This window comes from Bacillus rossius, chromosome 18, assembly GCF_032445375.1.
Source record: "Bacillus rossius redtenbacheri isolate Brsri chromosome 18, Brsri_v3, whole genome shotgun sequence".
NCBI lineage: Eukaryota > Metazoa > Arthropoda > Insecta > Phasmatodea > Bacillidae > Bacillus > Bacillus rossius.
The window spans coordinates 21,625,935-21,698,023 of NC_086345.1; the positions used below are offsets into that span (position 1 = coordinate 21,625,935).

A 72,089-nucleotide genomic window follows, 5' to 3' on the forward strand; every position below is an offset into this window, starting at 1 on the left:
TAGAACACAGTTATCATTTTCATGTGAACATTAAATAAAATGTCTACTTATCTGATCCGGATTATCCGGAGATACCGATCGAAGCGGGCCGGATAAACAGTGTTTTAAGTGTACTTGAATATTAGCCTGGTGCGAAATGAATTCAGCAATTTTTGAAGTGAAAACTTCTATAGGAAGGTTTAGATAGGGAGTAAATTCATGTAAGTCGTCATCGACATGGTCACGTGAGATGTTAATTTTTTTTCAAGGATAAAACTTAATTTATTATATATTTAAAGATACAAGTTTTTAATTTTATCTTTATTTTCCAAATAAATTGTAACGTTATTATGTGGTACATATTGCGACTATTGGATATTTTTTAGTAGATAGTTAAATTGAGGTTATGTTTTTTTCTTTTGTTTATTTATTTACGATGTGAATTTCTTCAGATGTCAAGTTATTGATTTATTAGAGATAATGGTGATTATTTGTAGATTTAAGTTAATAATTATTAATAATTTTTTACTCTTTCAATGAAAAAACTTCATTTCTACTACTTTTAAAGTTATTATTGGTAGGGGCAAAACTTATTGGTTCGCGTCACCGACATTCTAGCGATATAATACCAAAATAATTTTCTTGCGTACATTTGACGTAGAAATGACTTCATATTACACACAATTGGTTGTCTGTAAAGTCGGTTTACGGACGATAGTTTAACGTGACAACGTCATAACAAAACATTGATGAAATGATTGCATACTATACGAATAAAAATTGAATAATTTTTATTTTAATAATAAAATAATAAATACTTGAAATTATACTATTAATCAGATTTTTAAAATGCAAGAATAATTAACCTTTATTGCCGAAATTGTTGTTGTAATAAGCGATGAAAACCACATTAACTTTTCACTTCACTTTATAAACAGTCGAGTGGAAGAGAGATAGATGCGGCGCAAGCGTACAATGACCGTAACAGGACACAGCGTAACGGGACAATGTGCGTAACAGGACACTTTTTCGTGCGTGCAGCCGGCGTTCATCACGTCAAAACAAATTTTAAGTTTTCACTTCTGTCGACAGTCCCCATGACTGAGCTTTTAGTTAGTTTTTTTTTTTTTTTTTTTCATTCCGGTCATTACCTCGGGCCCATAATCATAACGAAGGACGTGTATTTCCAGCGAAAATGTTTCGGATTAGATATGTGTTGAACCCCGGTGTCTGTAATTAGTGAATTTGTTTCGGTTTCTCTCAGTTATGAGTCTACTGTCGGCACATGCATCACAGCGAATCTTGTGCGAAAGCAAACGCGTCCTGAATGGTCCGACCTTACAGACGGCCGCGCCAATGTATTTATTTATTGACTTATTTTTAAGTGGCGAAGTTAAGGCGTACCGCCTTGTCTTACACTTAACCACATGTATCTTTACCAACTAGGTACATGCAAAATAAACCTGATAAATATTACAGCCTAGACATACCAAAAATTGTCACAAATATATTTAAATAAAAATCTGAATAAACACATATCAGTACAAATATGAAAATAACAAAAAAAAACAGCATATAAGATACCCATGAGCTATATAAAGTATATTATACTATAGGGATATTATAAAAAGGCCCTTTTTTAACCTATCTAATGCTAAAGTTATAAAGATTCATTAGATATGTAATAACCTAAACATTTATGGAAAATCTAAAGAGGACACAAACAATTTATTTATATATATATATATATATATATATATATATATATATATATATAGCAATAAATTTTCGTACAATAAATCGTACTTATACACGTATATTCAAACATATGCAATCACACATATCTGATGCCATAGCTAAACCTGATTCCTAAATAATGTTTTCTTAAACGATAGGAACAAAACCGCAGACGTGGCTTATATATATTTTTTTTGCAGTCTAAAGCCGAGGCCACACAGAAAGCTACGCTATGTTCGCGATGTTCGCCATGTTACGCTATGTTCGCCACGCCAGGCGGCCAGACAGGATATTCCAGTTTGCGAAGTTGGAGAGACGTATGCCGTGGGATTCCAGTGATGATTCCGACGGTGACAATATTCTGTTGGCTCTCACAAAATGTGAACGTAAAAAATTAACGAGTTCATGAATTTTTTTTAAAAGATACATAAATAATATGAAGAATTTCATCATTTGATGAAGCAGCTGCTAGTGAGGACGAAAACCAAATTTATGGATTATTTCAGGATAAATTAAACTCGTGTTTGATAGCATTTCCTCGGAATAAAATCCCAGGCATTGCTCTCTACCTTCTATATTCTTCCATCGATTCATTCCATAAACATGGATTTTATTCGTAATCTTTCAATTAACTCTTCCGTCGACTTGACTATTTAAAGCACAATACTGAGAGAAATTAAAACTTCATAAAAAAAAAAGAAAACTTAGAAAGTTCTCAATTCCGAGCGGGAAAAAAAATGATTTTTGTTTATCTGCACATGCGCGAAGTCAGCGACGTTTTTAGAAGAAAAAAAATAGCCGAGAATCGAACACCTGGCGACGTTGCCAACACAGCGAACACAGTGAACACAGCCTGAGATGCAGCTGGCCATATTTTTATTCGCGTAGCGAACATCTCGAGCATTGCGAGCCACATGCGCCCTGTGTGGTCGTAACTTAATGAGCGTTCCGATTTTATCTCACGAATGAGGATTTGGGGGGGGGGGGGGGGGGGAGAAAAATATTTACTAGATGGAACAACAGAAGTTCCAGCCTGGTTTCGTAAAACGAATTCGCAAACACACAAACACACAAACCCCCAAATTTTTTTGAGGGAGTGGGGAGATCGATCGTCCGCCCGATGTGCTGTTGGAGGGGGGGGGGAAGTGGTCACGACTTGCCAGAGACAAGAGACGGTCGCTGATGGAATTATTCCGGCCGCTCGCAGCCGCCGGTCAACGTACGAAAGGGGTTGCGGTGGGGGGGGGGGAGGAAGGGGGAGGGGCTCATTTACAATTTGATTGGAATCAAAGGTGAATGTGGATCGAGAGATTGGTGTTGGGGGTGGGTTTCGCAAGCTAAGTGACGGGGATTGGTGGAGAGGGGTGAGTTAAGGGCTGGTGGGGTGTTGTTCTGACATGTCAACCACCCGATGCTGGTCGACCTCCCACCCCCCACCCCTTTTCAACCTTCCGTCAATGTCATCTAGACTGCACGCCCGTCAGCTACTGCTTCTCACTCACACCCCCTCCTCTTCCACCCCAAACACACCCACCCCCCCCACCCCTTTTCACAACCCTTCATCGTCGTACCCTCCGCCAATTTCAATTAACGCAGACACAATCAGTGCCGGCAGCGGAGAATACGTTGTGTGTCCAGACCTCCTTGCAAGGCCAGGGAATGGTAGTAGAAGGGGGGAGGGATTAGCGCACAAACACAAGCAACTTGAATACCTGTTATTAGCTCCGTGAAGGTAACCCAGAAAAAAAAAATAACATGTTTGCTCGTCAAACGTATTATGATCCGAAGTAAAATTCTCGAGATAATCCTAAAACTAACATGACTTTTTTTTGCGTCAAATATAATTATTTAGATTTTGGACATCATGCCAAATTAGACGCTTCCAAAAGAATATATATATGTGTGTGTGTATGTATGTATGTGTATATATACGTATGTGTGTATATATACATATATATATGTGTGTGTGTTAAAATTCACGCAATTAAAAATCTACAAAGTTATTGACGTCATAGCATTTTTTTATTACTTTTAACTTTAGAAATCACACTGTGCTCATCCTAAAACTCGAAAAATATAAATTTAATGAAAGATCAACGAGGAATGGAAAACTGAAAGATAAAATTTGTTCTGATGAAATGAATGAGTGAAAAAATGATTCAACTAGCTAGGTACGATTTCGAAATCTGATACGAACGGATAAATTATTAATTATCGTAGTTTAAGGAAAGAGTTTTATTTTCCATTTCGATAGAAAGGCGCTGATTTCTCCACATAGGCATATTGCAGTTACGGTAAATAAAAAAAAAAGTTTAGTCCGTTACAACTGAAAGTCAAAAAGTTTTTTTTTTTTTTAACAATTTCTATGATATACCACAGCATCATAGTTGTTATTGATTTGGTTTAAAAACAATAAAAGAGTTTACATATAAGTATACCATAATTATGTAGCATTTCACATTATATAAAAACTTTATTTTTATAAATGTAAAATTTGTTAATACCAGAATAACAATATTATTATTTTTTAATCTGATATAATCCAAACTACTTTGTTGTGGCAAATAGAAATTTTTTATTGTGCGAGCTGTTATATTTCCTCCATCGTGGAATTTAATATCATCAGATATATGTTTTAATAAAGCATCCACTTCCTTAGAGTCGTTCGTTCAAAGTTACGAGCCAAAAGGAGGAAAAGAACAGATTTAATTATCTCTGAGAGACGAGACAAATGCTCTTAGACGTTATAAGAAACCCGCAATGAGTCGCAATGCTACATCACGTAAATCATTTTAGAAACATAGAAGACGTCTTTCAAGTATTAATTTTGATAAATTTTTCTCTCGTTCCATTATGCACACAGCTACGCGAGTTTAATGAACACAATATCACACAAATTTCTGCTGCCATTCTGTCCATGCAAGAGAACTGTGTAGTAGTCGTTAACAGTTTGGCCAATCAAAAAAAAAAGTCGAAGAGTTTAACTGTGTTGACCGTAAAAATAAAAATAAAATAAATACCTGGAACAGGACATACAACCTAAATAGAGTCAAGCTAATTGCTATGAAACACAGAAACAATAAGTATGTAGTCATACATTAAAGACAGGATTTTTACTAGCGCACAGGACACGGAAGATATTTTTAAGCCACTTTAATTTTTAAAAAAATACCTTACGCCCTTTTCTTTAAAATATGTCAATTATTTGAATTATCTACACGCCTTATAAAACTAATTAATAAACAATTTAAAGGCCTTTGCAAAACAAATTCTTCTGCGGGAAAAAAATATATATACACAGGAATGTTTTAATTAGCGCGGCAATATATTAAAAAAATGAAACCTGCCATTAACAACCAGTTAATAAAACATTTCCTGGCTAATACACACAAACTGCTATAACAAACAACGTGAAACTGGCGATAAAATTTGGAGGCAAAATAATTTGCGATGTTCGCATACTGAAACGTCTGTGAGAATTGATGTAAGCGCCCCGCCTACCTGGGCACACATAAAAAAACACGCGATTTAAAATACAATCAACTAATCGCAGGGGAATCTGTTTACGAAAATCATTTAAGAATACGCTGAGTGTAGATGAGTAGTTTACTGTTTCTGTATTTCGTTCCTAAACGGTATTTTTAAAAGAGGCGTGGAAGCGTCTGAAAGCGGGTATTTTTAGAATAATTTTTTATGTATGACACATCAGGTAGAATTATTTTTAAAAGAGCTCAAGGAACTTGCATTACATATTCTTCATTTCTTCGCCGTGTAATGTTACGGTCACCGCTCATTTGCACTGGGAGAAGACTGCGCGCCAGTCCAGAGGAGACACCGCGCTTGAAGCACCAGCGAGCGTCGCGCATACCATACCGCCTCGCCTGACACAGATACACCCCATCAAAAACGAGGGAAATGCAGGAACACCAACATTGCAAGTTTCAAGTCTCGGCAGGAGAACGTAACAACCGAAATGAACCTGAAGGCACGATCCTCTATCACCAGAGATTAGAGAAAGTTACAGATGGAGCATAAACTCTGAGCACTGTGGCCAGTTTGTTCACGTAAGAAGATGGCAGCCATTTGTTTATATAGTATATAGAAATGTAGCTTACTACATACTCTTGTACACAATCCTTTTTCTCGAGTCAACAGTCTTTATTTGCTTAATATTCATGCACTTTTCCACCACCATACATACATCACTTATGAGAAAATGCGATTTTCTTCATGGAACAATATGGCGGCGACCTGCTTCCCCCATACGTCCCCTGGCTTCAGCAGAGATACCTACAAACTGTGTTTATGTTCCATCTGTAACTTTCTCTAATCTCTGCCTTTCACCGAAGGCACGCACTGAGCCACGTAGAACAGTTGTCCAAATATGTGAAACATCGGCAGAGGCCCGGAAATTGCTCAGATTCATTTTGCGGTCAGGAGAAGACTTCAAGTCCCTTGCATACTGCATCCTCTAAGGCCGAACACACCACACGACACGAAGACGGAGGAGAGTCCTGTCGTCCTACAATCTACCGAATCGCAACGACTTGATGTAAGCTTTTGGACATACGCCATTGCTAGGCACTTTTTCTGTAGAAGAAAACTAAAAAATACCCAAAAGACAAAAACACAAATTAAGCAAAAAATTGATGTTGTCAACAGGATATAAACACCACATAATATTCCATAACAGGAATATGGTCAACAAACAAAGAAAAACACAGAAAAATGGACTAAGAGGACGAAAAAAAAACACAAATGATGACAGCACAAAAATATTGAACCCAAAAAAATTCAGCACAACAGTTGAAACGAGACATAAACACGACAAAACGAAAAGACGAAACAAACACAATAGTTTTCCAAAACAGAAGAGAACGAAAAAAAAAAACCCCCTTAAATGATGACAGAACAGAAATATTCAACCAAAAAAAAAAAATCAGCACAACAGTTGAAACGAGACAAAAAACACGACAAAACGAAAAGACTAAACAAACACAATAATTTTCCAAAACAGAAACAAGCGTCGTTTCGGGAACTGCTATCTGCTCCCGTCCTCAGGCAGAGACGCACATGGTACGAAAACACATTAAGTCATGCACAAATTCATGTAAGTCGTCATCGACATGGTCACGTAACGTGTTAATTTTATTATATTTCAAGGATAAAACATACTTTATTCTATTTTTAAAGAGGCAAGTTTTTAATTTTATCTTTATTTTCCAAGGAAATTTTAACGTTATTGTGTGGTACATATTGCGAGTATTGGATATTTTTTAGTAGGTAGTTAAATTGAGGTTATGTTTTTTTCTTTGTTTATTTATTTACAATGTGAATTTCTTCAGATGTTAGGTTATTGATTTATTAGAGATAATGTTGATTATTTATAGATTTAAGTTAATATTTGTTTATTCTTTCAATGAAAAAACTTCATTTCTACTAGTTTTAAACTTATTGTTTTAAACTTATTATTGGTAGGGGCAAAACTTATGGGTTCGCGTTACCGACATGCTAGTGATACAATACCAAAATCATTTTCTTGCGTACATTTGACGTAGACGTGACTTCATATTACACATTTAAAAACAAATTTTTTTCACTTCTGTCGGCATTCCCCATGACTGACATCTAGTTTTTTTTTCTACACAGCTAGTTGGCGTCTATCCTGATCCGGCAAAGAACAACACCAGGGGGTCCTGTAACACCATAGCTTCTTCCACCCTTTCCCGGAGTTACGCCGAGTATGTTTACCCCGGTGTACCGTGTGTACATTTGAGGCTGATACCTATTCTCATGATGAACGCGAATTTGATATTAGCTTCTCAGTGGGTCGTCCTGCGTGTTAAGTAATAACTGTTCAAAGAGTTTACAGAGCATGTAAGTAAGTAATCTGACATTTTATTGCAACGTTGTGTTGATTAACTATATCCCTAGCTGATGTTTGAAAACATAAAAAGCTCACGTAATTATCCTGCGGTGTTGAAATACAGAAATAAAGGTTTTAAAAAGTAATTGGTTTTTATTTTGTCTGGTAGTTGTTGACTTCCATGTATTTACATAAAAGCAAGGGACACAGGATCAGACGCCACATAAACTGTCGCGATCATACAAGAGGCGACAACGCAGAACGAAGTGCTCCAACTTCGTCGCGAACAGACTGTCCGATGGCTGCAGCGTTCTGCGCATGCGCGAGTTAAGGGCGTATGTCCCGTTACAGGTCATGATTTTAGATTTATATTAATCACTGATCAACTTTTAGAGATTTTCAATCGTTTAAATTTCATGAAATGAAAAATATATATAGTTGCATACTTTTTTCATAATTAGCTGCCAAAGTTACATTTTTAACCTTTTTGGGTTTACAAATAAGGAGAATTTAATTTAATGCAGAACTGAAACTTTTTAGGATTAACTGCTATGCCACTGGCTACTTCAATAAATGGTTCGCATTTCTTTCAGAAAATATTAATTAATTTTACCTGACATTTCAAAATTCTCAAAATTTGTATGATCTTGACAGCCAAGAATTTTAAATGAGTTTTTGTGATAGAAATGCAAACCATTTCTTGAAGTAGCCAGTGGCATTGCAGTTAATCCTAAAAAGTTTCAGTTCTGCAATAAATTAAATTCTCGTTATTTGTACAACCCAAAAAGGTTAAAAATGTAACTTTGGCAGCTAATTATGCAAAAAGTATGCAACTATATATATTTTTCATTTCGTGAAAGTTAAACGATTGAAAATATCTAAAAGTTGATCAGTGATTAATATAAATCTAAAATCATGACCTGTAACGGGTCATACACCCTTAAAAACATTTGTCAAACCAGGCACGCCGTGAGCTTATAGCTGACCAGTGAACAAACCGTTACTTCAAATTGAGTAAATATTATCTTGTAAAGTATTTAAATTGATTTTCTTTTCTCATTATGGAACCGGATGCAGATAGATTATAATGGTTAGTACAGGAAATACCTATTTTATGCTATCCATATTTGAATGATTATCACGACAACGATTTTATTTCAAGAATACGGGAAGTAATAACGTAACATGAATACGGTATTAGGCCGTCACGCGACATCGTGTGGTGTCTCCTTACGTCTTTTTTAAATTCTGTGTGTGCTCAGCCTAATGTTTCCCTTCCGCTAGCTGGTAATTGAACGGCCAATAATTTTTTTTTTTAATGGAAGATTCGTGGAAAATACAGATACTTTTAAATTTGTACATTTACATGAAAACAACTGTATCGAGACAAAATAGAATTCGCAGCTATACTGGGTTCGGATTCATACCCAGGCATTTATGCTTAGTTTGTCCCAGTACCGCTCTTAAAATATTACACGACAGCAACGTGGCTACTGGCCTTTAACTACGAGGTAGAGTCCGGAAAAATTCGCGAATTCATTTCGTGACAAGATGAAATTCAAACATGAGTACAATTCTGCTGGTCCTGCTATTGGCTCGCAGTTTAACTAGAGTTTTCTGGGCCAATGAGAGACTATAGACCAAAGAAGCATCGAATCACAAGCTACCTAGTGGAGTCGCCTCACAATTAACACGCGTGTCTGCTTGAGAAATGCACAGGATAGTGGAGGCTATCCTGGAGGTCATTTAACCCGTGAATTTTTCCTGTCTCTACTACGAGGTCACCTCTAAAAGTTATTGAATAGAACCTCTGGAACCGTTGACCCATTCCAGACTTGATGCTCTTGCGTTCATGCTGCATTCCGTGGCTTTCGTGCGCCGACCACTAGTTCCGTTATTTTTCCAAGCCCGCGCGCATCATCACTTTCCCCTTGACTCATCTTATTTCTTTTCTTTTTCTTTTTTATTATTTTCAACACGTTCGCCTCCGTTTATGTTAACTGTACCTCCGTAACTAGGGGACTTTCAAACGCGTGTATCTTCCTCTCTCCTATCTCCCTTTCCGTGCGTTCTCCTGATCTCTCTCGGGCACAAGTAGTTATAGACATAACTACAAAAAATAAAACAAAGAAAATTTATATTTTTCCCCCCTCCCCAACAATCGGGCGGATTTCACAGTAACTACGATGAAAAGTGCTTTCATAGCTCGAATTCAATTTTAAAAAAAAAATTACAAAAGGCTAGATATCGTGACCTTTTTAAAAGTTTTATTTCATATTTTCTTTCAACATAAAAAAAAATACTGTTGAGCAATAGCTGAAGTCAATATTTATTTTGTAATATTGAAACTTGTATGAACTAAATTGATCGTATCACTACTCTATTTAATATAACATAAATTTCACCAAATAATACATAACAAAATTCTCGGAAAAGGTTAAACTAATTTCAAATACTAAAATGTTGAGGCAAAAATAATTAAAAAGCAATATTTTTTCGAGTGTTGAACAATCTTAAAGGAGGATATACTCCGTCAAAATGCATTTTTCGACATAATTAATATTCCTGAATATTGTTAAGAACGCGAGAGACCAGACCGCGATGCCAGGTTCGGAGCTGGCTGGCGGCCCTGCACGACCACTGACGTCACGCGCCGTCCGCTGACGTAGGGCATGCCACGCGTGCCTGGCCGGATTACAAGGGTCGTCGCTACCCTATCCCCCCCCTTACGAACCCAGGCGCATCGTCCTCCCACGGCGCTGTTATATATCGCTGATTAGCGGCCTTGGGGAAATCCCGCAGGCCGCCGCGCGGAGTGTCGCGAATGGGCAACGCCTTTCTGGACTTTTCGGGCGTCGGGTCGGCCCGGTGTTGACGCGACTCGTCACGTCTGCTCTCCTCGGTTCGAGAAGGATGCTCCAGGTATTTAAGCAGCGACGCCCCCCTCCGCGAAGTGTGCCGTGATTGAAGGGAAGTGCGACAACGGCGAAGAGGGTGAGAGACACCCTAAACTCCCCCCCCCCCCCCCCAAATCGTCCTTCGAGAGTGGCGCGACGCCGAGTTTGACTGGATCGCGAGAGTGCGGCGACTGAGTGGCGCGAGACTGTGTGTGAGTGGACAGACGCGTGGTAAGGGGGCGAACCACTGTCGAGCCTAGGTCCATTGAGGAGTTACGAACTGCGGAATTTGACAGGCATTTAGTGACTTGAGAATGAACATTTTTAAGTTCCCGTGATTGATCGGACATTTTTAAGTACAACTATTTATCAGTAATGTAAATATTAGTAATTAATAAAATTGTGATAAAACTTAATTGGGCTATCCCTTACGAACCAGGTTCTCCCCACATAGTTCGTAACAACATGCATCGTAATTGTTGTTACAAGACGTAAGTAATTTATTTATTTACAATATTTTCTCCTGTGTTATCGTCAAATATAAATTAGCAGTGTCCAGCATCTAAGGACCTAACGCCCCCCTCTAAGGTCCGTTATACAATGACACGGAAGCGGAGACGGATCACGTAACCGGAGACGGAACTGACGGAAAAGAGTAGTGTCTACAACAGCACGCAGACGGAGGCAAGCCCGTACGTATTAGCTCGGCCATTTTGAGCTCATACGTTTGCGTTGCTCCGTGTTCCAAATACGTTAAAAAGTTATTTCAAGAACACGAATATCTAGTGTTCTAAAATTACTTTGTCGGCTTTTTTTTAAATTTTAGTTGTAAATTCTGATAGTACTATGATCTCAAAGCATACATAAAAAAAAATTAAATTAATATTTCGAAACATTTAAACGCAATTACATTGGTTGCTATTTGTTACGCGATAGTAAGAAATATTGTTGCGTGAGGAACCGTCTCATTTTCCGTGCCACTGTAAAAACGGGTCCTGATCCTTTTTGAGGAAAAAAAAAAAAAAAAAAGGCGCTGCAACATTTCCGAGAAGCACGCACGGTGCGCGCACCAAGTGCATTCACGCGGGAAAACGGAACGGTCTCAACTGGAAGCCGTCACCGTCCGAAACTACAGCCCTTTGTACATTCGAGACCAACTCTCCCTCGAGTTTTTTTTTTTTTTACGACATCCGTGCATGTAGCCAACCACCAACCAGACAAAGACCCTGGCGGAGAGAGTTTACGCCTCCTCGGCATTAACTACGCGGCTCTTGTCTTTGATTTACGAACGAGGACAAACGTTAAGGACGCATCTCTCGGTCTTAGCACACCCAAGACGGAAGAACACCGACGGAAGAACAATCGGACCATCTGGCTGTAAAAGGTAACAAGTCACATTTCCAACAATTTCCATTTCATTTCACTCGACAGGAAATATCTAAAACTAAAAACCAAAGTACGAATCCCGAATTTTGTATCAGTGAACATTCCAATTGCTTACGGGAGGAAAGAAAATAATTCACAAAAATCACTGGATAATCACAAATACTACAGCATGTAATCCTTTAGACTAAAATGAGCATATGAATATTTTTTTAAATAATTACTGCTTTAATACAAGAATTATATTATATCTAGTGTAAAAAAGTGATAATATACACTACACTAAATATATTGTAAATATTCACCCTCCTAAATATATTGCAAATATAGATTATACTAATAATTTTGTCATTACACACCCAACTAACTATTTTGTCAATAAACATACTACCAATGATTTTGTTAATATACTACCTACTAAATATTTTATCAATATACAAAACCCTTTTAAATATTTTGTCAATATAACCGTACTGATTTTTTTATATAGGTATCAATATTTTGTCCATATACATTATGATAAATAACTTGTCGAAATACATCCTCAATATTTTTAATTCACAACCTACTAAATATTTTTTTGTCAATAAAAAACCAACTATATATATATTTTTAATAAACACCCAACAAATTATTTTGTCAATATAAACACTACTAAATATTTTGTTAATATACATTCTAAATATTTTGTAAACCTAAAAGCTTTAACTTATTCGTATGACTCTAAGTCCGTTGTGATGTCCATAATTTCTGTTTAGTTTCATCGTTGGGTTCATTTGTTTGACGTCAGCTAATTTATATCGCCACCACCTATTAATTCCACTATTCCCTATTATTTTTTTTGATTCAACTAGGATGGTAAATAAATAAATTTATTTGCAGTTATTTTTATTAATGCATCTCAAGTTGGAAAGTGCGCGGAAAATCACCAGTTGGTTTTTTAAATATGTATGGAATTTTCAATATAAATAATTAATTCAGTTCATCTGCCCTCCAACACTATGATATTAAAGTAAATATCTATATTAAGAATTACTCTGTCAGTCAACCCCCCCCCCCCCCCTTTTGTAGTTACGTCCCTGATTCGGGGTCAATGAATATGTGGTAGGTTGATACATTCTTACCCCCTCCCCCCTTGTAGTTACGTCCCTGATTTGCGGTCAATGAATATGTGGTAGGTTGCTACATTCTTACCAACCCCCCCCCCCCTTGTAATTACGTCCCTGATTCGGTGTCAATGAATATGTGGTAGGTTGATACATTCTTACCCCCTCCCCCCTTGTAGTTAGGTCCCTGATTTGGGGTCAATGAATATGTGGTAGGTTGCTACATTCTTACACACCCCCCCCCCCCCTTTTGTAATTACGTCCCTGATTCGGGGTCAATGAATATGTGGTAGGTTGCTACATTCTTAACTCCACCCCCCCCCCCCCCCTTGTAGTTACATCCCTGATTCGGGGTCAATGAATATGTGGTATGTTGCTACATTATAAACCCCCCCCCCCCCAATCCTGCATACAAACTCACCTAACGTTTTTATTTTCTTAGGCTTCTCGTGAAGCGGTCATGTGAGCGCAAAAGAGCGTGACGTCACCGCAAACCGCAAAGCCGGGTTGTGACTCCCAGAGGACATTCGTCACCGTCCGGGGATCACGACAGTGTGGCCAACTCCAGGACGGCCCAGGTCCGCCAACTTGGGACACGAAAAAAAAATTCCTTTTCACGTGACAACGTCTAATAAATCAATGAACGCCGGCTGCACGCACGAAAAAATTGTCCCGTAAAGCACATTGTCCCGTTACGCTATGTCCCGTTACGCTGATTGTACGCTTGCACCGCATCTATCTCTCTTCCACTCGATTGGAACAACCATCGATTTGACTTATTTGAGGCACATTAAACTTGAAACACTCCCATTCTTTCCTACTTTTCCTATCATCGTCCTATCCTTAACAGAATAACACATACTGGAAGAAGATAAATAGAAAACATGTATAAAAGTTATAGTTAAAATAATCTCTTCGTTAAAGTGATAAACATATTTGAATTAATGAGTGCAAATAAAAGTAAATTTATCAATTAAATTGTAGATTTCATTTCACTCCTTCTTTGTATCCATACAAAATAGTGATAATTCAAATAAAAATGATTCAATTTTATTCATAAAAGTATGCAATCATTTCATCAATGTTTTGTTATGACGTTGTCACGTTAAACTATCGTCCGTAACCCGACTTTACAGACAACCAATTTTTTATAAAAAAAAATGTAAAACTAACCGTTCATTTACTGTATTCTAATCGCGTTTTTTTTGTTTGGTTTTATCATGCAAACCTAAAACATATGTATGTACCTAGATGGTATTAATATGAAATCGTTCACGTGAGAAACAGACAAAAACTAATCAGCTGAATTTTTTTTTTTTGCTGAATTCTCTATGTAACTGCCAGTTAAGGCAAAGTTTATAACATATAAATAAATCACAAAAGTAATCATATATATACATAAATCAAAATAGAGTTTTCGTTTGTTTCTTACACAAATCTACAGTTTTTCTCCGCTCTCGTTTACTATTTGTATGTTTCTCTAGCGCCTTTGAATAGTGTATATCTACGTTCTCATTCTGACAGAAAAAACAATAATTAAATTCTAAGCACCAACTATTTTTTATATTTTTTTTTCACATTGTACTAGTCATTCGCTATTAATAACACGGCATTTCATAAATTTATGTACAATGCTCAAAAGAAAAATAGTGTATGTTCAGGTGTACCTACATTCTAGTGTAGATCATACTTTATGACTAGGAAATAAAAAAATCATTTTATTTTTTATTAATTATTAGAAAACAATTATACATTAATATTATAATTATAGTGTAAGATTATTACCACACCCAAAAAAAAATAGTTTTGCTACAGTAAAAAATTCCAAATTAGATGAACGAGGTGCGTGCGTGGGGCATGTTATGGACTTTGAGCGGTGACTGTAACATTAGACGGCGGAAAAAAATGAACGATAAAGGTGTATTGCAATAATTCCCTTGCGTACTTTCAATAATCTGTACCGGTTGTCTTATGCCTAAAAATAATTGTGCAAACACGCCTTTTAGCCATTTTAACTCTCCTAAAAATACAATAATTCGGAAACAAAAACTACTTATTGGCCCTCGGCGAATTCTTAAAATATTTTTCGTCAACACGCCCCACTCGGATATCTTGAGTAGTTTTCAAAATGCGTTGTTTTCCCCGAAGCTCTGCGCACCGTGTGTGTGCCCAAGTTAGTCTGGGACCGCCTCGTCAGGGGTGTAATTGTGTTAGTGAGGCATAAGCGCGACGCTCGCTGGTGCTCCTAGCGCGGTATAGCCTCTAAGCGCAAGGCTCTGAACTGGCGCGCAGTCTTCTCGTCGTGCATATGAGCGGTGACCGTAACACTATATTGCGGAGAACTGAAGATACAGGTGTAATGCAAGTACCTTAAGTGCTTTCAAGAATCTGTACTGGTTGGTTTTACGTCTAAACATTACTCTGAAAACACGCGTTTAAGCCATTTTCACTCTTCTAAAAATACATCAAAAGTACTTTTCGGCCCTCAGCGAACTCTTAAATGCTTTTCGTCAACAGACCCCACTCGGATATCTTGAGCAGATTTGAAATCGCGTTGTATTTCCTGAAGCTCTGCGCACCGTATGTGTGCCCGGGTAGGCGGAACATTTTAAAGGGCCTTATATTACACCTCTATCCTCGTTTTTCCGCCGTATGATGATGTTAAAGGTCATCGCTCAAATTTTCAACAGTTGTCCCTGTGACGACGAGAAGACTGCGCTCCAGTCCAGAGGAGACACCGCGCTATTGAAGCGCCAGCCAGCGTCTCGCTTATCATCCCGCCTCGCTGACACCTTTGAATATATATACACTGTATAGAAGTCGCCAGCCCAGGTTAAAATTTCTAATACGGTTTTGAGGTAGTTGGTTAATTCACCGCCGCAATCGCCACCATCTCTAGGGGCATCGACTTGTGGTGGTCCCTGGCGGACAAGTGTCGAACTCTTCAAACACCCCTTCCACCCTCCCGTTGAACGACCTTGAGCTGCAGTGAATGATGGATGAGGGGTGCGGGGAATGACAGCGGGCGACAGCGCTGCGCTCTAACGTGTAAATAACAACCTAAGACGATACAGGGCGTTACGACAGCGCACTGCAGCGGCGAAGTCCCCAAGCTGCTCATCATACGCTCCTGAAAAACGTAGAGTGAATCCTATCCACTCGCGACTTCTATACAGTATATATATATTCAAAGCTGACACAGATACGGCCCCGACCAGACGGCGCCCTTGAGGAGGTTAAGACGTACAGAGGCGAGCGAGCGCGACCCTGGAGACGGAGAAAGAATGTGGGCGCCGTCGGCGGGGGGGCGGGTGGGGGTCGATGTGAGGGGGAGGGGAGAGTGCACGTGAAAAGAGGCCTCGAGGTAGCGGGCGAGCCGGCAGGAGAGAGCGGCCCCCAAGGCGACGACGGGGACGGAGCGAAGGCCCGGTTAGTGTCCCTCCCGCACCGCGCGCAAGGACAGCCACGGACGCCTCTGCATCGCCGCGGCGTCGAACCCGGGACCTCCTGCGAAGGGGACGTCTCGTGCGACGAAAAAACAGGTGATTTTTTTTTTTTTAATATTTTCCCTAACCTAACTTTTAAGATATGAGTGTGCGGGAGACATCTAGGTAGGGAAGGGTCGTTACCACAACGCCGAAATACCACAACGCCGAATGTCAAAATTGATCACAACGCCGAAAGCTCCACAACGCCATATTACCACAACGCCGAAATACCACAACGCCGACAGCTAGAAAACTGCTGTGTACCACAACGCCGAAATACCACAATCAAACCTAACCTAACCTAACCTAACTTAACCTAGCCTATCCTAACCTAGCCTAATCTAACCTAGTCTAACCTAACCTAGTCTAACCTAGCAATTTTTTTCCCCTAACCTAAATTAAAACTAAGTGTTCTCGGGAGGGGTCTGGATTAGGGACAGACTCTAAGTGCGTCTCAGGCCGAAGCATATACGCTCTAATCACGCAGGGTGTTAACCATTCAGGAGAGGTAGCATGCATCGTGTGCTAGGAGGGGGATTTGCCAGCCATGACAACATTTTAGCCATGACTAACTCCCCTCACTGGCTATTCTAGATTAAAACTAGATAAGTTTGGCCCAGGTAAAACCTGCATAGACACAAGGAAAACCCTGGACTCTGACATGCGGGATGCAAAAATGTCATGCATTAATTACAAGCAGGTTACTGGAAACATGTGAATTTTTTTCTCCTAGCCTAAGTTATTCTAAGTGTGTAAGGGGAGGGTCCAGGTTACGGGAGGACCTAAGTGCGTCTCAGGCCGAAGCCTATACACTCTACCATGCGGGGTATTAACCATGCAGAACAAGGGCGCGTGCATCATGTGCTTATTTGGGGTTTATTGGCCAGCCGTGGCTGCGATTGGCGCCATGCGCTCGACAAAAGAACGGAGAATATGTTGCGGACGGTGCAGAGAACTGGGCGGGCCTGCGGGCTCCACGTGGCGGCGTGCGGCTCAGGTTGAACCCCGCCATGCTGCAGGGATAGGCAGGTCCCTGCCTGACTGGCTGGCATCTAGTAAGGGAGTGTTTGGGCAGAGAGTAACACAACTGGGTTTGGGCTTATTTTGAAGTTGGTAATAATTTTGTTAATTCTTAGTTTATTTAGAAAATTATCTCATTTCTGTGTGTGTGTGTGTGTACGTGCCGTTTTACCCCTTACGATATACTTACGAGTCGAGATTTGAATTGCCAAAGAAGTTTCATTTCTATCGTGTGTGCTGAGTTACATACACACTTTTATTTATTTATTTTCGTATCATTTAACACATGCCTATGAACGGTTTCGAAACCTCGGTAGTAGACAACAATAAACACAGAAAACACAGCAAAAGTGATAGAACCAGACAAAAAAAAAACACATAATGCACAAGTACCTACTAATGACAAACCAAAAAAAAGACATAAAATTAAAAATGTATAGCTCCTACTGCGAATCAAGCAATAAAAACGAACAACTAAACTAATCATTACAAACATGGTTAACATATTAAGGAGTTGAGATATTATTGCAAATTCTAAAGAAAAGAATAGATATTTTTTAACATCAATTTGTAACGTTTCGGAAGAGTTACACTCTTATGAGAAATCCAGCAGTATTTAGTTATTATGACTTCTACCAGATGACACAGGGTCCAACCAACCCTTTGGAGTATCCGGGAGAAGGTTGGTGAGGGGGTAAAGGGGACATAAATACACCCTACCCCATCCTTTCCGAAATGAAAAAAAAAAAAAAATCAAACTAATAGCAAGACCTTGTAGTTAAAGAAACTTAGTAAATTATCTTCACTAACTATTGTTCAAAACGCGTGTTCTATCCGCGTTTCGGTCGATCTTGCAGGCGCCATTTTCAAATTAACCGCTACCCTTAAGATGGTCACTGCGAGACCGTCCGAAAAGTAGGTTGTAGAACGACAATTAAGTTTTTTTTACGGGAATACCAAAAAAAATGAAAATGTGAAACATAGCCCGCTAGAGAACAGGAAACATTGTACCTACTGGGATGTAAACCGACAGTAACGATTAACTCTTGAGTGAACTAGTAAACTCTTGAGCGAAGAACTAGTAAACGCTTGAGCGAAGAACCAGTAAACTCTTGAGCAAAGAACTAGTAAACTCTTGAGCGAAGAACTAGTAAACGCCTGAGCGAAGAACTAGTAAACGCTTGAGCGAAGAACTAGTAAATACTTGACCGAAGAATGAGTAAACTCTTGAGCGAACTAGTAAACGCCGGCATCAAAGTAATGCGACCTGGCATCCTAGGCCAACAGCCGGAATCCTACCGGAAATTATCGAACGCAAGAGTTTAGATTGGTGCCGGATTACAGAATGTGCCTACCCACCGAATGCCTGACCTTTCAATACTTGGAAAACCGGGTACACACGTTCATGGGATTGCCTGGGGTTTGGCCTCGCACGGGTTTTACACAGTACATAAAGGGCGACGGTACTTCTAAGAATAGAAGTACCCGAACTACTTTGATGCCCACTTGGTGACCATAAACATGAGCCATTTCGGGATCTAAACAACGGTACCTACAGAACAAATATTGTAAAACTCCGTTAGTAATTATAACACTTTAATTTCTCAGTCCCGACAAAAAATACTACACAGCTTCACAACTTTCAATTCGCTGTACGCTAATTTTTTTTTTCATTGCCGATATAGACTATATTATATATATATATATATATATGACAGTATTTTTTGTGTTAGCAACAATACAATTTTGTAATATGTACAAAGTGACATAATATCAGTGACAGAAATCATATTTGCTGTCACTAACAATAATTTTTGTGCAAAACATTTGTTTTTCTAAACATACTATCTTCTTTTTTTTTTTAGCTATGTAGCATTGATACTTAAAAAAATACAAGAAAATTTCTAGTCCCTAAAATCTATCAACAATGCACCATCTGTCTGGGCCCGGGAGGGTTGGGGGGGGGGGGGGGGTTATAGAGACCCACGACTTTCGAAAATCGAGCGTGAAGCTTCAGCTACATCAAATTTCGAGTGGTTCCTTTTTTTTTTGTTTTAGAAGATACGAAGCTAATTTTCTCACGTCGAACCAATTTAAGCAATGAAGGGCTCTAGCTTACTTGGGTACACAACGATGAGCTGAGACCAGAAAAAAAATAAAACAAGCGATTTGAAAGCTGCCCAACATATCAAGGTGGTTGGTGTTTTCGTTACGAAAAAGCTTTTAAGAATACTCTTGAGGGCGGATTGTTTCCGTATTTCATTTTTTTTTTTTTATCTGTACTTTTAGAAGAGTAAATATGGCTGCAACGCCATGTTTTCAGAATGATTTATAGGCATGAAACAACACGATCGTCTTCTAGAAAGCACTCAAGGGTCTTGCATTATTCCGTTATCTTCATTTCTACGCCATACATAGAGACCGGAAATATTCGCGTTTTCATTTCGCGATAGGCTAAAATACAAATAGTTATACCTCAGTGCTGCCTCTGCTATTGGCTCACAACTCACCTGGATGACGTTCGGCCAATGAGAAACACTCAACCAAAGCTTTATCGAATCACAGGCTGCTACGTTGGGACGTCTCACAAGACAGCAGCCAATGAGTGGGTGACATTTTACCGAGTGTACGTAGAACTATGGAGTTCATCCTGCAGGTCATTGAACCCGCGAATTTTTCCGGTCCCTAGCCCCAAACACCGTAATAGTTACCACTCAAACATCATAAGTTTCCTTGTGCGCGGAAATGATCGTCCACAAGAGAAATTTTTCTCGAAATTTTTCTCAAAATTTTTAGCCTTCTCGTCAGGTGGCAGCATCGAGGTGGAAAGATTTTCTGGACTGACGTGCGGATCATTTGTGGATTGCTCGGCTTGCAAACGGACAGGCGGACGGATGCGTCGGATCATCGAAAAACCAGCTTAATCCAAACGGATGTTTCACCACAGAAACATTGCACGTTATGGTTCTGTGGCAGATTTGTCAAATTCTTGTCAGCTGAAATACGCTAAACGTTACCTGCCATTAATATTTAAACCTGACTTCCACATCCGGGTAATGTATACGACTTAAATTTTTCTGGAATTACGGGTAAAATGAAGGGGAGGGGGTGAATTCAAAATGGCAGCTGCTGCGAGTTTCAACGAAGTGGCTCCATCTAGCAGGTATTAATTCATTATACAACCTGCCTGGTTTAGGGACAAGCACATATATTTCTTTTTTAAATTTAGATAAATGTTTTTTTTAATATGCTTTAATATACTCAACTCGCTCTAAATTTTCCCGCTCGCTCGCTGCGTGTCTCAAGAGTTCCAAGATGATGACGAATGTTGACTGGAAATAGTCTCCCAGCCACCATGAAGAAAAATGACGCTACATGCGTTTAGCGACCATATGTGCTCTTTTCTATTAATTGTGTATGTCCCATTCCAGGTAATTATATTATATATACGTTCCACACGTTTAGACTTGCCATTTTTTTTAGTAGCTAAACTTTCACAAAATCACACACACACACACTCCTTTTTGTATAATTAGCTGGCAAAGTTGCATTTTTAACAGTTTTTGTGCAGTATGCGTGAGGAGAATTAAATGGAATATACAACTAGAACTTTTAAGTTTTCAAGTAAATTTTACTCTCCGTTGTGTGAAATGGTATAATTTTTACCTGGTCGTTTGAAAACATCTAAATTTTAATTATTTTAAAAGGATAAATAAAATTGTATTTATTTTTCTGAAAGCATTAAAACAAAGAAAAAACGCAGTACCCACCAGCATTGCCAATAAACAAAAAAAAATCACTTATATATTCCTTTGGTTGTCTTTATTCAAATTGCACAAGAAAGTTTAAAATTCAACTTTGCCAGCTAATTACACAAAAAAATATGCATTATACATTTATTTTTCATTTTATCTACAAGTCTACATGTTTAAGCGTGCTAAATGTAAAATGCAAATTAATGCACGCAGTTAATACTGGAAAGCTATTCAGGGAACGGCACAGAAATACCTTTTAACTATTGGATGCACTAGGAAAACAAAAAAGAATGAATGCCAAATTAAAGAGTCCGAAGTCCGGTCGCGAACACTATTTTGTAGTGTTACGGGGGGGGGGGGGGGGGGGGGTGTTTCCTCGTGTAAATGTACAAATTCAAAAATATCTATAATTTTACATGAATATTTCTGCCCCGTTTAGAAAAAAAAACTAGAGTGTATGGTGGACTGCAAAATGGTCATTTCCCCACCTCTAATGCGCGAACGATCATTCATAGGCCTACACCTCGAAATCAGTTAACGACGAGAACTTTATGGTCCGTGCCGCGTACGATGTCTCAAATTGTACAGTTTTTATTTTATTTTGAAAATAGCACCAGTCCCAAACGTCAAAATCAAAGTATTTACGTGAGCATTGTAGGCCGTGCTTACAGTTTGATGATAATATTATGGGTGTACGCTGAACCTCATAGTGGCTCGTTTCAATGAAAAATTCTTGGGTGGCGAGCATGTAAATCACTTCCGTACCGCGTCTGTCTCTTCCATTCCGACTCTTGGCGGTGTTTTATTGTTAGAGACCTGAAACATTCGCGGGTTCATTTCGTGTTATGCTAAAATTCAAATAATTACACCTTAGTGCTGTTTCTTTCATTGGTTCACTGTTAATCTGGAGGACTGAGGGCCAATTAGAGACCCTCACTCATAGAAGTGTCGAATCACAGGCCACCCAGTCGAGACGACTCACAAGTCAACAGCCAATGAACAGTTGGCATTTGCCCGAGTGTGTAGAGGATATTGGAGTCTACCCTGGAGGTCATTGAACTCGCAAATTTTTCCGGTCTCTATTTATTGTGAATTGCTGGACACCCCTCTCTGTCTAACCGCACGTCATCACTACAGGCTGGCTTGCAGACTGTTCGATACGCCTACTCGTCCTTCTTGCACTGTGCGTACAAAAAAATTACACCAACCGCGACTAGTATTTGTTGTCCTTGTTCAAAAATATAATCCAACTGTCGCAAGAGCTTTTATATATTCCGCGCTTATTTCCAAACGAACTCGTTTTGTGTTTGAAATGTTACGTGCGTGACCGCCGTGGACACCCCTGTTTGCGAGCACGTCTCCTCTTTGAGTGCAGGCAGCTCTGAGCTCTTATTGGCCAGGCCGTCACCCCCTCCCCTACTCTGCAGGGGAGGGTGGGGGTCCGCTCAGCTGGGCCCTCCCCTTACCCCGCGCCCACACGTTGACAACGGCAGCCTTCTTTTCACAGACGAGAGAGCCAAAACCCGAAGTTTATGTTTTTTTTTCTTCCCATATCTTTAATGTAGCTATCCTAACCAAATCAACCGTCCACAATGTTTTAAAGTATTTATAACGTAGCTAACCTAACCTAATAGACCATTAGTATCCTTTTATCAACACCGCCATATTTATTCACAATGAACAAAAAAAAACCGAAGATGCACGATCGGGCGTTTGGCTCTCTCGTCTGTGAAAAGAAGGGTGCCCCGTTGACAACCCAGCTGTGAGCAGCCTGTTTCCTGCTTGCAGCCAGTTTTGTCCGACTGAAAAATTTGAGACGACCAAGAGTAGACGTTCATAAATTACGTGACGGGGGGAGGGGGGTGGGGTGTCGATCCAAGCTCACCACCCAATCTCACGAGATGATGAGTAAAATATCATGTAATTCCACCCCCTCCCCCCGCAAGAAACAGTGTAAAATTTGCGAGAGAAAAAAAAACTGGGTTAAATTAAGTAAAACACGTTTCTCCACTAAAATATGCGGCTGAATCATACACAGTAATATTTACGGCAGGTTATGCGAACGCCACAAAAGTCACTATTGGGACTACACGTGATCGAGTCCCCGTGGACTAAATCAGAAATGAATATACATATATATATTTTTTTTACGAATTTTGGTAGTTTCTATTTAAATTATTTATACTGTTCGATTTTTCCCACCATGATTCTGGAATACGTTCTGCCTTAAATGCTAGTCTTAATTGACTAGTCTTAAATAAGAATAATTGAAGGGATGGATAACAGCCCGGAGTTGGGGGAATTGGGGGGGGGGGGGACGCAGTCCGGCAGCTATAATCCCCGAAGATATGCATGTGTGTCCTCGCCTCCAGCGTTTGTAGCAATATGTTTGACTTCTAGTTCCAAAGAAAAATTGTACTGTGTATACATTAATTTTTTGAGTTAGCATGTTCTTGCAATTTGATTGCGTTTGTTGTTTTTTCTTCTTTCCTTTAGGTACCTGATCGATAGAGACCTGTAAAATTCGCGGATTCATTTCGCGATAGGATAGAGTCCAAATACTTTTGACATTATTTTGCTTCTGTGATTGGGCCACAGTTTATCTGAAGGACTCTGGGTCAATGAAAAATCTTTAACAGAAGAATTTGCGAATCACGATCATTCCAGTCAACAGGTGTTACGAGTCAGTAACTAATCAGCAGATGTAATTTACACGAGTGCGTAGAGGATCATGGAGTCTATCCTTTAGGGATTTGAAATCGCGAATTTTACAGGTCTCTACGTGATTGAGTTGCCTGCAAAATATCCGTTTCACATCCGAACGAAATTTTGTGAAACTTAGCCGTGAGTTCGCGAGTGAACAGCACCAAAGTACTAAAAAGTAAATAAGTTTTGCCGTATTTCTCTTTCTTGTGACCACGATCGTTTTCTGGATAAAGGAGTGCTCTTTTTTTTCTCCACCTTTGTAATTAATTGTCGTTTATGATTAGGAAATACATGAAATTTTTTTAGTGTTGTTTGTTCATTTTAATTCTGTACAGTCGTGAGAACGATGGCCGATATATAAGGTGGCTGCCCTGGGTGGGTCGTTACCACAACGCCGAACGTAGAATAACGCCGAAACCATTAACGCATAATGCCAAATTGACCGCAACGCCGACAGCTAGAAAACTGCTGTGTACCACAACGGCGAAATACAGTAACGCCGAAAAATGTTGCTGCGGGGAGGGGGGGGCCACAGGAGCAAAATGAAAAACAACTGAATGAATTTGTGTGTGTGTTTCTTAAATGTATCTCAATGCCGAAATACCACAACCTAACCTAACCTAACCTTTGTGGTAGTCCTGCAATGAAATTTTTTGACGTTAATGTATTTCGGCGTTGTGGTATTTCGGCGTTGTGGTATTTCGGCGTTGTGGTATTTCGGCGTTGTGGTATTTCGGCGTTGTGGTATTTCGGCGTTAATGTATTTCGGCGTTGTGGGTATTTCGGCGTTGTGGTATTTCGGCGTTGTGGTGCGTCCCCTTCCCCCCCCCCCCCCTCACCAAAGGTTGATGCTGCGATGATTCATTTGGAATTCGCAGTGGAATCGTCAATACGAGGCTAACGACCCCATTGGCTGTTGAGTGATCAAGTGCCCTCAGTTCCTGGAAACTCTGCAAGGAGTCTTCCTGGTGGGCGGGTGTTTGAGCGGACTTACAAGGGATAGAGAGATGAGAGAGAGAGAGAGAGAGAGAGAGAGAGAGAGAGAGAGAGAGAGAGAGAGAGAGAAGAGAGAAGGGATTCGGGACAGTACAGTCGCACCTATAACATTGCAGCCGGGCACATCCTAGACTTGCTGGCAGGTAATATTCAGTCTTCTCGTCGTGCATAGGACAACTTTGAGATTTGAGCGGTAAACATTACATAGGTAAACCTTATAAATAGAGACCGGAAAAATTTCGCGGGTTCATTTCGTGATATGCTAAAATTCAAATGATTATACCGTTGTGCTGCTTCTGCTATTGGTTTCACTGTTGAGATGTAGGACTCTTGGCCAATTAGAGGCAATCAATCAAAAGATGTATCCATCCACAAGTTACCCACTTGAGACGCCTCATAATTCAGTACCCAATGAACGGGCGCCGTTTGCCCAAGTAGGCAGAGGATCGTGGAGTCTATCCTGGAGGTCATTGAACCCGCGAATTTTTCCGGTCTCTACTTATAAAGGAATAATGCAAAGCCGTTGGGTTCCATGAAGAAATTTTTACCGGGAGATTCATGACTAAAAGCTATTCCGAAGACCCTTTCAACTCGACTAAAAATACAGTTTATAAACGAAACCCGGAAACGGAACCACACATGCACCCTCAGCGAATTCTTAGATGCGTTTCGTAAACGTACACCACTAGGGATATTTTGAGCAGTAACGTAAAAAAAATGAAATATTTACGAACATTCTCGGTTCAGAATTTTTGGAATGGTGCAATAATTTAAAAGGTGTATTGATTATAATATATTTTTTGTCAATGTTAAATTAGTTTGGTAGCAATGAAATAAGCATGGCTGCAAAGCAAAAATATTGTGTGTTTTTTGGTGTGTTTTTTTTCCAACAGAAACTGAGATTTTCAACGCTCAAACTTGAAAAATAAATAATTTTATAAACGTAATAGGTTAATATTCCTAGCAACCAACGACCACAAAAAAAATCAAGGTTGACAACATTTACTTTCAAAAAGTTGACGACTTTCAGATTGTTAAGGTGGGTTTACGATTGAAAATTAAGAATTAAGACTTAAGACTAAGTCGTGTACTTACCATATGACTATGTAAACTAGTGGAATGGTTTATGATTGTCGTGTGTGAATTTTGACGGGTCGTGTGCGAACCATATGATGACTTAAGACTTAACAGAAATGGTTATATTTTATATTTTTCGTTAAGACTTAAGGGAAGCGACCAATCACAACAAACCGGAACCTTTCAACCGGAAGTTTATGTCTTATTATTGAACCGAGCGAGGCAGTATTTTGGGTTAGAATTCGTATATTTGTCATTTGTAATCATCATCCATTTCGAAAAATAGATATATCCCATTTGTCAATAACCTATTTCAAACCTGCTTCTCCGTTTCGAACAATGGCCGACCATGTGTTTTGTGTTGTGATTGGTTAGAATTAACGACTTCTATGTCAATCATAAACTGGAAAATGTAGTTTTGACTTAATCGTGTGCTCGATGTTAAGTTATAATTCTTAAGGAAATCAATCGTAAACCCAGCTTTAGGCTGCCTCAACATGCCGCACAGTTCCTGGAGTTACGAAGAATGTAAGAGCATTGTGCTGCGAATCTCTGCATCTGCCTTGCTTTGTGACGTTGGCTGCCCTGGAGTAAGGTCGCCAGCTGGACTACACACCGGCTTGGAATTTCCCCTCCCCCCCAAACTCATCCTTTTTTTTAATATACCCCCCCCTTTCCCATAGAGTTAAAACTTTCATCCGCGCGCGACATCCCACGCAGGCCTGCCAACCGCAGGAGGAGGGGAAACTGTGTCAGTGGGACTCGGCGCTGCCAACTGCTTGGCCCTACGTATCGACTCGCTCGCAAACTACTCCCTTCTTCCCCTCCCCCTCCGCCCGCCCGACGAAATTGTACCAGTCGGGAGGATTATTGGACTGCCGGGCTTGTGCCCTACCAACAAAACTCTTTCTCTTTCTCTCTCTCTCTCTGTCTGTCTCTTCTCTCTTTCTCTCTCTCCCCACCGCCAACGCACGCGCACACGCGCACAAACACGCAGTGCATCGCCGCATTCTTTTGTTACGGGTTATCCTCTCTCGGAATTCCTACAGGGGGAGGTTGTGGACTAGGTCCGGTCCGAAAAACCACACTTTCTACAATCCCCCCCTATTTTCCCTGCCCCCTTTCTCCTTCCCCAACTCTTCATCATTTCCTTTTCCACCCTAGAAGCATCTACATCGTCACACCCGGGAAAGCGACCGCTAACCATACATACCACGAAAACAACACGGGCCAAAAAAAAAAAAACATCATCCCGTATGAGAGTGTGCGAGAGAAGCCTTATCAGCATTCATGAAATATTCGTGACTCCATCTAAAACCCACCCGGGCCAGTTTATTTTACAGGAAAATTTCCAGAAGCAAACCTTTGGCGAGAGGGGGGGGGGGGGGATGGAGGGGGGAGGGGAAGAAATGAACGGATGTTATGCGGTCGGCCTCTGTAAACCGCGATAATTCAGGGCTCCTGATTGGCCTAGCGGGCTTGAAAGGTTTTGTTAGCGCCCGGTTTACACGATCCCCGACGCAAAATAAAAAAAGTCCCGTTCGCTTTTTCATTTTTACTATCAACAAATTTACAATTTGCAGATGTCTTGAGTGGCTAAAATGTCACAAAATAAAAATATATATGCATCGCATATCTACTTATTGTATAGTAGCTAACAATGTTTCATTTTAACATTTTTTTGGAACATTGATAAAAAGGATTAGATTGAATAGATTACTAAAAACAATTAATTTAAAGGTTTTAAAAATATTTAATTTTATATAGTTGACAAAATCCTTATAATTTTGGGAATTAATTAAGGCTAGATAAAATTAATTAATTTTTTCTCCAAATAAATTTTAACCATATCACACATCAGCTAGCAGCATCGCCTATTATTTAAACTTAAAAATGTTATTTTTATTTATTCCATTTTATTTGCCTATTCAGTAGGTACTGAAAGAAAAACACGTTAAAAATATAGCTTTCGCAGCCAACTATATAAAAATTATTACATACGTAGTTATATTCATTTAGTTAAAGTTCAGCCATTCAAAATTTGTGCAAGTTCAACCGTGTTCAACGTAAACGTTGAAAAATGAGCTGAAACGGTCATATCCCTAAATACGAGTGCATAGGCCACAATGTTAGTAAGGTCATTACTACACTGGGCGCAGTACACGCTATACCTAAAATATTGGCATGCCATTAAAATTCACTCTTGGATAAAGAGTAAAATGCATTTTCATTAAAAATAATATGTATTGTATATATTTTTTTTAATTATTGAAATTTCATAGCTGCTATGCATGAACACACACACACATACACAAATACCAACCTCGACTAGTATATATGTTGTCCTTGTTCAAAAATAAATTCAACTGTCGCCGAGCTTTTACATATTCCACGATTATTTCTAAACGAACTCGTTTTGTGTTTCAAATGTCACGTCGCGTGCCAATCATCTGTCATGATCCATCTTTTTCGAGTAATATGATTAATCAAAGAGTGACGTAAAATAGGAAAAATAAACAACTATTTCATTATTACTACACAAAAAACAAAAATCAAACAGCTTCTGATTGGATGGTTTAACTGATTGATGTAAGGATTCTTTTATCTATAGTAATTATGTTTGTTTTATTTTATTTACTGTTTTTTTAACCTTGATAGAAATACGCTAGCAGGGACGTATCTAGACTCATCCTGTCACACTCCCTATATATTTATTTATCATCTTTATTGGTTGCTAAGTTAAGGCGAAATGGCTTTTTTTTTACACTTAACCAAATTAAACATTAACATCTCACTAGATAACATAGCATATTAGATAATTAAAAAAAAAATAAAGCATAGCAGAATAGAACTAGACATAAAACAAACTTGAATGTAAACCTAATATTCAAAGATAAAATATAAACGGAAAACTTATTTGTATTACCTCAAGATTGTCAATACACACCTGCTGAAAAAGTAATTAAAGGTTAAGGGTTGGTTACCTGTTGCCAATACGATATAGTGTAAAATTTATACTGTTACGAATGCGAGAGACCAGACCGCGATGCCAGGTTCGGAGCTGGCTGGCGGCCCTGCACGGCCACTGATGTCACTCACCGTGTCACGTGCCGTCCACTGACGTAGGGCGTGCCACGTGCGCCTGACCGGGTTACAAGGGTCGTCGCTACCCCTTCCCCTCCCCCTTTCACTCCACGAGAATCGTCCTACCTCGGCGCTGTTTATCGATCGCTGAGCGGCATTCGGGAATTCCACGGAGACCGCCGCGTGGAATGGCGTGAACAAGCGACGCCCATTCTCGATGTTTCGGGGCGTCGGGTCGGCCCCGGGATGACGCGACTCGTCACAGCTGCTCTCGTCGGTTCGAGAAGGGCGCCACGTATTCAAGCAGCAACGCCGGCCTCCACGAGAGTTCCGCGAGTGAAGGGGAGTGCGACATCGGCGAAGAGGGTGAGAGACCCCCCTCGAGAGTGGCGCTACAGTGAGAGCGCGGCGACTGAGTGGCGAGAGACTGTGTGTGTGAGTGGACAGGCGCAAATCACTGTCGAGACTAGCTCCAGTGAGGAGTGCGAACTGCGGGACTGGACAAGACATCGAGTGACATGAGGATAAACATTTTTTAAGTGCGAGTGATTTGCGATCGGACATTTTTTTCCAGTACAATTATTTATTATTAATGTAAATTTAAGTAATTTATAAAACAGCAATGAAACTTAATTGGGCTATCCCTTACGAACCCTGTTCTCCCCACATAGGTTATAATAATACCATTCTACCACACATATTATTACAGTAGGTAAGCCGCGAAGTTATCATACTGAACAGGTGTTCTAGAACTGTTACTTAAGCCTGTGTTTGAAGGCCTGAGGCAGTTCTTTCCTGAGTCTGCTACTCGTGGCTGCAAAAGATCATTCAAATCAACCAAACAAAAAACCTTTCCCGAAAACACATATCGCCACCACGTTTTAATTCCACTATCAGAAAAAAATAATTTTTTTTTCAACTCAGATGGTAAATAAATAGATTTATTCCGCAGTCATTTAGTTTTTTAAATACATCGCAAATTGGATGGTACGCAAAAAAAATTACCAGTTTTTAAATATTTGACGATTTACGAGTATGAATTATCTTGCAATAAAAGTAACTCAGGTCATCTGTCACCAAATTTTTGTGTGTTTTTTTTTTGACGTGACAACGTCTTACTTATAAATCGATGAACGCCGGCTGCACGCACGAAAAAGCATGACTCATTGTCATGTTCCACCTGAGCCGAGCGTGCAAGAACCACCGTGCGAGAAAATCTTCTATAATATCAAACAGGTTAAGGCGGGCTTTTTTTAAACTAAATGTTCGTGATTATATTTAAACAAATTATTTAAACTAAATTTGCCAAAAAACTATAAATAATATTTGAAAATGAAAAAGTATGCAATTTTTCATCAATGTTTTCTTATGACGTCAACGCGTAAAATTATCGTCCGTAAACCGACTTTACAGACCTCATTTTTTTTAAACTACGATATTCAATTAAATATCTATAGTAAAAATTACTCTGCCAGATTACCCCCCCCCCCTTATTTTTTCCTCCTTTTCCCCAGCTAGTGGCTCCCGGGTTACAAGACCCGTCTGCCCCCGTCTAGTTACGTCAAGTAGCGAATATTGTTACGCAAACACGATTTAAAACAAATGAGCCACGAATTAGGATTGAACTCTGTTAAAACCTCTGATGTTTTGACGTGATAAAATTAATATAATTCACTCTTGTCACACATCCAACAAGTTGTAATAATAAAAAAATTTACACCAGTAGCAAATGACCCTCGGGCTAGTTTTAGAATACGTGTTGTTTCCTGTAAACTCGAGTTAACAAATAATGTAATTATAAATATGTTCAGACACAACGTTAATTAAACATTGTGACGTAGAGCCGGGTAGTGTTTTTTTTTAACAAATTTGAAGCCACGGGATTTTTCTATCGCTTAATTGCCAAAATTCAGGTTGGTTAAAGTAAATTATACAATTTAGCGGATTGAAAAAAGTTAAAATCAACTGTCTACTATACAGAAGAAAAAGAAAATTGTGTACTTTTACAAAAAGTTTTATTGGGAAACCAGTTACCATAGAATAATTTGTAATACTACAAAAAAAATTATTGCATCTTTGTACGACACATGGCTATGGTTATTTTTGCATATACGAAATACGTTCTTCCACATAATATTGAGAATTTATTACGAAAATTGGAGCATAATTTTATATTTTATTTGATGTTTCATTCAAGCATATATATATAAAACCATGGCAAAGATAATCGAATATTCAACCATTTAACTTTAATTTTGTTCAACCTTGCGCAGTCAATACTGCAAAGCTATTCTGGGAACGGTACTGGGACAACACAAAGAATAATTATTGTCCTGGCGATAATCCCGAACGTTATTTTGTAGTGGTACAGTTGTTTTATGTAGTAAGTGCGCAAATTTGCAAACATCTGTGAGTTGAAATGAATATTTTTCTGTTCCATAAAAAAAAACAGTGTACTTCAGGAAAATTAGGACACGGCACTTTTCATCCGCGGAATGAATCCGAATTCTTTCTTGTCGCTGGTTGCAGGTTGGCCAACCCTTCTCTCCTTGCTTTCTTTTTCATTCCAAGAAACCTAAGTCACTGCAAATACCCCCCCTCCCCTTACGTTCCCCTCACACCCACACACACACACGTACTTTCCCGTCGCGAAACCATAATTCGCGTTTTTTTTTGCCTTTCGCGATTCAGCGGTTGACCTACAGACGCACCGAAGTCGAGGAGGTGTTTAAAAAAAGAAGAGGAGGGGAAAGAGAGAAGTGCCAAGGACAAGGTAGTCACGTGAGGAGGTAGAAGAGGAGGGGGGGAGGTATTTAGCAGCGCAACATCCAGCCGGGGGTCAAGGTCACTGGAACAAACGAGTATCGAAACAGCGCGGAAGAGACAGGGGTGACCAACCTTTAAGCAGCGAGGGACCAAACACCAACACACACTGTCCACGACGTCAGGTGGGAGCAGTTTCGAGAACGGAACGGAAATCGCGTGGAGCGGAAATGTGTAACCACGGTGCTGCCATACGTGGCGAATGACGCAAACCCAAGTTCACAAAACCAAAGGGGAAACTTTATAGTGTTAACTTTTTGATGAAGGTTTAAGAAAATAGTCAGTATGAAATATCTACAAAATCTGATCCGGATTATTCGGAGATCTTGATCAACGAGGGCCTGATGAACGAAGTTTTACTGTATTTGGTTGCATCTAGGTTCAGACGTATTTTTCTCACTGCCCCAACGTTTGGCACTTAAAATATTTCACCATCGTGTGAGAACTCGTCATCTCTACTAACTACGGCAAAAAAATAAAAATTAAAACTACTTGCTAGAATATTATCCGAGCTCTTACCAGAAAATAAATCCCCCGACCGTAATTTTTTTTTCTCCCCCTCAACAGAACCACGCCATTAACTTGTCTTCTTCGTGACAAAATTGTGACATTCTGATATTAAAAATAAAAACCTCATTGCAAGTGGGTCACTGTCGTGTTCTTATACGAAAATACTTCGTCTGTGGGTTGGAAGAATTTTCCTCCTTCATCGCATTCAGCAGCGGAAAGGGGAATGCAATAAATACATGCACACAGACGCGACATTGTAATCCCGGTGAATTGAAAATGCAACCCAAAATGAACTAAAAAAAAAATAACTTCAAAAGGATTGAATATACTTCATATAAAGGGAGTTGTAGTATACTTTTATTTCTAGTTTTGTTTTTGAAAACCATTCCCATTTCAACCCTTTTGGTTTTTATTTCAGCCCCGTAAACGAAACAGACCGTGATTTTTCTTCTCTGTATCTTATGTATCGTTTTGGAAGTGATTTCTGCAAAATAACTTGGCTACTTTTGAGTTGACTGTGATTCTGGGGTCTAAAAGACTGTTAAAACGAAAAGGAAAAGAAAAAAAGGAAAACCTTTTCTGGACATAACACCATGGTATCGACTGCAAAATGGAGGAAGTCTTATTCGTGATATTCTCTCTTTAAAAAAAAAGTTTTCCGCGTTGTGAAATAATTCACCCGGTGGACAAAATGCGCAGCGGTTCACGACTTTAGAAATGTCTGCCTGTTACTCAATAGTCATGGGCGTGTATCCTGCGAATAAGGGTGGGGAGAAGGAAGGCCCCCCTTGGAATTAAGACCACAACCCCCCCCCTCACAAAGGGGATCCTGATTGTGCTTTCGAAATCGTGACTGTGTAACCGAGTTGATCAACGTAAAAGTCAAAATTGTGTTTTATGGAAATCTGTCTGTGTAATTTTTTTAAAAGTTTTATGATCATTGTATGCTTGTAGGCCAAAATATGGGCAGCATACAAAATATAAGCTTCCTATCCAGAGATGACTCTTGTGTCAGTTAGAAACCGCGCGCAAAACTCTTCAGACGCCCCCCCCCCCCCCCCTTCCCCACCCCGGGAATCAACAGATTTGCGCTTCTGCTCGATACCATTAAACAAGTTACCAAAATCTTACTTTCGACAATTTTTCCGACTTCTACCGGTCCCATCAATCAATCTCTTGCGAGATATCATAAATATATTAAGCTCCACCAGCGCCCAAAGTTTTTTTTTTTTTTTTTTTTTTTTTTTTTAGTTTTTTGTTCGATTGCGATAATTGTCAATATAGAATACGGGAAAAAAATTTTAAACTTTTTTTTCCAATGCGACTGAACTATCATCAATTAATACGAATGCATTATATATAACTTCCTACCCATATCGGTTTGTCTCTCTCTCTCTCTCTCTCTTTCTCTCTCCCTTTCTCTCTCTCTTTGTAGCTACCAGGAAGAGAATAAACTACTATGACAATGTTTTATTTATTTTTTTCCTTTTAGTTTTTTTTTCTTCCTAAATTCAGGTACATTCGCGTACCTCAACGGATATTCTGTGGTACCTGGTACAGTCACGGTAATTTTGGTACGTGTAAGTACCCGAATACTGGTCCGTGCATCAGATGGAAGCAGGTGGAACAGGCAGGCTATCTGCCTCGCCAGCTTCACTTTGTGCGTACTTTCCTTTCGAAAAGCACACGAGCTTCGCAAGCTCCAAGGCGCAGGTCGAAACAGGTCCGGCGCAGGTCGAAACAGGTCCGCGCCGGTAGCGACGGCGCAGGAACCCCCCGCGTTCTGTGTGCGACACCCCTCATTTTTTTTGACGTGACAACGTCTAATAAATTGATGAACGCCGGCTGCACGCACGAAAAATGATGACACATTATCCCGTTACGCTTTGTACCGTTACGCTCATTGTACGCTTGCGCCGCATCTATCTATCTTCCAGTGGATTTGAACAACAATCGATTTGACTTTTTTCGAGGCACATCATCCTTGAAACACTCCCATTCGTTTCCTACTTTTCCTATCATAGTCCTATCCTTAACAGAATAACACAGATTGGAAGAAGTTAAATAGCAAACATGTATAAAAGTTATAGTTAAAATAATCTCTTCGTTAAAGTTATAAACATATTTGAATTAATGAGTGAAAATAAAAGTTTTTTTTTTTCAATTAAATAGTAGATTTCATTTCACTCCTTTGTATCCATACAAAATAGTGATAATTCAATAAAAAGATTCAATTTTATTCATAAAAGTATGCAATCATTTCATCAATGTTTTGTTATGACGTCACGTTAAACTATCGTCCGTAAACAGACTTTACAGACAACCAATTATTATTATTTTTGCGTCTTAGGTTACCCGGCCTTGAAGTCTGTGCACTGTGTACTCAATCCCGTTAACGGTCACGCTCGTCACTGACTCGCTGACTCTGTAACGCCAAAGATATATGTAAGTATGTATACCTCGGAGACAACCGTATCACGTAGCACTCCATAGAGATGTGTATAAAATAGATAAATGGAAGTGTAACAATAGAGAAACATTTGAAATACCTACAGCTACATAAGTGGAACACTCCTCATTTATTATATATAAGATTTTGTTGAATATTCATCATGTGTCAATTGACACTTTAGACACCTTACGAATAACTATGCTTATTATTTCAGACATTTTAGCTGTAAACGAAAAAACTGCGAAATATTTTCCCTTTTTTGGAAAATCTAAGTTTGCGTCCCTGGGAATCTTTTGTTAATATTTTGAATTTTGTACTCTTGCGCCTTCGAAAATCTTTGTTTTCATTTTAAAAATATGTTGGTATATTTTAATTTAATAAGTATATTTTTTTGAATGGTTGTCAATTTTGTATTTTGTGTATATAATATATGTAGTTTTGTATGCCTGAATGATTCATACGCAGATTTTCTTTCTTGCAGTTACGCCCGTTTGAATATTTATATCATATAATTGTTTTGGTTCAAAATATTTCTTGCTGCTGAAATGATCAGTTCAATAGCACAGGTTGCAACGGGCGCCTCTGGCGCGCTCACAGTGTCGCGGTGCTGGTTCCAGACGCGCGGGCAGGAGGCGGGGAGGTGTGGCGAGACGCATGGCGTCGCGACGCTGAGGCGGCGAGATGCGGCCGGGGGCGGCGCGGACTCTGCGCGTCCTGGCCGTGGCCGCCCTCCACGCGGCGATCGCCGGCGCCGACTTCCGCACCACGGTGAGTCGTGCCGCACAGTCCGATCACTGGCTTTCCCCACCCGTGGAGTCATACGATCGACTTGTGTCACCCGTAAGCCCAAGTGATTGATGCGCGCCACCCGTGGAGTCATACGATCGCCTTGTGTCACCCGTAAGGGCCAAGTGATTGATGCGCGCCACCCGTGGGGTCATACGATCACCTTGAGTCACCCGTAAGGGCCAAGTGATTGATGCACGTCACCCGTGGAGTCATACGACCGACTTGTGTCACCCGTAAGCCCAAGTGATAGATGTGCGCCACCCATAGTCATACGATCGACTTGTGTCACATGTAAGACCAAGTGATTGATGAGCGCCACCCGTGGAGTCATACGATCGCCTTGTGTCACCCGTAAGGCCAAGTGGTTGATGCGCCGCCACCCGTGGAGTCATACGATCGACTTGCGTCACACGTAAGGCCAAGTGATGCGCGCTACCCGTGGAGTCATTATTAATGTGCCCCTACCCGTAACGGCATTTGATTGTTCTGCCCCATCCGTAGAGTCATATAATTGACACATGTCACCAGTAGGGTAAAATGATCGATGTGCTTCACCCATGGAGGCATATGATTGATCTGCCCCATCCGTGAATTCATATGATTTACATGTGTCACCAGTAGAATCATATGATTTAACTGTCCCCCATTTTTTTATGATTAACATGCCCCACCCATATAGACTTATGATCGGCGTACCCAATGGAATCATACAACAGACGCCCCATTTGTGAAGTCATATATTTGAAGTGCTCCAAACATGGAGTCGTATAATTGACATATGATTGACATGCTCCACCCATGGAGTAATGTGATTGATGTGCCACACCTGAGGAGACGATCACCATGCCCATTGGAGTCATAGGATTTGCTTACCCCACTCGCAGATTCATATGATCGGTATACCTACACCTATAGAGCCATATACTCGGCGCACCTTACTAAAGGAATCGTAAGATTAACATGTCCCGACATTGGAGTCGTATGATCGAAATATCTCAATTTATAGAGTCGTATTGTCGGTTTGCCTCCACATATAGTCGTATGATTGGCTTTCCCTACCCATGTGAGGTATCTATGATTGACATGATCCACCTGTGGAGTAATATGATTGGCTAGCCCTTTATGTGGGGTCATATAACCAGTATTTTGCTTCCTATAGAGTCGTATGGTTAGCTTGTTTACACCTAGAGAGTTGTTTGTTCGGCTTGTCTCTATATATAGATAGAGCACACCTCCCATGGAGTCGTATGATTGGTGTGCCTCTGACCATGAAGTCGTATAATAGGCATGTTAAAATTTAAAGAGTCGTAGGTTTAGGGTTCCTTACCGGTGGAGTCGAGTTCTTGGTGTGCAGCCACCTATAGTCTCACATGATTGGCGTTGCTTCAAATAAGGAGTCGTCAGTCATATGATTGTCATGTTTCCACAACTAGAATAGTACGATCAGTATACTCTGCTAGTGGAGAACCATTTTTGAAAGCAATATTAAATGTTTACTTTCAGCTTTACTCCAACAGATGGTAAAACCAACACTAAAGTGGGCCTAACTTCAAATTGCTACAAAAATAAATTTTGTCTCTTTGACAGCAAATAGTACTTAAATGTTCGTACCTTCAAATATACATTTGTCGGAAACCAGTTCAATCAGAAGTTGAACTAAGCAAATGCTTTTTCTCGATTTTCTGCCAACTTTGAAAGCCTTGCCTGGCCATATCAGCACGGCATTACCTGTGGTTACGGACAGTGACATTTTGACGTGATATCGTCTTATAAATCGATGAACACCGGCTGCACGTACGAAAAATTGTCACGTTCCGCCTGAGCCGAGCGTGCAAGAATCGGCCAACCACCGTGCGAGAAAATCTTCTATAATATCAAACAGGTTAAGGCAGGCTTTTTAACTAATTGTTCGTGATAATATTTAAAAAAAATATATTTAAAAAAATTGTAAATAATATTTGGAAATTAAAAAGTATGCAATTTTTCATCAATGTTTTCTTATGACGTTATCACGTAAAATTATCGTCCGTAAACAGACTTTACAGTCAACCCACCTTTTTTTTTCATAGGTTGATTTCAAATTGAGTTCAAATAACAAATGGATCCCTCAAGAGGAGCTGAGTATGTGAATTTCCCGCCTGTTCCAGCACGAGCTCATCAAGCAGCACGGCTACCCGGTGGAGATGCACCAGGTGGTCACGGAGGACGGCTACGTCCTGAACATGCACCGCATCCCGCACAGCGGCAGACAGCCAGCCCATGTCGACGACGAAGAAGAACTGCTCCAGTACCTCGACGGTGGCGGCTTGCGCGATGAGAGGGGGGAGCAGCGAGAGGCGAAACGGTCCGCAGATGAGGACGAGGACGACGACGACAAGGAAGCGCCCATGAGGAGGCTCAGCATCCACGAGTACGTGGACCCGTGCCGGGGAGAGAGCCAGCACCGGTCGCCGATGGAGCAGCAGCTTTGGGCGCCGACGGATAAGGAGACTTCCAGAACGGCCGACAGGAATTCCCGGACAGCCGACGGGAGTTCCCGGACAGCCGACGGGAGTTCCCGGAAAGCCGACGGGAGATCCCGGACAGCCGACGGGAGTTCCCGGACAGCCGACGTGAGTTCCCGGACAGCCGACGTGAGTTCCCGGACAGCCGACGGGAGTTCCCAGAAAGATTATGGGAATTCCGTGTCTGCAGAGGGTAAAACCAGGACCACCTATGTGAATTACGAGTTTCCAAAGAGGAATTCCAGGACAGCCAACGGGAATTCTGCGTTTGCAGATGAGAATTCCAGGACAGCCAGGGTGAAGGTCAAGACGACGACGGCGGGGACCGCCGGGAAGGACGGGCGTCGCATCAGATCGAAAGAGGGTAAATGGATGATAAACGAGGGTAGCATCAGGACAGTGGAGAGGAGTGTCAGTGTCAATGGGAGTAGCGTCGGTGCGGACGAGGCGAGCGTCGGAATCGAAGAAGGCAACATCGGGTTGGCGGAGGCAAGATCCCAGCTCAAAGATGAGGAAACACCGATGGGTCAGGAGGATCAGAAGATCGACGAGGCTCAAAGGGCCTGGTTCTCAGCGCAGAAGACCAGCACGAGGCGACCCGTGGTCCTGTTACAGCATGGGGTGCTAGCCAGCTCTCTGGACTGGGTACTGACTGGACCGGGCAAGGCACTGGGTAAGTGCAAGTTAACACCGATGATTTCATTGCGAAACCTTGGATTATGGACCCCGCCTGATAAAGGGTGGATTTGTATTAATCAGGCGAGATGATAAGTACCCGTTTTAACATTCTTGATGACAAAAATTGAACTCAAATAGACAAACACCTTTACAACTAAGCCTTTATATGTAAATGTTCAGAGTTTTAAGTTAATTTTTTTTAAAAGGAAAATGTCACTAAGTTTTCGTGCGGAAATAAACCTGCAAATAGTAAAAGACAAAGATACATTTTCTACCCAGAAATATTTCAGATTTTCCGGTTTTATATGCAAATTCTTGACCAATCAAGAGTGCCAAAAAAAAAAAAATTTCTTCTCAAATGAGAAGTACCTAAAATAAATGTACTGAGTGAATAATATTTTGCACACAGGTGTGTAATAGTTTTTATTTTGTGGTCTTTAATAATAATATAGTTTAAAGCTAATTATTTTCCCATGAAAAGCAGGCCCTAGATTTCTGCAGAATTTTAATATAATGGTACTTCATATGTATCTTTACATTTCAGTATTAATTTACTTTTAAATTAGCTGCTATGTTCCATTCGTTAAATGATTATACAAATAATATGGTTAATTTATATATGGAGAACAAAGTTGTGTTTGGCCACATATGTTTTTCCGGCTAAAAAAAATTAGCCATAGTGTTAGATAAGAACTAAACAGTATTTCTATTCTTCTGTAAAAATTTACCCTTATCTGGGCACAACGATTTTTTTTAGAATAGTTGAAAACATTTTCATTCTTCATCAAAAAAAGAATTTTATTTTTCTCTCCTTAGTGAAGAATGGCTAAATATTTTGAACTTTATCCGTGCGATCTGAACAAAATTAAAATAAAATTAAACTAATTTTATGTGAATACTTAAACACTTTATCTAAAAGCTTAAATAAGCGGACTTCAATGAGTATGATACCAACTTTATTTAATACTAGCTGACCCGGCAGACTTCGTACTGCCTAATTAAATTGCAATGAAGTCCTGTCAATATGATTTTTAATGTGACATTTTTTTGTTCCTACATATTTTATAGTCGGGGCAAAAAATTCTCCTGAACAGAACCGTCACCCTGGTGATAGGGTGTTGTGAATAAGAAATATAATTAAATTAAACATATAAATAAAAAGATAAATAAAAAATAAATAAGTAATCTCTTTATTGTTAATCATGTGAAACATAATAATTTTTATTTTCATTGTAGTGCATGATTAGATCGGTAATTAGCTTGGTTTGTAGCATTTCGGGTTCTTCTACCTAAATTGATTCGTCTAATAGGAGGCATATCTATATTCTAGATTATTTTGTCACATGCAATAATTAGCGATCATAGGTAAATGAACACTGCACAAAACACTATATAGGTAAGAATTTGTTTCGTGTATAAGTTGACAAAAGCAAACTCATTAGGGTAGTTAACCTAAAATCCAAGAAAAAAAAACACTGACAGTTGTTGTTTCAACTTTTTTTTAATTTGATATGACTTGGAGTCAAATCCTTCAAGCCGTTTTTAAAATAGGGAAATGAAATAATAAAACTTAAACTTATGAAATACCTTTGGTAAACCTGGTTTTGTTTGACTGATGTAATGACTTGAAAACTGATGCATTTTAAAGTAAAATAAATGAAATAATATCGCGAAGCCGACCAAATTGAACTATTCTATTTCATTTTTTTTTTGTTTTGTTTATCTGTGCTCCAACGCACACTGTTTTGATAAATATGATTGAATTTTTTACAGAGGTAGGCCTAATAAAGTGCAAATTGACTCTTTGACGTTAGGAACATACCTACATTGTTTAAACAACGAGTGCTCGTTTTAGTTAGAAAACGTTTGTATGGAAAAAAGAAAAGGGCTGGTTTAAGGGTTTTTCCGGCAATTATTCGAATTTTTCTAGCCGTAAAAACCATCTTTGAACTTCAACGAACATTTAAAAAAAAATTGGCGAAATTGGTCCAGGCGTTGTTGAGTTATGCGCTTACCAACACATTTTGCGATTCATTTTTATATTATAGATTTCCCAAACCATAAAAATACCCCAAGAAAAATTAATTGTATCAATTTTCTATCGCGCAGAACGAAAACATAAACTAGATCCAATTGACCCGGAAAAGGTGGAGATCACCCAAAATTGATAACGATAGTTGGGCGCCTAGTTTCTCTTGCGATAAACATAATTGTGGATAATGCGTTGTGTGTTGTTTTTCGACTGAATTGCTGTTGGTTTCAACTGATGGTATCAAACATGTGTGTCAATTACAGTTTGATATAAATCACGTAAAAAGAGGTAAATGTGCTAAGGACAACACGCAACACTGATTCTAATAGCTACAAAAAAAATAATGAACCAAAACAACCAGTATATTGTCATTTATAAAAAACAAGGTAAGTACCAAGATAATAAAAAAACTGATTTTTTTATTGTATGATAACTGCTGCAGAAAATAAATTCAGTATAATTAGCCACTGTTTCAAAGAGTAGTTTTACATTGTACGATTATTTGAAGTATTGAAAGTATTTTAAAAAAAAATTAATAAACATCTTAACCTACTTGAATCAACTTAATCATATCACTTTAAATGGACGTCAGAAGTGCAAACTAATTTTTAACCAATCATGATTGCAAAAAGATTATACGTATAAATACATCGCGTCGCAGGCGCTAAGTTACTGACATGAAAATCTGTTTTCCAAAAGACTGCTGGATCAGTGCATTGGGAATATTATTATTTGTGTAATTTTTTCAGGGTTTTGCGTGGAAAACTATTGAAATGCAATCACACACCGCGGTTTTTCAGAGCGTATATTTAATTTAAATTTAATGTAAGCGGGTCTTTCAATACTCGCCACACATGCGTGACATGAAACCTCGGTAACGAGCTAATTCATGTGTTCTCATGTTGCAAATACACTTATAATAAGAATCTCTGACACGGAATATAACCTAGAAATTTTTTTTTTTTTTAAATAATGCCGAGTGTGATAAATATAAGTAAAGTGTGTGTTTGCAACTAAATTTCTATACACGTAATTACGCGTAGTTTTCGCACCCACCGCTAGAATTCGCTGCCGGAGCAGCCATGTTGACTATCGAATCTTTTTAAACTATATAATGAAATGGCTCCGAAAAAATACCAAATCCCGGATTTGGACCTGATTATCGACGAGGAAATTTTATTTAAATACTGCCCATCTTGTTAAATGTCATCAAACAGATTATAGTATTAAGTTTCCCTTTGTAATTTTTGTGAACTTTGGTATGTGCGATCCTCCACAGATGGCGGCACCGCGGTTGTTACACATTTCCGTTCCTTGACTTCCGTCACCTTTCAAGAAACTACTACCAAATGCCGTATACCGAGAGCTAAGATGATACAATTTTAAAGAAACCTGTAAATATCGATGGCTGCCGTATGTTTGGTGCATATTTAATAGTAAGAAAGATTTTATACACGCGTTAATTTTTGTTCGTCACTCGATAAAAATCTGCATGTTAACAATAACGCGATATTTAATAGCAAGAAAGATTTTATACACTTGTTAATTTATGTTCTTCACTCGATAAAAATTCGCATGTTCACAATAACGCGATGTTCTGTTATCGCACCGTGGTATAGGCTCAATTGTGATTCTAGCATTATACAGCGAGACAGCGACTACAGATTGGGGGTTTTGTTCGCAATTTTGGAGGGAAACATTTTTTGGGGGAATTTTTTAGGAAACGAATACCCTGGGGAATAAACTTTCGGTACCGAGTAAATTGTATAAGTATTTTTATGGCAGTGAACCTGCTTATTTTGTGTTGGTATATTCTTAAGAAATTCACACAAATTTAAATTATCTTGCCGTAATTGTACTTTTGTCACTCACTAAGCTACACAATAGTACACTTACCTTTTTATAAAGTTACTATTCCATCTAATGGTGTCATTTATGTATCGTATGAAGTAAATATATCTATAGCCTGACCAGGAAAAAAAACTCGTTATGATGCAGTATATAAAAAAATCACGAAGAAAGCAAATGTGGCACCCACACAGCAGGTTTTTAATTTTTCTGGTCAGGCAACATTTTCTTTTTATTTATAAAATTAAAAATTTTAATATATTATTATGTACGATAATTTTACCTCCCTGAACAAATAATTCCACCGGTTCAAGCTGCCAACAACGATAATAAATAATAGCTTACATGAATCGGTAGGTAAGGTAGATAATAAGATATTTGGGGAAAAGTTGCCGAAATTGTATCGTTTTGGGGATTTTTTTTTTCTCTCTCTGGAATGTGGAATTTTCAGCAACTCTATCTAGAAACCGTCTGCAGAGAGAGGTCTTAAAATTCTACATCCTACGTTTCGGTTCGTTTTTGTAAACCGGCAACCGATACAGCCACTCGCATTTAGATTTTTTTTTCTTGGGGTGGATTTCTATAGTTGACCTTCGCCGCAAGGTCACAGCACTGCGTTTTAAAGTTCTGTTGAACAGTTTATACTTACTGTCGGTTTACATTTTAGCGCAGTGTTTCCTAGTTGAGGTGAAGTCCCTCCTGCACTTTGCTGCATCCTGGGCTTTTCATACTCATTCCCACGGGAAATTTTAAGCCTACCATGAAACTAATATTTTTGAAGTGAAAACTTCTTCAGCCGCGTTGAGCGATTTTTGGTAGGGGCAAAACTTATGGGTTCGCGTCACCGACATGCTAGTGACGTGTTGCGCCAGACTGGCGACGCGCAGCGGCCTGTGTACATGTATACGCATATATACACTAATACATTGTATATACTCGACTGTATCATGTGCGTGTTGGAGTATTTTTTTTGGATGGGTAAAAATCTTGTGAGTTCGCATCACCTACATGGCTGTAGTAGCAGTAAGTGAAGTTAATTTGACCACGTGAATACATTACCCAGGTCTGACATCACTGGTAAGTCATAGCTAGGTGATGAATTTTTTACGTAAATTTTGACATACCACTGACTTCTGTTTTGACTAAAAAAAATGATGTAGGGATAAATGATGTCATGCTGACATCGTACTGATGTAACACCAAAAAATCATTTTCTTACGTACATTCGACTTAGAAATGATGTATTACTAGAGACCTGTAAAATTCGCGGATTCATTTCGCGATAGGATAGAGTCCAAATACTTTTGACATTATTTTGCTTCAGTTATCGGGGCCACAGTTTATCTGAAGGACTCTGGGCTGATGAAAAATCTTTTAGCAGAAGAATTAGCTAATCACGATCATTCCAGTCAACGGTGTTACACGAGTCGGCGGTAACCAATTCAGCAGATGTAATTTGCACGAGTGCATAGAGGATCATGGAGTCTATCCTTTAGGGGATTTGAAATCGCGAATTTTACAGGTCTCTACGTTTTACACATTTAAAAACAAAGTTTTAAGTTTTCACTTGTGTCGACAGTCCCCATGAATGGATATTTTTTTTCCCCCTCTCCCACGCCCGCAGGCTACAAGCTGTCCGACGCCGGCTGGGACGTGTGGCTGGGGAACTTCCGGGGGACCTTCTACTCGCGTCAACACCTCAACCTGACGACGGACGACGCAGACTACTGGGACTACAGGTAGCTAAGCCTGAGATGTCCATCAAGTTCTGTCCCTGCCCGAACACGCCCGAAATATTCACCTTCGGCCAACCTCGGGATTTTTTTTTAATTTTTGCGCAGGAAAAATTGAATTCAAATATTAAAAGTGGTCGGTTAGGTTAGCTACATTAAAACACTTTAAAACACTATGGATTGTTAGTTAGGTTAGTATAGCTACATTAAAATAAAACAGAGAAATATATATATATATATATATAAACCCGAGGTTGGCCGAAGGTGAATATTCGGGCGTGTTCGGGCAGGGACAGAACTTGATGTACATCTTAGGCTTCCCCTACAGGTGGGGGCTACTCCGCAGTCACGGGAATTATTATCTTGGCCCTTTTCCACAAAAGATTCCTTTGCAAACCAGGTGCCAACACGTCACTACATCACGCCAGTTAGGCCGATCTAACTGGTGGGGTAGCTTCACTCCCCCGCCGAATTAGGTACACGTAACTTTTATAGCATCACACAACCTACCAGCGACCCACACAGGCCCGTGTGCCAAACCTATCCCACAATACACGCACCCCCGCCGTCGATTATAAATGATTCTTCACCAGTGTGGGGTGCACCTGAATTACTATGCACTTAGCGAGTTGTAGAAACTGCGGTTTCTGGCCTCGCCCACGCTTACTGCCCATGATGAACAACGCGCAGCTAAGGTTATTTCTGCATGTATTATAAAATACGTTTTGAGTATTTCTTACGAAAATTGACGCATTTTGATTGCTGTTTCATTCAAGCTTAATTTCTTTAAAACATTGAAAAAATAATTAAATATTACATAAATTTGGTTATATATATATATATATATTTTGTTTTTATTATGCTTGTCAATGTGCGCAGTTAATAATACTGGAAAGCTATTGAGGGAACAGTTTACAAAAAAAAAAAAAAAAAAAAAAACAACTTCACAACTATAGGAGGTACTAGGACAACACAAAACATAACTGTGGACTATTTTGTAGTCATGTGCTGTTTTCATGTAAACGTACAAATTTAAAAAAACAATATCTATAAATTTTCATGCATATTCCTGTTTCATTTACAAACGTGATTTACAGCGTATGGTGTGCACAGTTTCAGATGAAACCATGTCATTTGGTAAACTGCTCAAAACATCCCAGTGAAGTCTGTCTAATATTTAATACCAAGACAGCCTTGAGAACTGATGGGTAGTTAATGTTACAGTATTTCGTTTTTTTAAATGTAGTTTTAGAAGAGTGAAATTCACTTAAAAGCGTGTTTTCATATTTATCCTTAGCTATGAGACGCCCAGTACAGATTATTGAAAGTATCCAAGAGCCTTGCATTTATCTTTATTTTCCCATCAATTCACATAGTTGCCCTATGCACGACGAGAAGACTGCCCGCCAGTTCAGAGGAGACACCGCGCTAGAAGCAAAGAGCAGTTCATTATGTAAATTTATTTTATTTACATTATGAATATTTTAAATACCTTTCTTATAATTTTTAAAGATAATGAAATTATTTAAATTGTTTTAAATATATGTTATTTAATTCAACATGGTAATATGATGGCAGAATTTAAACTGACAGTGACCAGAATTTTTATTTTTTTATTTTACAAATTAGCAGGATTAAAAATGGCGGTATAATAATAGCGGATTCAAAATGGCTGCAAGGGTGAAATTCAAGGTCATCAAAGTACGTGGCCATATAAAATATCAAATATGGAGGTCAATTCACATCCACAACCTGAACCCTACAATTACATCGAGTAATTTATGGAGACTAAGCAGAAACTAATCAGAATGGCATGATTATGATTGAACGCTAAGTCGTTTAAAAGCGAGGCCAATGTCTAACGTTGCAAGCTAGTAAAATGTATAGCTTGTCTTTAAGATTACATACAAATCAATAATTGCATGTATATTACATACTACAAACCTGTAACGATTTATTTAATTTATTCCAAAATTAAAGCACTAAGTGTTATTTGCCGAAGTGTATTCAAATAAATAACGGTTATGACCTAAAATAAATTTATTTTAAAAACTTTTTAATTTTTTTTTTGTTTCTAGTCGCCTGACTTATTATTATTAGTTAAGATAAAAGCTGTTTTAGTATTAAAAATATTTTACATATTACGAGCTCATTTTATTTTCATAATTTAGTAATACATATGATTAAAATAATAGCACGAAACAAACAACACATTTACAAATTTTCTAGTTCATGTATTTAAAAACATTTTGAAATGCAAGATTTATTAAAGCTTAATAATTATGTAGTGTCCTAAAACAGATTAAAGAAATTTTCACAAAAACACAGTAAGTGGTTTGTTTTTAATTTAATTTATTTTTTTCCTCACTCAAACTAAAATATAAACATTACAGAAAATTATTGCTATGACTTCAAAATCGGTCCAATCAAAGTTATGACAGTTATAAAAATTTGTTTTATAAGAAAATTAAAAAAAATTCCCTTCCCTTAATAAATGCAATCATGCCATTATCAAGCGGCCAATTTAATTTTAAAAAATTTGTAATTGATCGATTTCTCCAAGAGGTGTCACCTAATAAACATAACAGATACCATAAATTCCGTTGTTATTTTGCATGACCGTAAAAGAGAGATAAAAAAATATCTAAATAAAAAGCATATATGTTACATTGCTCACTACACTGAAATATATTTTTGTCCGCCACTAAATTTTACAGCCCAAAACACCGGTGTACCGTTTAACCAACGTTGAAAAGAGGGAGGAAGGGGACATTTAAACAATATAAAAGCAAAACAATACAATGAAGCGTTTAATTCGTCTTTCAAACTTACTGAATTTCATAAACTCGGAAAAGTTGCGCGTTGCAGGATTCAGTTTCAAAGCAATGCACAATTGCATTGAAGAAAAGAGAGAGGTCACCATCCCCAGCCAGTTAAGTCTTTTGAGCTCGGATTGCATGTAGGGTGGGGGGGGGGGGGGGGGGGTGGGGGGGGGGGGTTAACACATGTACCGAATAACGCAACCTTTATTCTAGCACATTTTATTTGTAAAAATAGGACTTATATTTGAGAACGAAATATTAGAATGATAAACTCCAGGATAGATGTGATTTAATTCATCTTAGTCAACGCTATTATCCAATTAAAATGGCTTCCATTTTTTCAATAGTGTAAAATCCATTCAATAACTACAAAATTATAGAACGTTATTGCAACGGCAGCGATTAGCATAAATTTTAACTCAGGGTTCCACACTCTAGTCCAACATGTAGAATTTTATTGTGATCGCAGCATTTAGAGTATTTAACTCAGTGTTTCACACTCAGTCCAACGTATGTTACTGTGATGGTAGTGTTTATGGGTAGTATTTATAGTATTTAATTCAGAATTCCGCACTCAATCACACTTTGTAGAGCATTGTTGTGACTGTATCATTTAAGTATTTAATTCAGGGTTCCAAACTCTAGTCCAACTTTGTAATGGGACTGAATACTCTAATTTTACATCTGGTTCACACTATAATATTGCTATAGAGAGTTGTATTCCAGGTTCTAATGAGTTGTATACAATTAAGTTCTTTCTACTTGGTATGAACAACACATACTAGAGTTATATGTAAAAAAAAATATCACACCAGATACTTAGCAAGGTTCAAAAATGGATCAAATTAAATTTAATATGTGCAGTTTTTTACTCATTTGCAATAATCAGTTGGCATTACTAGTTCAGGGGTTGGCCATGCAATCATTACTATATGGGCACTATAAGAATCCGCTTTCACAAAACATTGTGCGAAGTATGGTGTTTTCATTGTGAAACTGTGTTTTAACGACTCAATATGTAATTCAAACTTATTAACCATCATCAGTCGTGGAAGCTCTATTTACAAAATGTTTTGTAGTTGCATTATGACGATGGTGACAGTACCGTTAATAGTTCATGTATTTTTTTTGCAAGTTTAAATGGTGATTGGTATGACGAAATGACGTCAGTGTTTGACGAATGTAATAACACGAAACCTGACTCTGCTCAGTCATAAACAATTCCTATCCCCAACGAAACAACCCACTCTAAATGTTCATTCCAATTTCACCCGAGACTGCATTCTTCCTCCTTCAGGGCTACTAGCTTTATTATAATATTTTATAACATACTTTAATTCGTGTAAAATCAGAGTACCATTACATCGTATTTCCCGTATACATGGTACATTAGGTAACGACTACTCTCCACCACAGACAAGTGCGAACTCTTTTTTTTTGCAAAGAAGTAGCAGGACACTGCAAAGGAGACAACCCTCCACAATGCAAATGAAGAGCGAAATTGAAGTTGATTTAGCTCACGAAGTCTGTGTCGGACTGTTTTCACGACGAAGCTTCAGTCGGGATCTCTCTCACCCTTCAATCCGAATATTTAAGATCACTCGTCGCAGGAACTACTGTTGCGTGTTCCTCGAATGGACGGATGATTGACAAAGACCACACTGGCCAAATTACAAGGGCGTATACTGACCAAAATACATTTTACGGTGGAAGGAGCTGAGCGATTTTCTGAGGTTATAAGAAATCGTATCATCGTACTTTGAAAAGACCGAAATTCCAAATCCAGTGTTTGATACTTAATTGCCAAATCAATTAGATATGCTCTGTGAATAACTATTATTTTTTGACGTGACAACGTCTAATAAATCGATGAACGCCAGCTGCACGCACGAAAAAGGATGACTCATTGCCCCGTTACGCACATTGTCCCGTTACACTGTGTCCCGTTACGCTAATTGTACGCTTGCGACGCATCTATCTCTCTTCCACTCGATTGGAACAACCATCGATTTGACTTTTTCGAGGCACATTAAACTTCAAACACTCCCATTCGTTTCCTACTTTTCCTATCATCGTCCTATCCTTAACAGAATATCACAGATTGGAAGAAGTTAAATATAGCAACATGTATAAAAGTTATAGTTAAAATAATCTCTTCGTTAAAGTAATAAACATATTTTAATTAATGAGTGCAAATAAAAGAAAATTTATCAATTAAATTGTCGATTTCATTTCACTCCTTTGTATCCATACAAAATAGTGATAATTCAATAAAAATGATTAAATTTTATTCACAAAACAATGCAATCAATTCATCAATGTTTTGTTATGATGTTGTCACGTTAAACTATCGTCCGTAAACCGACTTTACAGACAACCATTTTTTTTTTTAACGAAATTAGGTTTTTGGTTTAGGCTGTGTTTCTCAAATAACATGTTTATTTACATCCTGTGAATTCGACAGTTATGCTGGAAAGTCGCAAAGCAACGTTCCAGATGCACAAAAGATCACCAGAAAATCTTGCATGAACGCATCCTTCTAACCTATGGTCCCTTGCCGCAGCTGGGACGAGCTAGGAAGGTTCGATCTCGCCGCGATGGTCGACCACGTGCTGCGGGCCACAGGACGCGAGCAACTCCACTTCGTGGGGCACTCCATGGGCGCGACCGTCGCCGTGGTGCTGCTGTCGGAGCGGCCCGAGTACAACGCCAAGATCAAGGCGACGGTGCTGCTGGCGCCCGTGGTGCGGCTGCGCCACAACACCAGCGTGTTCAGGCACTACGCTGCCATCTGGAGCGCGCTACAGGTGAGTTAAAGTCATCTATGGTCTCTATGCTGCTGTCAGAGCAATCAAAACACAACACGAAAGGCAAGGCGATAGTGCTGCTGATGCCCGTGGTGCGGTTGCGCCACAACACCAGCGTGTTCCAGCATTACACTGCCATCTGGAGCGCGCTACAGGTGAGTTAAAGTCATCTATGGCCTTGATGCTGCTGTCAGAGCATCCCGAGTACAGAGAGAAGATCAAGGCGACGGTGCCCACTGAGATGTAATGTAGTCTGTTTAAGATCCCTGTGAAGTAGCATGGTCTGGTGAAACTCACAGAGATGTAACGTGGTCTGGTGAAATTATCTGTGATGTATGTATGTCTGGTGAACCTCGCTGTGATGCAATGTGGTCTACTGTCGCAGAAGATGAGCATCTACTCGGGAATGCGTGGGTTCCCGCCCGACCCGCCCATGCTGCACCGCAGGCTGGCGCCCGTCTGCCGGGAGAGGTACATCGGGCAAGGCATCTGCGCCAACATCCTCCACACTGTCGCCGGGTATGCGGCCAACATCAACAACGTAAGACCCGCCCTCAGTCCACGAAATAAAATTTGAAAAAATACACTATTGGCAACAACCCTTGGGCGATTTGAAGTTGATCAATCGTGAGTGGCTGTCTCGGGAACCAATCAGAGGTAGGTCCTGTTCTGATTGGCCAACTGAAAACCATTGCAATCTTGGATTCCCGAGGCCCAATACATGATTGGCCAAAAACCTTAGCCCATATAAGTGGTATAATGTGAATGGGTGTCTCGGGAACCAATCAGAAGTAGGTCCTTTTCTGATTGACCAACTGAACAACCCTTCGACTTCTTGGACTCTGGGGTCCAAGACATGATTGGCCAAACACCTTAGCCCAGTATAAGTGGTAGAATGTGAATGGGTGTCTCGAGAACCAATCAGAGGTATTACCTGTTCTGATTGGCAAACTGAACAACCCTTCGCATCTTGGCTGCCGATGCCTAAGACCTGTATGACTGGCCACAATACTTAGCAAAATGTTGGTCGATCACGAATGGCTGTCGCAGGAACCAATTAGGGTCAGGACCTGCTCTGATTGGCCACCTGTCTTTAACCCTACGGCCAACAAAATAAACAGATTCCTCTCACTTCTGGTGTCCAGTGCAGTGCAATGCACCACATATTCGCAGGCTTTGGTTTTTTAGTATTTAAACGGTTTTCAGTATTTAATACTGTTTGTCCTGTTATTTCCCAATTTATTTTTCACACAAATGCTTGTCACTGACTAAGTCATATGTGCAAAATGTTTCACCAAGGAACCAACCCCCATTGCAGAACGATCTTATAAAGCACATGTAAATTCCGCTAACATCAATCGCCAGAGGAAATAATATTTTATGTGCGACATTTCACAGTTGATGTTTGCTATCGTATGTGAACTCACAGACGGGTAGCCTCTGCGCAGCAGGACGCGGGCGCCAATTAGCGCATCGCAGGCCAAGCGAATGGCGCGGACACCGGCCAATGATTGACGGCTTCCTGCGCGGGAGGAGGGGAAGAGGGTGGGGGGAAGCGACGTCCATCGCAAATCCTCGTCATTGCGGCTGGGGCACGCGACTCCTACTAAAGGGGTCCACTTGATCGGATGATCAGAATGGATAAGTGCCACATCCCGTGACCACTGAAACAAGTCGTTGCAGGGCAAGCGATCTCCTATACGGTGGCATCATGGCACTTGTAAAGTTCCCTTCTCACTGGATATGGGAGATGAATTATATATATACACACAAACAAATATACATATACACACACATATATTATATATAAACATACATATACATGTGTATACATACATATATAGGTACATGTATACATATATACATATATAAAGAATACTTTAAGTCTGTTCGTTTCTTATATAAATCTACAGTAGTTTTACCCCGATATTGATGAAATTTTGCACACTTGACCTTCGAAACAATAGAAGGGTCACTGTCTACGTGAGATTCCGGAAAACCTAGAGACACCACTTTTAAACTAATAGAAAATTATTGAACTCTTTTTACATTCACATTTTAATGATTATCTCTCAAGTTATTGTTAATATGGGTGACTTTTCTGTGACTCGGGTTCGATTAGTAATAACACCAACTCGGCTCATATATGATTCAGAGGAAATGTTTCTGATTTACCTCTTTCTCCGTTCTTATTTTATGTCATGTGCTAAGCCTATGTGCCACGAACGTAAATCAGCATTCCTCGTATCTTCTTGTACATCCATGTACAAACCAAATAAAGTGGTTCAACATATAATTTGCTGCTACATTTCATTACTAATGTGTTCCAGACGCTGCTCCCAATGTTGTTTGGCCACTACCCTTCGCAGACCTCTGTCAGAACTCTGTCGCATTTTCTTCAGGGTATGTACACAGGTAAGTTCACAACCAGCTACAAGTCACTAAGGTTTTAACTCTCCAATGCAGAGTTTTTATACGTAAACAATTTTGGCACCTATCACTAGGCTGGAAAAAAGAGGCAACAGTAAAAACATTACTGCAGCTCAAAAGCATACATCTTTTAATTGGACACAATTTTTTTTCAGAACAATATTTCAGTCTACACTATCTGTGTTAACAAACTATTACAAATGTCACATATCGCCAATGCATTAATCAGTAAATAGAATATTAGCGCAATGTTCTTCATGCTTGAACTACAGGTTTGGTAAGGTGTATCTTTGTTAAAATAATTTATGTGAAATGATTAATAATTACGGAACATTTTCTTTGAAATCTTTAAAAACAATTGAAACTCTGATTTCTCATAAATGTTATATCCATTATTTCACAGTGCTTCTGCTTATCTACATATGTTTATATTTGGAACATATAAATCGGCTTGAACACAAATTTATTTGCCAGACTTGATTCTTACAAATCTACTGCAATGGAGTACATCCATAACTTCTCACAGAATTATCAAACTACTCCATCAGAGGAAAGGGTTATTTCGGCAAGGATGGCAGAGCTTGCTGTTGCGAAGCTGATAGTCTCGTCAGCAACTTCAACAGTTTCCTTTTTCATAGAATTTTCAGATGCGCTCCACTTCAGTAGGTTAGTTTTCAGATAAGTTTATGATGCAAGGCAACTTCAGCATGTTCGTTTTCAGAGAAGTTCTTGATGCAGGCAACGTCAACAAGTTCGTTTTCAGAAATTTCTGCTGCGCTCAACTTCAGTAGATTCGTTTTCAGAGAAATTCCTGATGCAAGGCAACTTCAGCACATTCGTTTTCAGAGAAGTTCCTGACGCAGGCCAACTTCAACAAGTTTATTTTCAGAGATGTTATTAATGGAGGCAACTCCAGCAAGTTCGTTTTCAGAGACGTTCCTGACGCAGGCAACTTCAACAAGTTGGTTTCCAGGAAATTTCTCGTTGCAGGCAACTTCAGCAAGTTCGACTTCGGTGGCAACAACATGGAGAGGTACCGGCGGGACCACCCACCCGACTACGACGTCGGCAGGATCACTTCGGCCACCTCCATCTTCTACGGTGACAGCGACCCGTTCACCAGCATCGAGGTAAACGTCAGAGCGAGTTTGCATTCACCAGCAGGGTTGTGTTTCTGCTAGCGGCGTTCTGCCCAAACGCAATAAGTAGACACGCTTTTATGTTTTTTTTAACCAATTTGTTTTTGTTGTTTTAACATGAGATTACAGTGTCAGAATTTTTTTCTTTTTTGTGAATTCTGGTGATTCACAAAAACAGCATATTAGTGACCAAATGTTTCATATGCTTAAATGTTTATTAGTGCTTATTTCACCAGAACAGTGTGATTTTGACCAATATATGACGCACTTGTACAACAAAATATTTTGTAATAAGTATGTCTAGGACAGAACTACTTGGAACAATCAAAATTAATCGGCATGTATTCGTGTTTTTTTTTTTTAATGTACCAACGTCGTAAAGGTCAAAATGAGTTACAAATAAGAGTTGCAGCATGAAAAGAAAAGATTTTGCAAAGACTGTTTCCCGCTCTAATTGGTTTTTACATTCCAAATGAATTCTGTTAAATAATATTTTGACATATACTTTTTTTTCTCTCCGAAATTCGGGTACATTTGCGTACCAGAGCGGACCTTCTCGGGTACTGCGTACGGACATAGTATTATGGGTACGTGTAACGGAGCACTTCGGGTACGCTTGGCAACAATGCTCCGCACGCCTGGGAACACCGCCAGGCTAACGGAACTCCTGAACTGTTCCCAGAATTCATCGCTCAGGGGTGTCCACTCATAGACGCAATTTATTTTATTTACTGCCTTATTTTAGGTGGCGAAGTTAAGGCGTACAGCCTTGTCTTACACTTAACCACATACATCCTTACTAACTAGGTACATGCATAATAAACCTGATAAATATTATAGCCTATATATAATCAAAAATTGTCACAAATACATTTTAAATAAAAAACGAATTACCATATCAGTGCAAATATGAAAATAACAAAAAAATGGTATATATAAAAAACACATGAGCTATCTAAAGTATTAAATATTAAAGGCATATTATAAAAAGGCCCTTTTTTTAAACTATCTATTGCTTAAGTTATAAAACGCGCCTGAACGTTGGCGGAAATGGTTATTTCCGGTTTAGATTTTGCTGTCGCAAAATGGAGGGAGGGCTACAAAATTATTTGGTGATTTCCCCTGCCTTTTCAAGGGTATTTCCTGAACCATTTTATTTCCGCTGACGTTTTCAAAGGTATTTCCTGAACCATTTTATTCCTCCTGACTTTTCAAGGGTATTTCCTGAACCATTTTATTTCCCCTGACTTTCCAAGCGTGTTTCCAGAACTATTTTATTTCCCTTAACTTTCCAAGGGTATTTCCTGAACCATTTTATTTCCCCTGACTTTTTCAAGGGTATTTCTTGAACCATTTTATTTCCCCTGAATTTTTCAAGGGTATTTCCTGAACCATTTTATTTCCCCTGACTTTCTCAAGGGTATTTCCTGAACCATTTTATTTCCCGTGACTTTTCCAAGGGTATTTCCTGAACCATTTTATTTCCCCTGACTTTTTCAAGGGTATTTCTTGAACCATTTTATTTCCCCTGAATTTTTCAAGGGTATTTCCTGAACCATTTTATTTCCCCTGACTTTCTCAAGGGTATTTCCTGAACCATTTTATTTCCCGTGACTTTTCCAAGGGTATTTCCTGAACCATTTTATTTCCCGTGACTTTTCCAAGGGTATTTCCTGAACCATTTTATTTCGCTGACTTTTCAAGGCAGGGTATTTCCTGAACCATTTTAATTCCTCCTGACTTCCCCCCATTGTAGCAAGCCTGTTGCAGGGACCGCATCGTGAAGAGGGGAGGGGTGTGTGTGTGCTTGGTTCGCAGGACATGGCCTGGCTGGAGGGAAGTCTGCCCAACGTGGTGAGCAGCCGCCTCGTGCCGTCTCGATCCTTCAGCCACCTCAGCTTCCTGTGGGCGGCCGACGTGGACCAGATGCTGTACGAGCCGCTGCTGAAGCTGCTGAAGCTCCGCTGAAAGGATGCCGACCACCCCACTCCCCGGCAAACACGGACAAAAGGAGGAGGGGGAACCCCGACAAGACAACAGGGACCACCCCTCTCTCGAGGGGATAAACGTGGTGAGAACCCGGCAACCTCCAGGGCTCGCTCAGGTGTCTCGGGTGTGCGTAACAACCACGGTGCTGCCATCTGCGGCGGGTGGCGCGAAACAAAAGGTTCGCAAAGCCAAAGGGGAAACTTCACAGTATCAACCGTTTAACGAATTTTACCATCGACATGTCAGGGGTACCCACAAGGGAGGGGTAACGACGCAGACTGCGTCATTAAAATTTCAGGGGGGGGGGGGGGTTAAAAGACGAGAAAAATGTATATATTATTGACATAATTATAGCTTCTAATGTGAAAATACGTTTCTGGTACTTTGATAATTGAAAGGGATCTTGTAAATCAAATTGGCAACTCCGCACTTTCCTCAACAAAAGCAGTTTGGCATCTGTCGGTTCAGGATGGAAATATTACCTGATATGACCAAAATTATTATTAGAAAATCAGTTTTAATTAATGCAAAATGTGATAAAATATAATACTAAAAAAGTATAATATTATAAAATCATTGAGTAAATCATTGAGAAAATGGCATAAAAAATTTCGGGGGGGAGGGGGGCGCATCATTAGGTTAGGGGGGGTGAGTCATAGTGTTTGGGGGGGTGGGCACCTCTGGACATGTAGATATTATTATTTTCAATATAAAAAATTCCTTCGGCGTAGCTACTCCGGGAGCGATTTCAAGCCGGGGGGGGGGGGGGGGGTGCGAAAACTTCGTGTGATTCGTGTTCAGAAATATATTTGAAATCACATTTTTTTTTTTGTATATTTGTCACGCTCTCTACTTTAAATTTCGTGTTATAAGTGTGTTTGCAACATTTTAACACACGAATTTGCTCGTTACCGAGGTTAGATGTTACACATCTCTGGCGAATACTGAAAGAATTGCTAAAAAAATTTTTTGGTAAGACCTGGGTGGGATTTTGACCCGGGGGGGGGGGGGGGGGGTTTACCTGACAGGACGAAAATTACAAATCTATTGTTAATAGAATTCATAGGAAATCTTTCAAGTTACAGATCACGTTTACTGTTATGGCCACAGTGTCGTTTACATTATATATTTGTTTTTAACCTTGGGGTTTGATATATTTAATTTGGAGGAAGCTTTCAATTGTTTTCGATGACCCTGCGGTAAACTCTATGAACACCCGTCATTAATCATGTTTGCGCACGCAATAAATTGTAAGTAAGGTATACGCGATTAAGTTACTCTGCAAAATAACTTACACAGATAAATATCAGAGATGCATAAATATATCTCGAATTCGAACCTCGTAGAATACCTACCTCGGACACAACCCTGAAACTGATGCATCAAAGTGATGTTACTTATTTGGACAAATGTAAAGACTTTCATACTTGCAGTCTTTTTAAAAACATCCATTTTAGGTCACGATAAAAATAATACGTGTAATTGTTCTCTAATTATCTTAAAAATACACGCTTTTCAATACGAATATAGGTGTCAAGTGTTAAAATTAACTTATTGTACAATAAATAAAAAAATAACTATGGTGTTGAAACATTTTACCCTTTAAATGGTTGTTTCACATAGTTTCCAGAGTAAATACATACTGTGATTTTATTTATATAATTAAATGTAAAAATAGTAAAAGTAACAGGATAGGTATGAAGAAAATATCGACCTTATAAACTTCAAAAGGTTATCAGTGTTGAAATTTTTTATCCAGTTTTTTTGGTCTAATATATAATGAGTTAATTCATCTATTAAATGCGTTAAAAAATTACATAGATATTAAAAACCTAACATTAAAAAACTAAAACTATGTAAGTATTTAAACTTATGTTGAGTACTTTCCTAATTTAGATTTGATAACCCAAGGGGAAATTATTTTTCTAAAGCACACATCATAAGCTGACCTGGGTGTACGCAAATATGAGAAATTCAGCCTTTTAACATGCTACTTTGATTGTGTTTCAGAAAACAAAAACGGGACCACCTACTCCGCGTATGAATCGACACGAAAGAAAAACTATTGCCGCTCGACTATTTCCCAGCTCTGATAAACATGGCACGGTTTACACACAGCTAAAGACTACTGCGGTTAATTTTATGCCGTAGGTTTCCAGTCCGACGGAAGAAGAGCCAGCAAATCAGCATGCGCGCCTGACGTTCAAAGCAATAACAAAAAAAAAATGATTGTGAACTTTTTTTAAAAAAAAAGATGAGTGGCACACTAGCAAGTTCGAAAATCACCAGTAAGTCAATCATTGAATTTGTATTTGTTTTGAAACACCGTGTAGTTATGTAATAGTGGTTGCAGATGTTGGGAAGTTTCGCAGTCAACGCAAATTACATCCACGACCTGGAATTCGAACCCAGAGCCCCTAACCGAAAACTGGTTCGTTGCCAACTAATCTACGGAGGCTAACTCTTCAGTGAGTTTTAACTACCAAGAATCGTTCTTACACACAAAGTTTTTTTAAGGGTTTTTTAAGGGCTCTTTCTAAAATTTTTGTCCGATACGTCCCTTGAATTTGTTTTTCTGCCATAGCAATTGTCGACAGAGACGTTCACTAACTATAATATAATGGGTGTAAAAAAGGTCCGCAATTAATCGTAATTATCATCACTTACGCGCCTTTTTTACAAACCATGATATTTACACTAAATATCTTTTGAAAATATCGGTGGTGGAACAAAAATGAAAAGGAGGTATCGAGTTAAAATTTTATAAAAAGCCTTAAAATAAATGATGACAAAAAAACTGCGTGTGAGATCGAGACTTAACGGAATTGTTTATTTATTTTCTCCATAATTCGTACAAACACGTCATTAAGCTTACCAAAATGACAAAATGTGTGAGCTGAATTTTCAGGACCGTTCTAACCTACGGTGAGGAGGGGGAGGGAAAGAAACTCAACAACCCCCTTTCTCCCGTAAATTAACCTGTGGAGTTAAAGTACCTGTCTCTCCCCCACCTTCGTTTACCTTCATTTTCCCACATTTACATTTATATTAAATAAGGATTTTTTTCCGCAAGATAAATATTGCACGAGACTTCTATTTTATCAATTTCTGTTTTTAATTGTGATTACCCGGAATTTTTTTGTTTGCTTTAGAGATGTCTACAACGTATAATTCAAAATTTCACTCCGCTAACAACAGTATTAAAAGATCTCAACATACATATATGTCCCCCCTCCCCCCGTCAACGTCATTGAATAGTTTGCACGTCCCTCTACATTTTGCGCTGATGCGAATACAAAAGGTCATTGGGAACAGAAAAAGTAAACATAAAATGCACACAATTTTTTTTGCGCATGTGTAAACACATGAATGTTTAACACTGTTATTGAAGCAAGTTAAGACAACTTATATATTAAAAGGGAGAAGTAAAAAAAAAACTTTCAGTATTATACGAATAAAATTCCTCAAACTATTTGTTTAAAATATGCTATTAATATTATTTATAAATTCAGTCATTACTGAATAGGTCCAGAAGAAGAAAATTAGATATACTATACTATTGATAGATCATTTCAAATTTGTTTCCATGGTATGAAAAATCGCATTTGTATGTTGTTTTGTTTTAAATGTTGCTGTTAATAATAAAGCCTACTTGTATTGTTATCAAGAGAGTTGTGAATTATTTGTCAAAACACATGAACAAAAAACCAATAATAATCATTTGTAGGTACATGAACAAATACCACACATCTATTATAGTATTGAAATAACACAACAAAACTAAGCTGCCTTGCGTTTAATGGAAACCCAATATTTTAATAACTATGAAATGAAACTGTTATGAGAGACAGACATAAATACTCATAGGTTCCGTCAAACGAGCAAAACTACGGTGTAAAATGATTCGGGGGGAGGGGGGAGAGAAAGCCACAAAACCTTCCAATACATGTGGGCAAATCAAAGCAATCAACTGATGACAATTTTTAAATAAGCTGTGCTTCCCACCATATTGGTTAGATTTTTTTTTTCAGTCAACAGCAACGTACTAATGAACTTGCAATGAATATCGCTTCACGAATACATTCAATCTGAAGGTTTTTTCCTCATAATTACATATGCCGAATTCAAAGAAATAATTAATGTACCAACGTGGTACTCACACAGTAAATGAGGATAACAGCTATTACATTGTATTAAGTATTTGTTTCGTTTTTTTTTTTTCATGTCAACCCTGAACTTGTATTTAATCTGGACGGTCGTGTCATTTTACTATCCAACATGCATTTACGGTTACATGAAAGATACAATAAAACTAAAAAACTTTGGAAAATTTCTGTCGTTTGAGGCGCGCATTTTAACCTGCATCACTGTTTTGAGGTGCATTCAGAAGGCAGGAGATTCAAATACAGAATGCCAATAAAAAATAATGTCCCAGTTATGAAATTTAATAGCACAAACTGTAAGAGGTAAAGTGTGTTGGTCCAAGGTCACAATTAAGGAGTAACGCAAACAGTTTCATATAAGCGCATGCGCGAGAACTGCTTTTTGGTTTTCTCGCTTGCAGCGCCACCTACGCAAAATGGCGACTCCTGAGCGTAAAGCGATCTGTGTTCTGCAATTCGCTTAAAGTGAATCTGTAAACTTTATTTGGCAACAGGATAGCACTACCCCCAATCGGAATCTCTTTGATACGAGAGTGGTTGGAAACGTCGAAAGTCCATGACCGTAGATCTTGACAGATCTTTTTGCTGGCTTCCACGCTTACCTGACGTAACTGTAAGTAAAGTAAATCTTATTTTCATCACAAACTGTAATCGTCTGCCCTTTCTGAGAAAGGAAGTTTGCAACTAAACGAAACTATACACCCGCCTGGCAGATCTGTAAAAATTTTTACCTTAACGTACGAGTTGTGTTGCATTATTCACATTAAACTAACACAAGTTTAATCCAAACAATTAATTAATTTTGTGAGCTTTATAGTTATTAATGTGTATTTTGTTGACATACAATTCATACGTTTATAATAATAGTACAGATTGGACTTCAGAGAAAAAATAAATTACAATCGAATCAGAAAGCCACAAAATTCACCGTTTGGATTCTGAAATTTTAAAAATTCCCTGACTACCCTCTGATATGAAGACCAGACCCCCCCCCCCCCCCTTCCAAACGGTAGAGCCAGGACTCCCAAAACTGTGCATACGCCCCTGCTCTCATCCCTGTAAAACTGTAGACTTCCCTCGCGTGTACACGAGTCTTCGTCCGCCGCCATATTGTCGAGCTGCTTGCGAGAAGTAAGCAACCTGCAATTCGTTCTGCTCCGCCTGTCCTTCTTCCAGGCCACTGCGTCCCCGCTCCGACCCCTCCTTTCACCCCTCCCCCTCCTTCCCAAGCAGGCAACCGTGATCCGCTCCACGCCCCCCCACAGGAAGTGACGTCACAGTCACGAGTCGCCCGTGACTGCCATCAGCCGGCGCGACAGAGCGCATGGCTTCCACCAGCGCGTATGCCGCTCGCACGAAGCGCAGAGCTTCAGGAAAAAAACAAACGCGATGGCAAAACTACTCGAGAAATTCCGAGTGGGATCTGTTGTACGAAAAGCATTTAAGAGTTCGCCGAGGGCCGAAAAGTACTTTTTATTTCGGCTTAAGTTTTTTATACTGTATTTTTAGAAGAGTTGAAATGGCTACAATGCATGTTTTCATGGTAATTTTTAGGTGTAAAACAAACAGTACAGATTCTTGAAAGCACTTAAGGGACTTGCATTACACCTTTATCTTCATTTCTCGCCCATATAATGTTACGGTCGCCGCTCATACGCACGACGAGAAGACTGCGCGCCAGTCCAGAGGAGACACCGCGCTAAAAGCACCAGCGAGCGTCGCGCTTATCATTCCGCCTCACTAACACACTTACACCCCTGAAGAGGAGGGGCCCCTTAACGTCCCGTCAAGACTGTCAAAAATTTCGCTTACAAAAACACCTTCCAGTATGTCGTGTCAAAAGTCACTTACGTTTCCCGCCAGGCACGAATTTGACTGGCAGATCGCATCCCACGTCTGAGATATTTCAGAACCCGTCGTCGTACGTGCGAAATTTTTTATTGGAAACTCCGAGTCATCCAACTTTTCAAACAAACATGGCCGAGCTAGTGACGTTTTCGGTCATGTCGTATTGTTTGTAAATTTTGGTGTAGGTCTACTATGCTTTTGTGACTTCTAAAATCATTGGTGTTTATTTAGAGAATTTTTTTTTTCCATGGCTGATACCAGGCCTTCAGTTGAACTTATTTTTCGTGACTTTCGGGACTTGCGTAATCTGCAGAACCCTGAAAATTGCAAACGCCGAGGAGTGGGGCATTCGATGGCTGGAGTAAAAAAAATTTAGTAAAAAATTGTCGCTTTCGGGTAAGCGTCAGGGGGAAGCGAGAGCTACAGCGTTGCAACAATTTTTCGTTACGCTGTCGACATGCTTCGTCCTGTTGAACAGTGCATCCTCGTGGTCACAGCCCCGTTGCACACGCGGCGACAAACTCAACTCGGGCCGTCTCCCAGTTACGAGCTGTGTGCATTTTACCGTTTGGTTTCATGGTTCCGGCGGGTTACTGACGTGTGAAGTTTCACATCTAACGCGCCTGGCGGGCCACACACCGATGATTTTGACGTGACAACGTCTAATAAATCGATAAACGCCGGCTGCACGCACGAAAAAGTGTCCCGTTACGCTCATTGTACGCTTGCGCCGCATCTATCTATCTTCCACTCGATTGGAACAACCATCGATTTGACTTTTTTCGAGGCACATTAAATTTGAAACACTCCCATTCGTTTCCTACTTTTCCTATCATCGTCCTATCCTTAACAGAATAACACGGATTGGAAGAAGTTAAATAGCAGACATGTATGAAAGTTATAGTTAAAATCATCTCTTCGTTAAAGTAATAAACATATTTGAATTAATGAGTGCAAATAAAAGTAAATTTAGCAATTAAATTGTATATTTCGTTTCACTCCTTCTTTGTATCCATACAAGAAGTGATAATTCAATAAAAATGATTCAATTTTATTCATAAAAGTATGCAATCATTTCATCAATGCTTTGTTATGACGTCACGTTAAACTATTGTCCGTAAACCGACTTTTCAGACAACCAATTTTTTTACGTGCAACATCTCAGCTCTCGGTTGTACGGCATTTGGTGGGAGTGATTTCGTAAAAAAAAAAAAAAAAAACGGAACGGAAATGCGTGTGACCACGGCGCTGCCGTCTGTGGCGGATGGCGCGAACCAAAGTTCACAAAGACAAATGGTTAACTTTATAATAATAACTGTTTAATGAAATCTAACAAGATGGGCAGTATTTTAGTGTGTTTTTTCAAGGGGGGGGGGGGGGGGGGGTTCGCTTTTACCGGAACCGTTTCACTATATAATTTAACATTTCGGTTTGCAAATAGAAATGATCCGATAGTCGACGTAGCTGCTACGGGTGCTAGCGGCGGGTGAGGAAACTGCCTGTGACTCGCCTCAAGAAATATAGTTGTAAACACTATTTGCGTACACGTTTTATCACGCTCGACATTATTTTGAAGAATTCTGCTTTAAATTTTATGTCCCAAATTACGTATTTTTAAGTGTATTCTGCAACATCCGGAACGCACGAATTTGCTTGTTACCCAGTACTGGCGAGTTACTGAAAAACTAAACTCAATTTTCCATTAATGCAACGTCTGTATTTCTAAATCTCTTGGACGCCTCTACTTGCATACTGTAAGCAGGCCCCTTAATACCCCCTCCACTTCCCCCTAAAAAAAAATACATTTCTTGCCAGGGTGTTGAGCAATCCTCAATCGAGCAGACACGTCACGCACCAGCGATTTCTTTGGTAATCCTCCCCTCTCCTCCCCCTCCACAAATTTAAACACCGAGCCTTTTTTTTCCCTCTCGCGCAAAATTTCCCCTCCTATGGCTTGACTCATCCTAGTTTGCAATGTGCATTTAAATGAGCATTTACTTACTCTCTCTTTCCAATGCACAATAGCGCTGTCACTTTTTCTGCGTGCTCTGTTGCCAGACATACCCAAAGAGCACAAAAGTTTTAGACAACTTTATAATTTAATAAAAAAAAACATTTTAATGTCATTTAATAAATCTATTTTGAAAAGTAAAAATTTGGACACGAGAATTTCGGAAATACATTTTCTTACCGTACATATTTCATCAAGAGCATCCAATTATAATATTTAATTCTTACTCCTAAGAAAACGTAAGTGTAAGGTGCCATCTTGGTTTCAATCAGTTTCGTCATCAAATATCTTCGTATCAATTAAAACTAAAAAAAATGGTTCTGCTTTACCGTAACACATACAAAATTAATGGGATGCCTTGTCTAATTACAGTGACCAACTGCTTCAAACGGTTTCTCCTGTAATATAAGTATATATATATATATATATATATATAATACAGTAACAGGTGTTTAGTATTAATTTTTTTATCCAAGTACGTATTCAACTGTAATGTTACTGTAAAAAAAGACACTATTTTATGGTCTTAAAAAACTAATAAAAACTAATAAAATCATAAGAAATATTAAACTAACTATAACTTATTGATGTGAATAATATAAAAAAAATAATGTTAGCAAGCCTCGTAGTATCAATTTGGGAACAATGTTTGCCATTTGGTCTGTACTGCAGTCTAAGCGCCAGACAAACTATAGATGCCGTGTGTTGCCGAGACAAGTCTTCATTTATTGGATGCGGCAATCTTCGAGAAGTGTAACGCACACACCAACCAATGACCGAGGCCCAGCTCCGACTGGCCAAAACCAACCAGCGAACAAGAAGAAAGGAAGACCCTGATTGGCCTACAGCTGCAGCCAAACAGCCAAACAGCCAAACACTCCCATCTCAGACGAGGGTAAATAAAAGCAGGAGGATTCCCAAGAACCCCAGAAAGTAAACTGATACCCGGAAGATGGCGACTGCGTCGGTGAAATTTTCGCCTTCGAAGCGGCTAGAACTGACAAGCCAAGCCACTTTTAATGTTAATTTTAGTTAAAACATTAAAACATCATAAAAATCCTTAGTATTTAATAAAATAATCTTAAAAAACTGTTATGACAAAAAAATCAAACGCGAACGTTCTTAACTTTACCACCAATAGAAATCTATAATATGTAAATTAATTATTCAAAATTCAAGTCAAACAAACCATACAGACAAAATTCCTTTTCGAAAGGTAAAATAAAAGTTTGGCAGTTGACAGCACTGTTAAAAATTTTCACCTTAAATTTACGAAGAACGCTGGTTACAAATTACCCAGGTGTCTTCGTAAACTTATGGGTACTAAGTTCACTTAATTCGAACATGAAACCACAAGATTATTCTTGTCATATGAACAAAATCGTTCAAAATCTGGTTAAGAACACTGCAAAACCACACTTTTTTTTTCACGTGTATGTAGGCCTATATCTTGCTTATACCGAAAACAGAACTCCGAAGTCGAAATACAGCATGTTTTCTACGAAGAACCAAGGTGTCTGAACTACGAAAAATTCTTCCTTTATTTGTTCCTCTTTGTTGAATAGTCCGTATTTACTGTAATTTCTAAGTCACGACTTTCGGGTAAGGTAGCTAACAAGAACTGCCTTTTTCAAACACAATTGTAACCTAACTCACAGGCCGTATTCCGGAACATGTCCAAACTGAATCCCAGCAAGGTAAGAAAATGGAAACAGTTTTAATTAAAGGTGCCCTGCGTGTTCTGGCGGACGTTTCGTAAGATTGGTACAATTTTTATGGCAAAAATACTAGAGATAGCATACCTATAACACAGAAATAGAACCATTTTTCTAATTTATGACGTAACAAAGTCTAATAAATCGATGAACGCTGGCTGCACGCAAGAAAAAAGTGTCCCGTTTCGAACATTGCCCGTTACGTTGTGTCCCGTTTCGCACATTTTCCCGTTACGCTGTGTCCCGTTACGCTCATTGTACGCTTGCGCCGCATCTATCTCTCTTCCACTCAATTGGAACAACCATCGATTTGACTTTTTCGAGGCACATTAAACTTGAAACACTCCCATTCGTTTCCTACTTTTCCTATCATCGTCCTATCCCTAACGGAATAACACAGATTGGAAGAAGTTAAATAGCAAACATGTATAAAAGTTATAGTTAAAATAATCTCTTCGTTAAAGTAATAAACATATTTGAATTAATGAGTGCAAATAAAATAAAATTTATCAATTAAATTGTAGATTTCATTTGTATCCATACAAAATAGTGATAATTCAATAAAAATGATTCAATTTTATTCATAAAAGTATGCAATCATTTCATCAATGTTTTGTTATGACGTTGTCACGTTAAACTATCGTCCGTAAACCGTTTTTACAGACAACAAATTTTTTACAAGTACCTTTTAAGTTGCGACTGCTTCTTGTCAGGACCATCAACAAGTGTACAAAATGTATTCCAGTATTGTTTCGCTGTCATAGAGTTTAATTTGGCACGCCAACACGCTTGGTACATCCCCCGACGAATCACAAAAAGTCACGAAATAAACGTATACGTAGGCTCTGTGCATGCGCGACATATCGGCCACGGAAAGCACACCAAAAAATCCGTTCGCAAAAAAATAAGGGACTATTCACGTGTCCTATCGTGCACTAGGAATACAGTTAGAGAACCCGACACCGGCATAATGCTGACGACACAGAACTTCAGGATTCCCGCTAAATCCACGCGAGCGTGCTAGAGAGACCATTTCGGGAAGGGATAAACGGCTTTGAAAATTCTAGCATGTGGTCACTTACCCCCGCCCCGCTTCCACCCCCCCCCCACCTCCTTCTGAACGAGGCTTTACAAACTCTCGCCAGCACCCATACACACACGCACGAACAATTCACCTTTCTCGCTCTGGCCAGTGGCGTTTGGTGGGATTATTCCTTTGAAGAGCCGAGAGGGGTTTAGTTGGCGGCCGCGGAATCGCAGATACGTCCGCCGGGAGGCAGCAACCACTCCACCGCCGGAGCTTGTTTGGAATGAAAGGGAGCTACGGCTCGGTCGCACTACGTCGTGATTGCCATTTCATTCTCTACGCATTTCGATCATCCTGGCCATTTCATCCTCTACGCATTACGATCATCCTGGCCATTTCATCCTCTACGCATTACGATCATCCTGGCCATTTCATTATCTACGCATTACGATCATCCTGGCCATTTCATTATATACGCATTACGATCATCCTGGTCATTTCATTATATACGCATTACGATCATCCTGGTCATTTCATTATATACGCATTACGATCATGCTGGTCATTACATTATCTCAGCATTACGATCATCCTGGCCATTTCATTATCCATGCAGTAAGATCATGCTGATCATTTCATTCTCTACGCATTACGATCATGTTGGCCATTTCATTATATATGCATTACGATCATCCTGGTCATTCCATTATATACGCATTACGATCATCCTGGCCATTTCATTCTCTACGCATTACGATCATGCTGGTCATTTCATTATCTACACATTACGATCATGGTGGCCATTACATTCTCTACGCATTACGATCATCCTGGTCATTTCATTCTGTACGCATTACCATCATCCTGGCCATTTCATTCTCTACGCATTACGATCATGCTGGTCATTTCATTATCTACGCATTACGATCATCCTGGTCATTTCATTCTGTACGCATTACCATCATCCTGGCCATTTCATTCTCTACGCATTACGATCATCCTGGCCATTTCATGATCTATGCCGTAAGATCATGCTGGCCATTTCATTATCTACGCATTAAGATCATATTGGCCATTTAATTATCTACTTATTACAATCATGCTGGCCATTTCATTCTCTACGCATTTCGATCATGCTGGTCATTTCATTCTCTACGCATTACGATCATGCTGGCCATTCCATTCTCCACGCATCACCGTCATCCTGGCCATTTCATTATCTATGCAGTAAGATCATTTTGGCCATTTCATTCTCCACGTATTACGTTCATGGGAGGATTTTTTTCCCTGTGTAACCATATCTCGATAGATCTTTTGACTTTTATGTTTCGTCTCCCAATTTATTCAACAGATATTTACTCCACTAAGAAGTAGTAAGGCGCCTAAGGCGCCAGATGAAATATGATGAATATAACAAACACTGTAATTTACTACACACTGAGGCCGGGCCCCATCAGAGTCCCAATCCCACTGCAAGCACAAATCCCTGTTACTTTCCACAAGGTAAATACTTGCCCAGATGGGGCCTAACCTGCATATTAAAAATTCAAAATCAAAGTGAACATCAAAACCTATGCTGAAAAATGTAAGGTGGCAAAAACATTGACCGAACACATCAAATATATTTTCAAGGTTTATTGTTAATCTTAATATCTCACAAATAGTACAAAAATAGTTAGATCTCATAAATATATCACAAATGTTTTATAATTGACTAGAGATATCTCATAAATAATACAAGAATAGTTAGATTTCATAAATAACAAATATTTTATAATTTATACACAATAAATATTCCTGACTTTAATACTTTCTTTGGTTTCAAAACTCTAGGCTAGAAGAGTACATTTAAATGCTTAATGACTTTAAACCAAAAATAAACAAAACATTAATCAACTCGCAAGGAAAAGGTCTTTGGAGAGCTAAAAATCAATTAATTATTGAAAGCAATATGGCCGCCAACAACAGCAAAATGCACAGGAGGTGCAACAAAATTTACCAAGTGCCAATCCACATTATGAACACCTAAAGCAACACTAAGCTTAAACAGGTGCATCATATTCGCACAAAACACAAGTCCAATGGTTACTACTCACAGTTGTTTTCATCATTATCAAAACTTTAAACTCTACTGGCCATATCATAACAAATAATTACAACACCCATACTTAGCTCTCCAAAACACCTTGCCTTCTGTCAATCTCTCTCTCTCTAATGCCTCATGATGATGTTGGTGATGGTCCTGCTGCTCCATGCCTAACTGATCAAAATCCCGGGCTTATATACCCATTTCTCACACACGCCCCCCTTTCCTCCTATTGCCCCTCTTATTTCTCGGGATAAATAGAGATAATTTTCGAATGTTCTAGAAAGATCTTCATACCAGTTCACATAATCGATAAACAACCAATTTCCGGGATTTATTCTTCTTCTTGCTAAATCCGGAGTTGGTAACACTGAATTCGATGTTGTGTAGGAATGAAGTCTCCACTTTGTCTATGGTATTTTGTTGAAAGTGAACTGTCTTCTGCCGCACACAGCCGTAGCTTATCTATGAGTCGTGATGTCACAAGAGGTCAGTTTATTCCTACACGTCAACAATAGAAGGTAAGCTTTCTTCATGTCCTTAAATGTTTGGTGGTGGAAATTTAATTTAACGTCTTGTGACCAGACACGGTCACAACACGAAATGATGATTAAAAATAAAATTTATTTTAATATTGTACAAATGAAATTTATTTCTTACACACACACACACCAACACACACACACACACACACACACATACAAGTATATAATAGAAAAAAATATTTGACAAAAATGTTATACCTATATCACATTGATTACCCCAGATATTTAATAAAATTATAATCTTGAAAGATAATAAGCTTATTTAAAATATAAGAAAATATATTTTCGAAAGCATAACTACAAAATTCAACATATTGAAAAATTCCCAGTGTCGCAAACTTAGATTTCCAAGAAGGGGAAAAATTTTCTCAGTTTTTGTTCAGAGCTTAATTTTTGGATACTTGTAATAATTTTAAGCATAGTTATTAGTAATGCGTTACTTTATTTAATAACTAAGGCGCGTTCCGCTTATGTAGCCGTTATTTATAATGTTACTCTATTGTTTCTCTAGCATTTTATATTTTATAATACCTATACGTATTAAGCTAAAAATTTTACTTCGTGATACGGTTGTCTCCAAGGTATACATATCTCTTTGGCGTAACAGAGTTAGTGAGTCGATGATGAGCGTATTTATATATACGATTAATATAAAAACGTGTATAAAATTAATTATTAATTTAGTAAAATAATCGAGACATATTTTATCGAACGCTCGCCTGTGTTGATAGCATAGATGAGTCCGGCGTCTCTTTCCTTCCAGCGTATTTGTTAATACTAGACGATTAAAATAAAATGGCCAGTCATGGGGAAGCCTTCTTTTCACAGACGAGAGAGCCAAACGCCCGATCGTGCATCTCCGGTTTTTTTTTGGTTCATTGTAAATAAATATGGCGGTGTTGATAAAAGGAAGACCATAAACAAGGCAACGGTATTTATTTGTACGCCGCTATATTTTTCGTTTGCCGTGTGTCCTTGAATGTTTATTTTGGAAAATTCATGATTACTAATGGTCAATAAGGTTAGATTAGCTACATTATAAATACTTTAAAACATTGTGGACGGTTGATTTGGTTAGGATAGCTACATTAAAGATACTGTGAAATCATGTAAACGGTTTCCTAGCGCTGGATAGCTACATATAAAAAAGTTATTTGTTAAGCAACCATAAAATGATTATACAGTATTTTTAATGTAGCTATACTTACCTAATATAACCAACCATCCACAATGTTTTAAAGTATTTATAATGTAGCTAACCTATCCTAATCGACTGCAAAATTTAATGCCACACCGGTTTATACAATGAGATAGAACGGCGTATGACGTATGAGTAAGCTACATCCCAAATAAATACACATGTTGTGGTACGGAAAAAAAAGCTAGCATTAACTTCGGGGAACTTCGGGTGTGGCTCTCTTGTCTGTGAAATGAAGGCTTCCCCTACGCATGGGGACTGTCAACAGAAGTGAAAACTTTAAACTTTTTTTAATGTGAAATATGACATCATTTCTACGTCAAATATACGTAAGATAATGATTTTGGTATTATATCAGTACGATGTCAGCATGATATAATTTATCCTTACATCATTTTTTAGTCACAACAGATGTCAGCGGTATGTCAAAATTACGTAAAAATTCACTACCTAGCTATGACTTACCAGTGATGTCAGACCTAGGTCATGTATTCACGTGGTCAAATTAACTTCACTTACTGCTACTACAGCATGTCGGTGACGCGAACCCACGAGATTTTACCCATCCAAAAAAAAAGTCCAACACGCACATGATATATAGAGTCAAGTATATACAATGTATTAGTGTATATATGCGTATACATGTACACAGGCCGCTGCGATTCGCCAGTCTGGCGCAACACGTCACGAGCATGTCGGTGACGCGAACCCATAAGTTTTGCCCCTACCAAAAATCGCTCAACGCGGCTGAAGAAGTTATTACTTCAAAAAGGCTTGGAATAAATTTGTCTTGCCAAAAATTGAGGAAAATTTAGAAGAAAAAAAAATTTACAACGAAAAACTATCGAATTCAACGACGCAAAAGCTGTATATACACATATATATATATATATATATATATATATATATATTTATTTTTTAATTTGACTAACAGTGTGGGATATGATGTCTTCATCCCCGCACAAAGCGAGAAAACGCAAGGGAAAACATATATACGGGCGGCGGCCTTAAGAGTAGACGTTCAGTTCCCACGGGGCACCTTCCAACGCGATCTCTGTCCTCTCTGGCAATTAAGGCCCCTGCGCGAACAGCGAGAGAGACACTTCCCCCTCCCCCCCCCCTCACTCAACGGCCCTACCCTCGTGGGCATATCTTCACTCTCTGACCACGCCCACCCGAACAAGCTATCCACCCTCCCAGCCACTACCCCCAATCCACTCACCAGAACCCATACTCGAAGAGACAAGGGGGGGGGGGGGGGGCGAAAGCGGTCTTTCCCCTTCCCAAACAATTCGTTCCACGAACTTCCGGAGAGCCAAAATAATATATTTTTTCAACCCCTCCCCCCCCCCTTTTTTTTTCTACCGACCCCCACAACGATGCATGCGTCCCTTCCGGTCGTACAGGAACAAACTTCTCTCCACCCCCTTCAAGACCCAAGGGGCAGGTAATATTTGCAAAGGGCGCGCTCTCTCTTAATTGAGCGGGAGGTTCGTGTATGGCCCAGCATCAATGGGGGGCAGGTAAAGAGAGAGATAGAGAGAGAGAGACAAGGTAGAGAGAAGGGGTAGGAGGAGAATGTGGGATATTTGTTCAGGTCAAACACCACGCTTACCTACCATGGCCCCCCCTCTCCCACCCCTTTCCCCCCACCCCACTCTCGCCCCGAAGGGGGGGGGGGGGGGTCACGAGCTTCCGTGATTATAGCCCCTGCATCCCAAAGGCAAACAGGTAAACTCCCCCTCCCCCCAGCCCAACCCTCGAAGCAGGACCACACACGAGCTGGCCGCGGGGAGGGTGTGGCTTGTGTGCCCACGCTGGGGTTTGTGTACATGTACGTGAGGAT

General features: G+C 39.3%; 1 protein-coding gene across 1 annotated transcript; it reads left to right on the forward strand.

Moving 5' to 3' along the window:
- The first annotated feature begins 16,351 nt into the window (after positions 1-16,351).
- On the forward strand, positions 16,352-59,317 carry LOC134541084 (lipase 3-like). The gene is made up of 10 exons (XM_063384237.1): positions 16,352-16,510; positions 35,497-35,647; positions 37,816-38,845; positions 44,355-44,469; positions 49,849-50,092; positions 50,478-50,633; positions 52,423-52,507; positions 53,513-53,652; positions 55,480-55,732; positions 57,661-59,317. Exons 2-9 carry the CDS (start codon positions 35,561-35,563, stop codon positions 55,627-55,629), a joined length of 2,007 nt encoding a protein of 668 aa, XP_063240307.1. The 5' UTR covers positions 16,352-16,510; positions 35,497-35,560; the 3' UTR covers positions 55,630-55,732; positions 57,661-59,317.
- Positions 59,318-72,089: the final 12,772 nt, after the last annotated feature.

Coding starts and splice junctions, on each gene's coding strand:
- LOC134541084 (XM_063384237.1), top strand. CDS start 35,561: ATGCGGCCGGGGGCGGCGCGGACTCTGCGCGTCCTGGCCGTGGCCGCC. Junction 44,470..49,848: donor GCAGACTACTGGGACTACAG/GTAGCTAAGCCT, acceptor CCCTTGCCGCAG/CTGGGACGAGCTAGGAAGGT. Junction 53,653..55,479: donor ACCCGTTCACCAGCATCGAG/GTAAACGTCAGA, acceptor CTTGGTTCGCAG/GACATGGCCTGGCTGGAGGG.